General features: G+C 45.6%; 2 protein-coding genes across 2 annotated transcripts in view; both read left to right on the top strand.

The window, feature by feature from the left end:
* Positions 1 to 9,283, top strand: part of SLC12A9 (solute carrier family 12 member 9) — a 14,833-nt gene extending 5,550 nt beyond the window's left edge. The window contains exons 6-14 of the mRNA XM_072150045.1: positions 1 to 57; positions 401 to 512; positions 851 to 1,008; positions 1,085 to 1,167; positions 1,328 to 1,452; positions 1,538 to 1,730; positions 5,622 to 5,796; positions 5,899 to 6,045; positions 6,156 to 9,283. The exon at positions 1 to 57 is cut by the window's left edge and continues 51 nt beyond it. Coding sequence (XP_072006146.1) covers positions 1 to 57; positions 401 to 512; positions 851 to 1,008; positions 1,085 to 1,167; positions 1,328 to 1,452; positions 1,538 to 1,730; positions 5,622 to 5,796; positions 5,899 to 6,045; positions 6,156 to 6,991 — 1,886 coding nt within the window. The 3' untranslated portion in view covers positions 6,992 to 9,283. The remainder of the gene's footprint in view (positions 58 to 400; positions 513 to 850; positions 1,009 to 1,084; positions 1,168 to 1,327; positions 1,453 to 1,537; positions 1,731 to 5,621; positions 5,797 to 5,898; positions 6,046 to 6,155) is intronic.
* Positions 9,284 to 34,464: 25,181 nt separating this feature from the next.
* LOC140128822 (UDP-GlcNAc:betaGal beta-1,3-N-acetylglucosaminyltransferase 9-like) lies at positions 34,465 to 51,929 on the top strand. The gene is made up of 2 exons (XM_072150525.1): positions 34,465 to 35,026; positions 51,475 to 51,929. The coding sequence occupies exons 1-2, from the start codon at positions 34,465 to 34,467 to the stop codon at positions 51,927 to 51,929; spliced, it is 1,017 nt and encodes a 338-aa protein (XP_072006626.1).
* Positions 51,930 to 72,089: the final 20,160 nt, after the last annotated feature.

Raw genomic sequence — 72,089 nt, 5'->3', positions numbered from 1 at the left:
TCTTTGCGGTGATGTTTAATGGATGCACTGGTATCATGGCTGGATGTAATATGTCTGGTAAGACCCTTTCTTCATCATCATCTGTAGGCTTCATATGGTGGGGGGTGGTTAGAGATGTGACATTGTGAGCAGATGTCCAAGGAGCAGCCATACGGGGGTCCACCTGAGATCATCTCCAGGCTGATATGGTGGGTCCTTTCATCAGTCATGAAGTCTACAATGTTTATGGCCTGGTTTATATTGTCTTCATACTAAGGTCAAAGTCTTCACCTTCCAGGTCATGGTGATTCCTGAGAATAGAAATGATCACAGTGAAGGGGATGGGGATCCTGACCAAGATATGGGAAATTGGGAACATTTCCTCTCTGTTCCTCAGTGACTTTATGTTTTTTTTTTTCAGGGGAACTGAAGCAGCCAAGCCGCGCCATTCCTATTGGGACCATCATAGCCGTGGTGATCACGTTCTTCGTCTATCTTATACTCTTCATCTTCACAGCTCTGACCTGTGACAGGTCTGTAATCGTTTATTATCACAAAAACATTTTACATAAAACCAATGTTCCCACAGTGTAACATTCACCCTACAGGAGGAATATCAAGGACACCCACCCCAGAAGCCCTTAAATATATACAGTGCCCTCAAACATAAGTTAATACAAGGTTTCCCCTGAATGAATTTCAAACTCCCCACCCCCTCCCGGGGAAACACAGTACCTCCGATGAGCTTGTGTATGACTTGTGTATCCAACTACATTGAACCCCATCCCACCTAGTTTGGTAGCACCACCAGAGGACATGACTCTGGAGCCACACCCTTGACGTTCTCGCTGATCTTTCTATCTCTTGCCAGGACATTACTTCTAGAAGATTATGGGTTCTTCCGACCAATCAATATCTGGCCTCCGTTTGTCCTGATTGGAGTCTATGCCACCTCCCTGTCTGCCTCCATGAGCACCCTTATTGGGGCATCTCGCATCTTACACGCTCTTGCCAAGGATGACCTGTTTGGTGAGACCACTTACTGTCCACACTTACTTACTGCCTCCTTATTTGTCCATGTAGTCTAATAGTGTGTCTAATCCAGGGATCCTCCTGGCTCCTGCTAAGCTTGTGTCAAAGGGAGGAAACCCCTGGGGAGCAGTGGTGTATACATGGGCCCTTGTGCAGGTAAGTTCTTTTGGTACAGAAACCATTGTATGGTGATAAGTTGGGGCATACGAGTGTATTACTGTCTCTACGAGACCCTCCATATATGATGAAGTCATCAGTATCTACTACTGACCAATGATACTTTGTATGTCCTGATGGTGACATTTCCTCTCCTCAGCTGGTCCTGCTCGCTGGTAAGTTGAACACCATTGCTGGAATAGTGACCGTCTTCTACCTCATGGCATATGCTGCTATAGACCTCGCCTGCCTGGCCCTTGAGTGGGCGTCTGCTCCAAACTTCCGGTGGGTTTTCTGATTCACAATACTTTTTTTAGTTCTGTAATTTTCATGGTTCAGATTTTGTCATTTTTTATGTCATTCTCCCTAGACCCACGTTTCGTCTCTTCTCCTGGCACACCTGCCTACTGGGCATCCTGAGCTGCCTGGTGATGATGTTTCTCATCAATCCAGCTTATGCTTCTGGGAGCATTGTCCTGCTTCTCCTCCTGCTCGGATTTATCCACTTCAGGAGTAGTAGCAGCAGTTGGGGATACATCAGCCAGGCTCTAATTTTCCACCAGGTAAGTACTGGCCTAGTGACACTGACTATATAATGGAAGTAGAGGCCCAAGTAGAAATGATGATAAGGGTTACAAGGAGGACCGCAATGAAGAATGATAGTGATACCATGAGAGGTCCACCATGAAGAATGATAGTAATACCATGAGAGGTCCACCATGAAGAATGATAGTGATACCATGAGAGGTCCACCATGAAGAATGATACTGATACCATGAGAGGTCCACCATGAAGAATGATAGTGATACCATGAGAGGTCCACCATGAAGAATGATAGTAATACCATAAGAGGTCCACCATGAAGAATGATAGTAATACCATGAGAGGTCCACCATGAAGAATGATAGTAATACCATGAGAGGTCCACCATGAAGAATGATAGTAATACCATGAGAGGTCCACCATGAAGAATGATAGTAATACCATGAGAGGTCCACCATGAAGAATGATGCAGTGAGGGAGATGAAGGCTACAGCAAGAGGTCCACCATGAATAATACTAATGAGGGAGATGAAGGCTACAGCAAGAGGTCCACCATGAATAGTACTGATGAGGGAGATGAAGGCTACAGCAAGAGGTCCACCATGAATAATACTGATGAGGGAGATGAAGGCTACAGCAAGAGGTCCACCATGAATAATACTGATGAGGGAGATGAAGGCTACAGCAAGAGGTCCATCATGAATAATACTGATGAGGGAGATGAAGGCTACAGCAAGAGGTCCACCATGAATAATACTGATGAGGGAGATGAAGGCTACAGCAAGAGGTCCATCATGAATAATACTGATGAGGGAGATGAAGGCTACAGCAAGAGGTCCACCATGAATAATACTGATGAGGGAGATGAAGGCTACAGCAAGAGGTCCACCATGAATAATACTGATGAGGTAGATGAAGGCTACAGCAAGAGGTCCACCATGAATAATACTGATGAAGGAGATGAAGGCTACAGCAAGAGGTCCACCATGAATAACACTGATGAGGTAGATGAAGGCTACAGCAAGAGGTCCACCATGAATAATACTGATGAGGGAGATGAAGGCTACAGCAAGAGGTCCACCATGAATAATACTGATGAAGGAGATGAAGGCTACAGCAAGAGGTCCACCATGAATAACACTGATGAGGTAGATGAAGGCTACAGCAAGAGGTCCACCATGAATAATACTGATGAGGGAGATGAAGGCTACAGCAAGAGGTCCACCATGAATAATACTGATGAGGGAGATGAAGGCTACAGCAAGAGGTCCACCATGAATAATACTGATGAGGGAGATGAAGGCTACAGCAAGAGGTCCACCATGAATAATACTGATGAAGGAGATGAAGGCTACAGCAAGAGATCCACCATGAATAATACTGATGAGGGAGATGAAGGCTACAGCAAGAGGTCCATCATGAATAATACTGATGAGGTAGATGAAGGCTACAGCAAGAGGTCCATCATGAATAATACTGATGAGGGAGATGAAGGCTACAGCAAGAGGTCCATCATGAATAATACTGATGAGGGAGATGAAGGCTACAGCAAGAGGTCCACCATGAATAATACTGATGAAGGAGATGAAGGCTACAGCAAGAGGTCCACCATGAATAATACTGATGAGGGAGATGAAGGCTACAGCAAGAGGTCCACCATGAATAATACTGATGAGGGAGATGAAGGCTACAGCAAGAGGTCCACCATGAATAATACTGATGAGGTAGATGAAGGCTACAGCAAGAGGTCCACCATGAATAATACTGATGAGGTAGATGAAGGCTACAGCAAGAGGTCCACCATGAATAATACTGATGAAGGAGATGAAGGCTACAGCAAGAGGTCCACCATGAATAATACTGATGAGGGAGATGAAGGCTATAGCAAGAGGTCCACCATGAATAATACTGATGAGGGAGATGAAGGCTACAGCAAGAGGTCCACCATGAATAATACTGATGAGGTAGATGAAGGCTACAGCAAGAGGTCCACCATGAATAATACTGATGAGGTAGATGAAGGCTACAGCAAGAGGTCCACCATGAATAATACTGATGAAGGAGATGAAGGCTACAGCAAGAGGTCCACCATGAATAATACTGATGAGGGAGATGAAGGCTATAGCAAGAGGTCCACCATGAATAATACTGATGAGGGAGATGAAGGCTACAGCAAGAGGTCCACCATGAATAATACTGATGAGGTAGATGAAGGCTACAGCAAGAGGTCCACCATGAATAATACTGATGAGGTAGATGAGGGCTACAGCAAGATGTCCACCATGAATAATACTGATGAGGGAGATGAAGGCTACAGCAAGAGGTCCACCATGAATAATACTGATGAGGGAGATGAAGGCTACAGCAAGAGGTCCACCATGAATCATACTGATGAGGGAGATGAGGGCTACAGCAAGATGTCCACCATGAATAATACTGATGAGGGAGATGAAGGCTACAGCAAGAGGTCCACCATGAATAATACTGATGAGGGAGATGAAGGCTATAGCAAGAGGTCCACCATGAATAATACTGATGAGGGAGATGAAGGCTACAGCAAGAGGTCCACCATGAATAATACTGATGAGGGAGATGAAGGCTACAGCTAGATGTCCACCATGAATAATACTGATGAGGGAGATGAAGGCTATAGCAGGATGTCCACCATGAATAATACTGATGAGGGAGATGAAGGCTACAGCAAGAGGTCCACCATGAATAATACTGATGAGGGAGATGAAGGCTACAGCTAGATGTCCACCATGAATAATACTGATGAGGGAGATGAAGGCTATAGCAGGATGTCCACCATGAATAATACTGATGAGGGAGATGAAGGCTATAGCAAGAGGTCCACCATGAATAATACTGATGAGGGAGATGAAGGCTATAGCAAGAGGTCCACTATGAATAATACTGATGAGGGAGATGAAGGCTACAGCAAGAGGTCCACCATGAATAATACTGATGAGGGAGATGAAGGCTACAGCAAGAGGTCCACCATGAATCATACTGATGAGGGAGATGAAGGCTATAGCAAGAGGTCCACTATGAATAATACTGATGAGGGAGATGAAGGCTACAGCAAGAGGTCCACCATGAATAATACTGATGAGGGAGATGAAGGCTACAGCAAGAGGTCCACCATGAATCATACTGATGAGGGAGATGAAGGCTACAGCAAGAGGTCCACCATGAATCATACTGATGAGGGAGATGAAGGCTACAGCAAGAGGTCCACCATGAATCATACTGATGAGGGAGATGAAGGCTATAGCAAGAGGTCCACCATGAATAATACTGATGAGGGAGATGAAGGCTACAGCAAGAGGTCCACCATGAATAATACTGATGAGGTAGATGAAGGCTACAGCAAGAGGTCCACCATGAATAATACTGATGAGGGAGATGAAGGCTACAGCAAGAGGTCCACCATGAATAATACTGATGAGGGAGATGAAGGCTACAGCAAGAGGTCCACCATGAATAATACTGATGAGGGAGAAGAAGGCTACAGCCTGAAAATCTTGTGGATGCGCGCTGCATGCAAGGAAAGTCTCTGTGATATTTCCAGACTCTCAACTGATGTCACCGACAGTCTGAATGGTCAGTAGGCACGACCCGGCTGTATTAACCATAATTTATGCACGCCACATTATCAGCCACCCAAGTCAGGAGGTGATGTAAGCCTGAGTGCCACCGGTTCATTACCATATTCTACTTTTTTAACAAAATCTCCCTCTTCCAAGATTTAACAAAAACACTTTCAGAAACCATCGCAATGAGTGAGTACAAGATAGGAGTCTACTGTCAGTATATCTGAAGGTCCATGTTATGATTAATGCTAAGACGGAGAAACGAGCAGGCATCACTGTGCACTTCTGTTCTCATGCACTTGTTCCTCTCCCCAGGTCCGGAAATATCTCCTTCTATTGGATGTACGCAAGGAGCATGTGAAGTTCTGGAGGCCACAGATTCTTCTAATGGTGTCCAATCCACGGACCTCTTGCCAGCTCATCAAGTTTGTAAATGATCTGAAGAAAGGAGGACTCTACATCATGGGTCATGTTGAGACTGGAGACCTAGGTGAGCTTGTGCACGATTGCAGGACCTGTGGAGCACACGCCACTGGTCTAATGGTTGGTGTTGGTGGTCTAACATGTTGGGTTCCTTTTGTACCTTCCGCAGATACTCTCCCGTCTGACCCAGTTCAGGCACATTACAGCTTCTGGCTGAGTCTTGTGGATAAATTGAACGTTAAAGCTTTTGTAGATTTGACCTTGAGTCCATCGGTACGACATGGAACACAACAGCTTCTACGTATCACTGGGCTGGGTATGTACAATGCCCCTCACTCTACCTCTCATGGCCATGGGGTTTGCACTGGTTTTCTGATCTTTGTTCATTCACTTTCCCACCGTGTTGTTGTATTTTTGACTTTCTAGGAGGGATGAAGCCAAATACCTTGGTTCTTGGGTTCTATGATGATGCCACCCCAGAAGATTACTTTCTGCAGGACTCTGCCTTTACTCCAGGTCTTTCTCCTCATGATGATCCCTTTGGTGTAGACGCTACATCGCTGCAGGCCCACTTTCCACCTGTTCGTAGTCCAGAGACTCCTCACCATCTGGCAGCTAAGGAGTATGTGGCCATAATCTCTGATGCCCTAAAGATGCATAAGAACATTGTGCTGGCGCGAGGCTTCCCATCCCTGGTGAGGCCGGGGACCTCCAGCTCTAATGCCGCCTTGTACATAGATGTGTGGCCCCAGGATCTCCTCCGGCCACAGGCTTCGGCCTATGTGGACGTCTGTAGTTTATTCTTGCTACAAATGGCGTGCATCCTGAACATGGCTGCCTCCTGGCGCCGCTACCAGCTCCGCGTCTTTCTCTGTGTGGAGTCGTCAGGTGGTGGTAACAGCAGTAATAGTGGATTGTTGGCCGCAGAAGTCAAGTTCCGAGAGTTGCTTATCAAGTTACGCATCCGTGCCGCCATCCGGGTGGTGGATTGGGATAGGGTGGCTGTGCTGCGGGGCCAGTCCTTAGAACATACAGGCCTAACTCGTGAGCCCAACTCTGCCGAGTATCTGAAGGCGGCCAACCAAGCTGTGCTGGAGGAAGGTGGCATGGAGTCTGCTGTGCGGTTCCTCTACCTCCCACGACCTCCTGCAGACCCGGCTCTACATGAACGTTACCTGGAGGAGCTGGACGCTCTAACACAAGGTCTGGGCCCCACTCTGCTGATCCACGGCCTGACCCCTGTCACCTGCACTGAACTTTGATGGACTCCCTGCACCATCCACTCCTGCAGCCTCCTCCTCATGGACTTTCTGTGGCCTCCTGAAGATGGTACCTTCTACAACTTTCCAGCGCAATAATGACCTAGTTTTCAAGTCGCTTGTACCCATCCTCTACGGCCGGTGGCAGATCCCTCCCAGAATCCCTTGATGTATCCTAGTAGTCGTCCAATGGATGTTGTAACCGTACGGCTGCCTTCCCCCTATAGATCAGGTGGCAGCGGGCAGGGAGTAGGGGCCACCATCTGCTGTTTGTTCCCCACTTTTTTGCCTGTTTTTGAATGTTTATGTTTTTTGCACTTTACATTTTTGGTTGATTAGTTGAAGGTCAGACTGAGCTTCATATAACAAGGGTTGGGAGAGCGCCCTCTGCAGCTGAAGCAGAAATCTCTCCAGGTGTGACTGGAAGGCTACAGTCACACCCAAAGCAGCACTCGGTTTAAACCTTACGTCTTCTCCTCCAATCACATTTGAAGCTGCACTTGCAGTTCTATTTACTTATGATGTTTTCTACTTCAATCACATCCAGAGCTGCATTCCCAATCCTGCATCACACTCCATTCACGGCCAAAGCTGCATTCCTAATCCTGCATCACACTCCATTCACGGCCAAAGCTCCATTCCTAATCCTGCATTCCACTCCATTCACAGCCAAAGCTGCATTCCTAATCCTACATCACACTCCATTCACAGCCAAAGCTGCATTCACTATTCTGCTGCTTTACCTTCCTATACCAGCATTGACAGCTGTGAGGTTACGTAATATTGTTATGGTTTTTGCTCCAGTTACATCTAGAGCTGTATTTTTAGATCCTTAGTCTTCCAGCGGGGCCCTTATCATTTATGCCCTTGGATCCTTTATTCCTTGCGCCCAGTGGAAGCTCAGAGGTGCTCAAGGGGCCGAGAAGCGTTCACTTCATTCCCAGTCCAAATAATATATAAAGAATATGGCTGACGGGATCATGTGACATAATGTAACTGCTCCTCCCCCCTTTCCATGCCAAACCCCCCCCCCAATGTTAAACACATTGTTCCCCCATGTTTTATACATCAATCCCACACTCGTAGCCTCCCCTCCCCAAGTCGTACACTTTGCTCTGCCCCTCCACATTGCAAAAGTCCCCCCATTTCGTACCCTCTGCTCCGCCCCTCTACATTGTACACGTTGCCCCCCCGCCCCCATGTCGTTCCCTCTGCTCCGCCCCCATGTCGTTCCCTCTGCTCCTCCCCCATGTCGTTCCCTCTGCTCCGACCCCATGTCGTTCCCTCTGCTCCGACCCCATGTCCGCCCCTCTGCATTGTACACGTCGCCCCCCTGTCGGACCCTTTGCCCTGCCCCTCTGCATTGTACACGGTGCCCCTCCCCCATGTCGTGTACCTCTGCTCCACCCCTCTACATTGTACACATTGCCCCTCCCCCATGTCGTACCCTCTGCTCCGCCCCTCTACATTGTACCCTCTGCCCCGCCCCTCTGCATTGTACATGTTGCCCCTCCCCCATGTTGTACCCTCTGCTACTTTTTTGCTAATAACTAACTTCTAGATGCTCAGATTTTGGGCCTTTATTTTTCTCACTAATTTATTTTTTCTATTGCGGGCGACGTCTTCATCCTCCTGCCGCGTTCATCGTACCCGACCCACCGGCCACAGCAGATGATCCCCATGTCCCGATGCCACCCACACTCCAGAATATTCAGCGATGTCCTCGGGGGATTCTGCAGCTCCAGGATTCTACCACCAGGATACAAACGCATTCCCGAAACTACCGAGAAATCCGGAGCTGCATCATCCCGTCTGCATTATACTCCAGTCACATCCAGAGCTGCGATACAAACATCATCCTATACGTCCTGTGTGAAACGTTTTATTCTCTAGTCACATCCAAAGCTGCACTCACGTTACTACTACCCGATCATGTTGAAGGCTTCGGTCACCTCCAGAGCTGCAGCTATAATATTGTCTTATACTCTGTTCACACCCGCAGATGCTGGCAGTGATGCAGCTCTGGGTGTGACTGGAGTATAGAAAAGGATTTGATTCCATTGGTGTAATACAGGGACCTATTCCTTGTATATTTGATCTCTACGCTTCCCGTAGACCCCATATATTTCCGTTATGAAGCTCATGTTTTGTGGGGGCGGGGCTCTGCGGACGGTTTGTGCCTTCAGTGACACAAGTGGGAGGGGCCAATCCCAGGTCGCGACTGTTACGTTAACTTTTTTTAACCAGTTTTTTTATGTAACGATTTGTCACTTAATAAAAAATAACAAAATAACATTTTTTGTGTTGTGATGACTGCGAGGAGAAGCCACAATGCCCCTCACCCAGCACAACACCAACCGTAGTCAGAAGAGGATGAAACCTATTCTAATCCTGATCGGCCATTTTAAGACCTGTTATTTATCTGTGGATTTATCTATATTTGTGTAGTGGAGATCTCTCAGATCAGCTTTAACACCCTGTGAGCATCAAATACACCAGGCAGGAGCATGTCCATGGAGGTCTAGGGCAGTGCACGTCCATGGAGGTCTAGGGTACAACATGTCCATGGAGGTCTAGGGTACAACATGTCCATGGAGGTCTAGGGTACAACATGTCCATGGAGGTCTAGGGCAGTGCACGTCCATTGAGGTCCGGGGTACAACATGTTCATGGAGGTCTAGGGAAGTGCACGTCCATGGAGGTCTAGGGTACAACAAGTTCATGGAGGTCTAGGGCAGTGCACGTCCATTGAGATCTAGGGTACAACATGTCCATGTAGGTCTAGGGCAGGGCATGTCCAATGGGGTCTAGGGCAGTGCATGTCCATCGAGGTCTAGGATACAACGTGTTCATGGAGGTCTAGGGCAGTGCACGTCCATTTGGTCTACGGTACATGTTCAAGGAGGTCTAGGGCAGTGCATGCCACAGTCCATGGAGATCTAGGGTACAGCATGTTCATAGAGGTCTAGGGCAGGGCATGTCCATCGAGGTCTAGGATACAACATGTTCATGGAGGTCTAAGGCAGTGCACGTCCATTTGGTCTACGGTATATGTTCAAGGAGGTCTAGGGCAGTGCATGCCACGGTCCATGGAGGTCTAGGGTACAGCATGTTCATAGAGGTCTAGGGTACAGCATGTTCATAGAGGTCTAGGGTACAGCATGTTCATAGAGGTCTAGGGCACTGCACGTCCATTGAGATCTAGGATACAACATGTTCATGGAGGTCTAGGGCAGGGCATGTCCAATGAAGTCTAGGGCAGTGCATGTCCATAGAGGTCTAGGATACAACGTGTTCATGGAGGTCTAGGGCAGTGCACGTCCATTTTGTCTACGGTACATGTTCAAGGAGGTCTAGGGCAGTGCATGCCACAGTCCATGGAGGTCTAGGGTACAGCATGTTCATAGAGGTCTAGGGCAGGGCATGTCCATCGAGGTCTAGGATACAACATGTTCATGGAGGTCTAAGGCAGTGCACGTCCATTTGGTCTACGGTATATGTTCAAGGAGGTCTAGGGCAGTGCATGCCACGGTCCATGGAGGTCTAGGGTACAGCATGTTCATAGAGGTCTAGGGCAGTGCACGTCCATTGAGATCTAGGATACAACATGTTCATGGAGGTCTAGGGCAGGGCATGTCCAATGAGGTCTAGGGCAGTGCATGTCCATAGAGGTCTAGGATACAATGGGGCACATTTACTTACCCGGTCCAGTCGCGATCCAGCGGCGCGTTCTCTGCTCTGCATTCGGGTCCGGCCGGGATTTATGAATGTAGTTCTTCCGCCGTCCACCAGGTGGCGCTGCTGCGCTGAAAGTCATCTCATCGCGCCGGAATTCACCACCTCGGACCAAGTGAAGGTAAGCGATCCCCAAGCGACACTTTTGCGGTTTTTAAATGCGGCGGTTTTTCCGAATCCGTCGGGTTTTCGTTCGGCCCCGCCCCCCGATTTCCGTCGCGCGCATGCCGGCGCCGATGCGCCACAATCCGATCGCGTGCGCCACAATCCCGGGGCAATTCAGGTACAATCGGCGCAAATCGGAAATATTCGCGTAACACGTCGGGAAAACGCGAATCGGGCCTTTAGTAAATGACCCCCACTGGGGCACATTTACTTACCCGGCCCATTCGCGATCCAGCGGCGCGTTCTCTGCACAGGATTCGGGTCCGGCTGGGATTTAAGATGGTAGTTCCTCCGCCGTCCACCAGGTGGCGCTGCAGCGCCGAAAATAATCTTAACGCCCCGGAATGCACCATCCCATAGAAGGTGAAGGTGAGCGCTCCCAAAGCGACACATTTTCGGTTTTTAAATGCGGCGGTTTTTCCGAATACGTCGGGTTTTCGTTCGGCCACGCCCCCCCGATTTCTGTCGCGCGCATGCCGGCCCCCATGCGCCACAATCCGATCGCGTGCGCCAAAAACCCGGGGCAATTCATGTACAAGCGGCGCAAATCGGAAATATTCGGGTAACACGTCGGGAAAACGCGAATCGGGCCCTTAGTAAATGACCCCCAATGTGTTCATGAAGGTCTAGGGCAGTGCACGTCCATTTTGTCTACGGTACATGTTCAAGGAGGTCTAGGGCAGTGCATGCCACAGTCCATGGAGGTCTAGGGTACAGCATGTTCATAGAGGTCTAGGGCAGGGCATGTCCATCGAGGTCTAGGATACAACATGTTCATGGAGGTCTAAGGCAGTGCACGTCCATTTGGTCTACGGTATATGTTCAAGGAGGTCTAGGGCAGTGCATGCCATGGTCCATGGAGGTCTAGGGTACAGCATGTTCATAGAGGTCTAGGGCAGTGCACGTCCATTGAGATCTAGGATACAACATGTTCATGGAGGTCTAGGGCAGGGCATGTCCAATGAAGTCTAGGGCAGTGCATGTCCATCGAGGTCTAGGATACAACATGTTCATGGAGTTCTAGGGCAGTGCACGTCTATTTGGTCTATGGTACATGTTCAAGGAGGTCTAGGGCAGTGCATGCCACAGTCCATGGAGGTCTAGGGTACAGCATGTTCATAGAGGTCTAGGGCAGGGCATGTCCATCGAGGTCTAGGATACAACGTGTCCATAGAGGTCTAGGGCACTGCACGTCCATTGAGATCTAGGGTACAACATGTTCATGGAGGTCTAGGGTACAACATGTTCATGGAGGTATAGGGCAGTGCACGTTCATGGAGGTCTAGGGTACAACATGTTCATGGATTTAGGCAGTGCACGTCCATGAAGGCCTAGGGTCCAACATGTTCATGGAGGTCTAGGGCAGTGCAAGTCCACTAAGGTCTAGGGTACAACATGTTCATGGAGGTCTAGGGCAGTGCACGTCCATCAAGCCCTAGGGTACAACATGTTCATCGAGGTCTAGGGCAGTGCATGTCCATTAAGGCCTAGGGTACAACATGTTCATGGAGGTCTAGGGCAGTGCACGTCCACTAAGGTCTAGGGCACAACATGTTCATGGAGGTCTTGGGCAGTGCACGTCCACTAAGGTCTAGGGTACAACATGTTCATGGAGGTCTAGGGCAGTGCACGTCCATCAAGGCCTAGGGTACAACATGTTCATGGAGGTCTAGGGCAGTGCACGTCCATGGAGGTTTAGGGTACAACATGTTCATGGAGGTCTAGGGCAGTGCACATCCATTAAGGTTTAGGGTAGACCTCTGGGAAAGACAGACCTTGGAACTTGGACAGCTCCCTTGTCCAACCAGCTTGCTCACAGTCACACAGAGCAGACAATGATATTAACCCTTACCTCCAAGGCAGAGACAGCTGCATACTATATTTCCAAGCAGGAGACCCCCTAGTGAGGTGAATAGGCTCACTAAGCATGGAAAAGGACCTATTTTGAAACAGCTACCTAACCCTTTGCATTGGCAGTGTTGTTGCACATGGCATAGGAACAGGCCTGGTCCATGGATGGCGATGGGACCCACTCTGATGAACACAGTGAACAGGGCACTTACGTGGGTCACTGCCTGGGGAGTTGCAGCCCTGGAAAAGATGGCATCCTGTAGGCTCCTGTGGAGTGTCTCACCACAACCCCGTGGCTGCTAAGGCACTGGGTGTGGTCGCTGGGCCACATGCTTTGGTCTTGCAGGTGCAGGGGGCAGGAGCTTCCATCTTTGGATCAACAGCCGGGACTTGCCGGAGGCTCCGGGACCTCAGGGGTGGCTTCCAGCTTTGGAGCAGGAGGTAGTCAGCTCCGCAATGGCTTCTTGGGATTCTTGTGGGAGAACTCCAGCCCGGACTCTCAGCACCAGCGGGGTTGCCGGGAAAGGCAGCAGGAACCGCCCCAGCATGGAGCCCCCTTCTGTCGCTGACCGTAAGTAGGTATTCAGGAAGGAGGCCCAGGTTAGACCTTGCTGAAAATGGTAGGAGGCGGATGTCCGCCGGATAGAATGTGTTGCCAGCATGATAACAGTTTCAATCCTCGTGCAGGATTTTCGCCTTTGTGCAAGGTGCGGAGCTTAGTCAGCAGCCTGGATTTCCCACCAGGGAGGATTTTGGCGGGCCTCTGCTCTGGGGCTTAGTCCCCTGACTGCCTTAAGGTGTCAGGCAGCCGGCCTGAGACACCTCTTCTTCCTTGTGTGGGACACTGACTCTCCAGACCATGTCCTCCCGCCCACAAGGGCTTTTATACACCCCTAGTGAGGTGGCAGTACTCTCCAATCAGCTTCCAGCTTGATTTACAATAAGAACACAGCATTTCATTGGTTAGAGACAATGGATATGTTAACTCTTACCCTCCCAGGCAGTGGTTCCATCTCCAATTACAAAGTTCTCCACTATTGGAGACCTCCTACAGAGGTGATCAGTCCCCCTAGACAGCGCCTAACATGGAGAGGGCACTATTCCCAACAACTACCTACCCTATGCATCGGCAGAGTTGTTGCACATACAGACCGGGGGTGATGGGGGCTGCACTGCAGGTCCTGGAGGTGTCTATCCTCCTCTCTGCTCCTCATTTCATTATCAGTACAGCGCATCTTTAGCATACCCCTCATTTTTTATTTGCTTTACCATTTCATGTGCAACATCCCCCACCGGGGCCTTTGGTTGGGGCCTGGAGGCAGCCTGGCTGGCGGTTGCGACCTAGGGTGCGCTGATGTCACGGTGCTTGGTATGGGGACCGGAGGGCTGTCCTACAGCCTGGCAGCTCTCCAGTAGGTGGTGTGTGCAAGAAATATGGAGGGAGAGGCTGATGTACTGGTTCTCCCTGGGGAAACCACTGAGTGTCTGTAAGATAGGTCCCTGGGTAATGGATGGGGAGCCCATGGTGGTAACAGCCGTATCCAGGGATCAGACAGAGGCAACTTGTGCAAATCAACTAACAGTTCTGTATTGAACAACAGCAGGCAACGGGCCAAAACGGTCAAACTGCAGATTCAGATTCTGGTACTGAAGTGGTCCTCGGGAATAAAGCACCAGCCTGTGAGAATTTAGATGGAGCTGTGTCCAAACTGTGGAAGCTGCAGCTCTGGGTTAGAGTCTCCTGACTCAGTAGGACCCCTGGGATCCAGTAATGCTGGCGGCTGGGGAGACGGCGGGTTGATCCCCTGGAACAGGCCTGGTCCATGGATAGCGATGGGACCCACTCTGACAATCAAAGTGCACAGGGCACTTATGTGGGTCACTGCCTGGGGAGTTGCAACCTGGGAAAAGATGGCAACCTGTAGGCTCCTGCGGAGTGTGTCACCACGACCCCGCGGCTGCTGAGGCATTGGGTGTGGTCGCTGGGCCACAGGCTTTGGTCTTGCAGGAGCTTCCACCTTTGGATTGACAGCGGGGACTTCCTGGAGCCTCCGGCACCTCAGGGGTGGCTACCAGCTCTGGAGCAGGAGGTAGTCAGCTCAGCAGTGGCTTCTTGGGCTTCTTGCGGGAGAACTCCAACCCGGACTCTCGGCACTAGAGGGGATGCCGGGAGAGGCAGCATGAACCACCCGGTTCTGTCGCTGACCGCAAGCAGGTATTCAGGAAGAGGCCCGGGTTGGACCTTGCTGAAAATAGTAGGAGGCGTTTGTCCGCCGGATAGGATGTGCTGCCATCATGATAACAGTTTCAATCATCATGCAGGATTTGCGCCTTTCTGCAAGGGCGGGGCTTAGTCAGCAGCCTGGAATTCCCGCCAGGGATGATTTTGGCAGGCTGGAATTCCTTGCTGCGCCACAGTCTTCCAGAGGTTAACCCTTTGGGCGCTGCAGCGCAGGATATAGAAGGGCTGACACTGTTCTTTGCAGGGATTAACCCTGTGGGTGCTGGAGCAGAGCTCCACAGCACTTGGCGAGAAAGTAACTGTCTTCCTGGTACATAACACTTGGGCCTTAACCCGGATGGCAGCAAGGTTAGGCAGCACACTCTTTTAAAGCGACAGTTAAAAGTTCCAGTATAAGGCACAGAAGTAGATCCTGTTCGTGACGCCACTTGCAACTTCCCCCACCGGGGCCTAGCATTTCTTGGGACCTGGAGGCAGCTGGGGCCCAGAATACCGTGGCTGGCGGTTGCGGCCTAGGCACACTGTGGTCACGATGCCTGGTATGGAGACCGGAGTCACTGTCCTACATCCTGGCAGGTCTCCAGCAGGTGGTGAGTGCAAGAAATATGGAGGGAGAGGCTGATGTTCTGGTTCTCCCTGGGGTAACCCCTGAGTGTCGGTAATATGTGTTCCTGGGTAATGGATGGGGAGCCTGTGGTGGTAACAGCCGTATCCAGGGATCAGACGGGAACGTTGTGCAAAATAATTCACGGTTCTTTATTAAACAATAGGTAGCAGGCAACGAGCCTAAACGGTATTTAGATGAGAATTTAGATGGAGCTTCGTCCAAACTGTGGAAGCTGCAGCTCTGGATTAGGGTCTCCTGACTCAGTTCCTGGGATTGGGTTCTGTGGCAGCACTGAAGGTGTGCTGTGTACTGTCTCTCTGTTTACTCTGTCTCTGCAGACTGGACCTTGTGCTCCCCCTGCACAGGGGTTTTATACTCCTCCTGGTCAGGTGGTAGCACTTCTCCAATCACACTCCAGTTTACCATAAGACCAAACAATTAGATAACAACTTACACCCATTTAACTATTGCCTTTCCAGGCAGAATCTATTACACAATGACCAGATTCTAGAACCTTCATAGAGGGCTCGCGACTCCCCTTAACAGCCGCTGACCTGGAGAGGGCGCTATTCGCTACTACCAGTCTGCCTATATATTGGCAGGGGCGTTGCCCATGTCATGGTGGGACCCCATTACCAGTTGTTGCTTCATGCTGGGGGTTTCTATAGATGAATTGGGGGGGGGGGAGTTGTTGGTCACTTTGGTGATTATTGCCAATTACCAAATCTTTCCGGATGTTATAATACATAAAAAAGCTGCAAAGTGATAGACCTCTTATCTAGTTGTGCCAACCCTATAAAGTAGGGCAGGACAGGTGTGCGATGGCTCCATCCCGAGGCTGCGTCACTACTCAGGGCACAAACACCAGGAAGTCAAACTCGTTAACAGCAAAGATGAGGCCACAAGGAGCAGATGGCGACATATAACAAAACGTATCAGGACATAATAAAAGATCTTATAATATCCAACATCACAAAACAGACTCCGCCAGGACACCATTTATTATCTACAGGAGGCTCCATGTGGGAGAAACTAAGTGCCCCCTTCCTGCCTGACTGGGAAAGAAGTGCGGTAAGTAGCTCTGGGGGGAGCCCATAGAACGAGTCAGGTCCGGACCTCCCCAAATAGGACACTGCAATCATATCTACTGCCACATCACTAGGATAGAAAACTTTACTATCCCCAGAGGGGAAATTGCTTGTATCCACACAACAATAACACAAACATCACATTAACCCCTAATGCCGAGGCCCTTTTTTGTTTTTGCGTTTCCATTTTTTACTCCCCACCTTTAAAAGTCTATAACGTTTTATTTTCCCATGTACAGAGCTGTGCGGGGGCTTGTTTTTTGTGTAACACATTGCGCTTCATCGTGATTGTATTGAATATTCCATGTCATGTACTGGGAAGTAGGAAAAAATTCCAAATGCAGTGAAAATGGAGAAATAATACATTTGCACCATTTTCTTGTGGGCTTAGTGGTTACAGCTTTCACTGTGCGCCACAAATGACTTGTTTACTTTATTCTTTGGGTAGTTGCAATCACGGGGATAACACATTTATACGGGTTTATGATGTTTTCTTACATTTACAAAGTGAAAACCTCCTGTACAAATAAGAATTCTTCACTTTGCCGTCTTCTGTCGCTAATAACTTTTTCTTACTTTGGTGCCCGGAGCTGTGGGGGTGGCATTTTTTGTGGCTTTTGGTGACGTTTTCGATGCTATCATTTGTAGGACTGTGCGACCTTATAATCACTTTCTATTGAATTTTTAATATTTTTCAAAATGCCAAAAAAGTGGCATTTTCACCTTTGGGCGCTGTTTTAAATGCTGTGTAAAAACATTATTATATTTTGATTGATTGGACATTTTGGGTCGCGCCGATACCCAATATGTTTATGATTTCTACTGTTTATTTATATTTCTATAACTTCTAGGGAAAGGGGAAATAGAATTTTTAGGTTTTTTAAATGTAGTTTTTTTTTTTTAAACCTGTTTTTATTTTACTATTTTTAAGACCCCCTAGGGTACTTTAACCCTAGGTTGTCTGATTGATCCTACCATATACTCCCATACTCCCTACTGTATGGCAGTATATGGGAATTTTCCTCATTTGAATTGCCCCAGGATTTTGGCACACGCGATCGGATTGTGGCGCATCGGCGCTGTCATGCAAGCGACGGAAATCGGGGGCGTGGCCGAACAAAAACCCGACGGATTCGGAAAAACCACCGCATTAAAAAAAAAAAAGTGTTGCGGGACTCGCGCTTACCTTCACCAGGTATAGGCCGGTGAACTTGAGTGCATTTCAGCGCCACCTGATGGACGTCGGAGGAATTGCCTTAGTGAATCCCGGCCGGACCCGAATCCACCGCAGAGAACACGCCACTGGATCGCGAATGGACCGGATAAGTAAATCTGCCCCATTGTAATGAATTAGTTAAAACCGTGGCATACCGACCCCCCCCCCCCCCCCCCAATGACGCCCCCATGGGGTCCATCAGGATTTAAATGCCTCTGGCATTTACAAGGTTAGCGCCCGTGATATGTGCTAGCTCCACCCTCCACCCACAGCCAGCATGTGACGAAGTTGTACGTCACATGTCGGAAAGGGGTTGAAAAATACATTAAAAAATAGAAATTTATAAAAATGATTACACGTTACAAGTATAACTCATTGATCCTCTCCTCCATTTCTTCCATTGTATTCGCTAAACCAAACACACTAGGTATGAAAGAATTTTTATAGTAAATTTACTGTTTGTTTTTATGGATTATGAAGTAGCCATACCTTGAGAATGCTGAAGCTACACTGATGCAGAAACATATCTTGTTTCATCCCTGATGAAAGTGGTTTTGCTAAAAAACAAATACAAATTTCAGGACCTTGGGAAAGCTGGGTGCCCTGGCTGCCACACATAAACACATTACACGGAGCTTCCTGAACTGTCCAGACGTGAGCTGGATGACTGATACACAGCAGTTTGGGGATGGTGCAGCGATTGATTATTTCTGCCTGTCAGGCACAGCACAGTGATTACATCATTCTTTGGAGCAGCTGCATAATTAAGATGAGAAGCGCATAGCTCCGGCTCAGGAGCGACAGAGCCTCAGCTCAGGGATTAAACAAGATATGTTTCTGCATCACTGTAGCTACAGCAGTCTCAGGGTATGTTTGCTTCACAATGCATCACATGGTAGGTTTTCTTTAAACCTGTTAGTTCTACATTATTCTCAGTAAAAGTGCTGTCCCTGTCCATGATTTATTACTTAAAACTGAATCTTGAATCTGAACTTGGACAACATTCTCGAGCGCAGATCTCCCGAAGTCGCCTTTGTTATTAGTTACTGAAATCTGTTAGAATTGGCTGCAGTCACATTGTTGCCCCGGCACATTACTGCGTAGAGCACCCCAATAACGGGCTGGTAGAAAGCCGCCAGCATCCTGCGCGTCAGAGGACCTCAGGGACCTCAGGAGCCTTCCAGACGCTTCTTATACAGAATATGCCAGGACAGTGCGTCATCCAGACTCCCAGATACTTGTAACCGCTCCACCCGATCCAAGACCCCGGCTCATAGAAATGCAGGAATACCCTGTCATAGAGGCGCATCCTCCACCCTCAGACTCCCAGATACTTGCAAGCGCTCCACCTCATCCAAGACCCCGGCTCACAGAAATGCAGGAATACCCTATCATAGAAGCACATCCTCCACCCACAGACTCCCAGATACTTGTAACCGCTCCACCTGATCCAAGACCCCGGCTCATAGAAATGCAGGAATAACCTTTCATAGAAGCACATCCTCCACCCACAGACTCCCGGATACTTGTAACCGCTCTACCTGACCCAAGACCCCCATAGAAGCGCATCCTCCACCCCCAGACTCCCAGATACTTGTAACCGCTCCACCTCATCCAAGACCCCGGCTCATAGAAATGCGGGAATACCCTATCATAGAAGCACATCCTCCACCCACAGACTCCCAGATACTTGTAACCGCTCCACCTCATCCAAGACCCCGGCTCATAGAAATGCAGGAATACCCTGTTATAGAGGTGCATCCTCCACCCTCAGGCTCCCAGATACTTGTAAGCGCTCCACCTCATCCAAGACCCCGGCTCATAGAAATGCAGGAATACCCTATCATAGAAGCACATCCTCCACCCACAGACTCCCAGATACTTGTAACCGCTCCACCTGATCCAAGACCCCGGCTCATAGAAATGCAGGAATAACCTTTCATAGAAGCACATCCTCCTCCCCCAGACTCCCAGATACCTGTAAGCGCTCCACCTGATCCAAGACCCCGGCTCAAAGAAATGCAGGAATACTCTGTCATAGAAGCACATCCTCCACCCACAGACTCCCAGATACTTGTAACCGCTCCACCTGATCCAAGACCCCGGCTCATGGAAATGCCGGAATACCCTGTCATAGAGGCGCATCCTCCACCCTCAGACTCACAGATACTTGTAACCGCTCTACCTCATCCAAGACCCCGGCTCATAGAAATGCGGGAATACCCTGTCATAGTAGCGCATCCTCTACCCTCAGACTCATAGATACTTGTAACCGCTCCACCTCATCCAAGACCCCGGCTCATAGAAATGCAGGAATATCCTGTCATTGAGGCGCATCCTCCACCGCAAGACTCCCGGATACTTGTAACCGCTCCACCTGATCCAAGACCCCGGCTCATAGAAATGCAGGAACACCCTGTCATAGAGGCGCATCCTCCACCCCCAGACCCCCAGATACTTGTAACCGCTCAACCTCATCCAAGACCCCCGCTCATAGAAATGCAGGAATACCCGGTCATAGAGGTGCATCCTCCACCCCCAGACTCCCAGATACTTGTAACTGCTCCACCTGATCCATGACCCCGGCTCATAGAAATGCAGGAATACCCTGTCATAGAGGCGCATCCTCCCCCCGCCCCCCCCCACTCCCAGATACTTGTAACTGCTCCACCTGATCCAAGACCCCGGCTCATAGAAATGCAGGAATACTCATAGAGGTGCATCCTCCACACTCAGACTCCCAGATACTTGTAACTGCTCCACCTGATCCATGACTCCGGCTCATAGAAATGCAGGAATACCCTGTCATAGAGGCGCATCCTCCCCCCGCCCCCCCCCCCCCACTCCCAGATACTTGTAACTGCTCCACCTGATCCAAGACCCCGGCTCATAGAAATGCAGGAATACTCATAGAGGTGCATCCTCCACACTCAGACTCCCAGATACTTGTAACCGCTCCACCTGATCAAAGACCCCGGCTCATAGAAATGCAGGAATACCCTGTCATAGAGGCGCATCCTCCACCCCCAGACTCAGCAAATTGAAGAGAGTTGAGGTAAGGCTCCACCCCTCCAGCCAAATGCCTTAAAATAAAGCGCTCAAACACCTTCAGAATAATCAGGGAAAGGCCACATTAACATGACCGTAGGCCGTACATACGTCCCTCATACATAGGTAATAGCCGCACAGAGCAATAAGGTGGCGTACTGCTCCAAGGGAAACAGATAGGAAATGTTGTATCTTTCCCCGTGTTGTGGGCCGCACGTAATGCATTGCAATGGGTCACCTGCCCTCCTCTCCATCGCGGCTGACGTGTGCTCCCCCAGCCGTAGCCGTGAGGCCATACATCAGTGTGAATGTAGCCTTAGTGCTATCAGACGATAATCATTAGGTTCCTTTGGTGCTTTCACTTTCCCTTGTGCAGGACCTTTGCACTAAACCCATCCAGCCCTGAGGATTTCTTGACCTTTAATGCATTTAAATCACTTCCTTCTCAGGGATGGTAAAGCTATCAGTACCCATTTTTGGTAGGCCTCCAAAGGGCCCATACCGTGGTTGTCTAGTCGGAGTCTGCAGAGTCCCTGGCCACCATCTCCTCCATCCTTTGTATGATCCGGATTTCCTGCAGCCATTTCACCACCGCTTAGGGAGAGGGGCTCTTCCAGTGTCTCAGTATTACAGTTTATGCAGCCACCAAGAAGTGGCAGAGCAGATCTTTCATAGACTGGAGGGAAACACAAAACCTCATGTGTCAAAGTGTAACCAGTAATACCATAGTCTAGTGGATGGGGGCGCTGTATCTCTATATACCAGTGCATGGAGCGTGTGTCACAGTGTAACTCTATGGAGGCTCTAGTGATATAACATCCCCCCAGTGTAACCAGTAATACCATAGTCTAGTGGATAGGGGCGCTGTATCTCTATATACCAGTGCATGGAGCAGGTGTCACAGTGTAACTCTATGGAGGCTCTAGTGATATAACACCCCCCAGTGTAACCAGTAATACCATAGTCTAGTGGATGGGGGCGCTGTACCTCTATATACCAGTGCATGGAGCGTGTGTCACAGTGTAACTCTATGGAGGCTCTCGTGATATAACATCCCCCAGTGTAACCAGTAATACCATAGTCTAGTGGATGGGGGCGCTGTACCTCTATATACCAGTGCATGGAGCGTGTGTCACAGTGTAACTCTATGGAGGCTCTAGTGATATAACATCCCCCAGTGTAACCAGTAATACCATAGTCTATAGGATGGGGGCGCTGTATCTCTATATACCAGTGCATGGAGCGTGTGTCACAGTGTAACTCTATGGAGGCTCTAGTGATATAACATCCCCCAGTGTAACCAGTAATACCATAGTCTAGTGGATGGGGGCGCTATATCTCTATATACCAGTGCATGGAGCAGGTGTCACAGTGTAACTCTATGGAGGCTCTAGTGATATAACATCCCCCAGTGTAACCAGTAATACCATAGTCTAGTGGATGGGGGTGCTGTATCTCTATATACCAGTGCATGGAGCCTGTGTCACAGTGTAACTCTATGGAGGCTCTAGTGATATAACACCCCCCAGTGTAACCAGTAATACCATAGTCTAGTGGATGGGGGTGCTGTATCTCTATATACCAGTGCATGGAGCAGGTGTCACAGTGTAACTCTATGGAGGCTCTAGTGATATAACACCCCCAGTGTAACCAGTAATACCATAGTCTAGTGGATGGGGGCGCTGTATCTCTATATACCAGTACATGGAGCCTGTGTCACAGTGTAACTCTATGGAGGCTCTAGTGATATAACATCCCCCCAGTGTAACCAGTAATACCATAGTCTAGTGGATGGGGGCGCTGTACCTCTATATACCAGTGCATGGAGCCTGTGTCACAGTGTAACTCTATGGAGGCTCTAGTGATATAACATCCCCCCAGTGTAACCAGTAATACCATAGTCTAGTGGATGGGGGCGCCGTATGTCTATATACCAGTGCATGGAGCCTGTGTCACAGTGTAACTCTATGGAGGCTCTAGTGATATAACATCCCCCAGTGTAACCAGTAATACCATAGTCTAGTGGATGGGGGCGCTGTATCTCTATATACCAGTGCATGGAGCCTGTGTCACAGTGTAACTCTATGGAGGCTCTAGTGATATAACATCCCCCAGTGTAACCAGTAATACCATAGTCTAGTGGATGGGGGCGCTGTACCTCTATATACCAGTGCATGGAGCGTGTGTCACAGTGTAACTCTATGGAGGCTCTAGTGATATAACATCCCCCCCAGTGTAACCAGTAATACCATAGTCTAGTGGATGGGGGCGCTGTATCTCTATATACCAGTGCATGGAGCCTGTGTCACAGTGTAACTCTATGGAGGCTCTAGTGATATAACACCCCCAGTGTAACCAGTAATACCATAGTCTAGTGCAGTGATGGCGAACCTTTTAGAGGCCGAGTGCCCAAACTACAACAAAGACCCGCTTAATTATCACGAAGTGCCAACACAGAAATTTAATTTGTGATTTATACTCCCTTCTCTGTCACAGTTTTCATTGATACCAGCACCCTGAGGAGACCAATAAAGCAGAAAATAGTCCCATGTACAGCTGTCACTTTAATATATATAAAATACCTCTCTGCACAGCAAGTCCTGGGCTGTCTGGGATTGCAGGAAGATACCTGGAGTCATCTTTGGTGATGGCCTGAGTGCCCACAGAAAGGGCTCTGAGTACCACCTCTGACACCAGTGCCATAGGTTAGCCATCACTGGTCTTGTGGATGGGGGCGCTGTATCTCTATATACCAGTGCATGGAGCGTGTGTCACAGTGTAACTCTATGGAGACTCTAGTGATATAACATCCCCCAGTGTAACCAGTAATACCATAGTCTAGTGGATGGGGGCGCTGTATCTCTATATACCAGTGCATGGAGCCTGTGTCACAGTGTAACTCTATGGAGGCTCTAGTGATATAACATCCCCCATTGTAACCAATAATACCATAGTCTAGTGGATGGGGGCGCTGTATCTCTATATACCAGTGCATGGAGCCTGTGTCACAGTGTAACTCTATGGAGGCTCTAGTGATATAACATCCCCCATTGTAACCAATAATACCATAGTCTAGTGGATGGGGGCGCTGTATCTCTATATACCAGTGCATGGAGCCTGTGTCACAGTGTAACTCTATGGAGGCTCTAGTGATATAACATCCCCCAGTGTAACCAGTAATACCATAGTCTAGTGGATGGGGGCGCTGTACCTCTATATACCAGTGCATGGAGCCTGTGTCACAGTGTAACTCTATGGAGGCTCTAGTGATATAACATCCCCCAGTGTAACCAGTAATACCATAGTCTAGTGGATGGGGGCGCTGTACCTCTATATACCAGTGCATGGAGCCTGTGTCACAGTGTAACTCTATGGAGGCTCTAGTGATATAACATCCCCCAGTGTAACCAGTAATACCATAGTCTAGTGGATGGGGGCGCTGTATCTCTATATACCAGTGCATGGAGCCTGTGTCACAGTGTAACTCTATGGAGGCTCTAGTGATATAACACCCCCCAGTGTAAGCAGTAATACCATAGTCTAGAGGATGGGGGCGCTGTATCTCTATATACCAGTGCATGGAGCAGGTGTCACAGTGTAACTCTATGGAGGCTCTAGTGATATAACATCCCCCAGTGTAACCAGTAATACCATAGTCTAGTGGATGGGGGCGCTGTATCTCTATATACCAGTGCATGGAGCGTGTGTCACAGTGTAACTCTATGGAGGCTCTAGTGATATAACATCCTCCAGTGTAACCAGTAATACCATAGTCTAGTGGATGGGGGCGCTGTATCTCTATATACCAGTGTATGGAGCGTGTGTCACAGTGTAACTCTATGGAGGCTCTAGTGATATAACATCCCCCAGTGTAACCAGTAATACCATAGTCTAGTGGATGGGGGCGCTGTATCTCTATATACCAGTGCATGGAGCAGGTGTCACAGTGTAACTCTATGGAGGCTCTAGTGATATAACATCCTCCAGTGTAACCAGTAATACCATAGTCTAGTGGATGGGGGCGCTGTATCTCTATATACCAGTGCATGGAGCCGGTGACACAGTGTAACTCTATGGAGGCTCTAGTAATATAACATCCCCCAGTGTAACCAGTAATACCATAGTCTAGTGGATGGGGGCGCTGTATCTCTATATACCAGTGCATGGAGCCTGTGTCACAGTGTAACTCTATGGAGGCTCTAGTGATATAACATCCCCCAGTGTAACCAGTAATACCATAGTCTAGTGGATGGGGGCGCTGTATCTCTATATACCAGTGCATGGAGCCTGTGTCACAGTGTAACTCTATGGAGGCTCTAGTGATATAACATCCCCCAGTGTAACCAGTAATACCATAGTCTAGTGGATGGGGGCGCTGTACCTCTATATACCAGTGCATGGAGCAGGAGTCACAGTGTAACTCTATGGAGGCTCTAGTGATATAACATCCCCCCAGTGTAACCAGTAATACCATAGTCTAGTGGATGGGGGCGCTGTATCCCTATATACCAGTGCATGGAGCAGGTGTCACAGTGTAACTCTATGGAGGCTCTAGTGATATAACATCCCCCCAGTGTAACCAGTAATACCATAGTCTAGTGGATGGGGGCGCTGTATCTCTATATACCAGTGCATGGAGCCTGTGTCACAGTGTAACTCTATGGAGGCTCTAGTGATATAACATCCCCCCCAGTGTAACCAGTAATACCATATTCTAGAGGATGGGGGCGCTGTATCTCTATATACCAGTAATATGATCAATCTCCCTTTCATCCCCAATTGCTGGAACGTCTGGTCTATTCTGGACTAACCTGTTATCTCACAGTTTACTCCCTCCTCAATCCCCTACATTCTGGTTTCCGCTCTATGTTCTTCACTGAAAGTGCTTTTTCTAAAGTCTCCAATGATCTCCCCACTGCCAAATACAGAGGTGACCCTTCTTTCCTTGTTCTTCTGGATCTCTTGGCAGCGTCTAATACTGTGGACCACCAGCTCCTCCTCAGGGGCTTCGCACCATTGAGGATAACTGAGTATATTTGGTGGTGGAGCTTTGGAGAACACTAGTTCTCTCCGTCAGACATGATGTTATGCATGAAACAAAAAATTCACAGCATTTTTTGTGGTCCTCTCTGGAGAAATGTGCAGCCACTGGGAGACCTTTCCTTTCATGTTTAATATCAGATCTGTGCAAGTTCAGGCGCTGATCGAGTCTCTGGATGTTTCCCCAACATAACGGTGGTTGGACACTGTTGATACATAATAAGGTACCACATTAGAGGACCTGCAGGAGAAGGTCCCCTGGATCTTATGTACCTGCAGGAGAAGGTCCCCTGGATCTTATGTACCTGCAGGAGGAGGTCCCCTGGATCTTATGTACCTGCAGGAGGAGGTCCCCTGGATCTTATGTACCTGCAGGAGGAGGTCCCCTGGATCTTATGTACCTGCAGGAGGAGGTCCCCTGGATCTTATGTACCTGCAGGAGGAGGTCCCCTGGATCTTATGTACCTGCAGGAGAAGGTCCCCTGGATCTCATGTACCTGCAGGAGGAGGTCCCCTGGATCTCATGTACCTGCAGGAGAAGGTCCCCTGGATCTTATGTACCTGCAGGAGGAGGTCCCCTAGATCTTATGTACCTGCAGGAGACGGTCCCCTGGATCTTATGTACCTGCAGGAGGAGGTCCCCTGGATCTTATGTACCCGCAGGAGAAGGTCCCCTGGATCTTATGTACCTGCAGGAGAAGGTCCCCTGGATCTTATGTACCTGCAGGAGGAGGTCCCCTGGATCTTATGTACCTGCAGGAGGAGGTCCCCTGGATCTTATGTTCCTGCAGGAGAAGGTCCCCTGGATCTTATGTACCTGCAGGAGAAGGTCCCCTGGATCTCATGTACCTGCAGGAGACGGTCCCCTGGATCTCATGTACCTGCAGGAGGAGGTCCCCTGGATCTTATGTACCTGCAGGAGAAGGTCCCGTTGATCTCATGTACCTGCAGGAGGAGGTCCCCTGGATCTTATGTTCCTGCAGGAGAAGGTCCCCTGGATCTTATGTACCTGCAGGAGAAGGTCCCCTGGATCTCATGTACCTGCAGGAGACGGTCCCCTGGATCTCATGTACCTGCAGGAGGAGGTCCCCTGGATCTTATGTACCTGCAGGAGAAGGTCCCCTGGATCTTATGTACCTGCAGGAGAAGGTCCCCTGGATCTTATGTACCTGCAGGAGGAGGTCCCCTGGATCTTATGTACCTGCAGGAGAAGGTCCCCTGGATCTTATGTACCTGCAGGAGGAGGTCCCCTGGATCTTATGTACCTGCAGGAGGAGGTCCCCTGGATCTTATGTTCCTGCAGGAGAAGGTCCCCTGGATCTTATGTACCTGCAGGAGAAGGTCCCCTGGATCTTATGTACCTGCAGGAGGAGGTCCCCTGGATCTTATGTACCTGCAGGAGGAGGTCCCCTGGATCTTATGTTCCTGCAGGAGAAGGTCCCCTGGATCTTATGTACCTGCAGGAGGAGGTCCCCTGGATCTTATGTACCTGCAGGAGACGGTCCCCTGGATCTTATGTACCTGCAGGAGAAGGTCCCCTGGATCTTATGTACCTGCAGGAGAAGGTCCCCTGGATCTTATGTACCTGCAGGAGGAGGTCCCCTGGATCTTATGTACCTGCAGGAGAAGGTCCCCTGGATCTCATGTACCTGCAGGAGGAGGTCCCCTGGATCTTATGTACCTGCAGGAGGAGGTCCCCTGGATCTTATGTTCCTGCAGGAGAAGGTCCCCTGGATCTTATGTACCTGCAGGAGGAGGTCCCCTGGATCTTATGTACCTGCAGGAGGAGGTCCCCTGGATCTTATGTTCCTGCAGGAGAAGGTCCCCTGGATCTTATGTACCTGCAGGAGAAGGTCCCCTGGATCTTATGTACCTGCAGGAGGAGGTCCCCTGGATCTTATGTACCTGCAGGAGAAGGTCCCCTGGATCTTATGTACCTGCAGGAGGAGGTCCCCTGGATCTCATGTACCTGCAGTGATTGAGGTACCCGATCACCCATGGGAATGTGCTGGCGCATGTTACACCTGCCTTGCAGGCAGGTGAAGGGACATTTTCTGATGGAGGCCTCAGGGCTCCGGACAACCAGTTGTTTCAGGTTTGGTGATTGCGGAAGGACAGGAGAGGAGGGACTGGAAATATTTCTTTTAGTCTTGTATCTTTAAGCAGAATCGGTTGGAGTTCCTTGGCAATGTGATGTTGGATCTCCAGTTGTGGCTGTAAGTGACTTCTAGGGGCACTCTGGCCTCCTGCGGGGTCTCCTTATATGTGAGTAAATGGTTTCTGTTGATGGCGGCTGCTTTACCTATTTGGTCATCTGTCACTTCTGGTCTGTAACTGGAGAAATCCAGACCTGAGCTCCAGGAGGTGTTTCTCCAGGTCTGTCTTGTCTGAGCAGATCCGGTTGTAGCGTATGGCCTGGCTGTATGTCATAGATTGTGTGGTATGTTTGGGGTGGACGCTGTTATTTCTCAGGTAAGTCGTTCTGTCTGTGCATCTCCTTATCTGAATAGCTTTGGGTCGGACTGATGGTGGGGTGAAAGTTGTTGTAGCCCTCATGGAATTGAATTAGGACCTTCTCACCTGCCATCCAGATAATCAGAATATCATCAATATAACGGATGTAGATCATGGGGTTTGTGGTGCATGTGGATAAATCAGCCCCTTCCAGTTCAGCCATAAAAAGATTGGCGCACTGTGATGCACACCTTGACCCCATTGATGTTCCCATACACTGTAGGTACAGGTCCTCTCCGAATGAGAAATAGTTGTGGGTGAGCACACATTGTATGAGATCTGAGACCAGTTCTGCTGGTAAGTTGTGCTTCTCCATGTGAGCCCGCGCTCGTCCAGACTCCTGGAAGTCCCTACTAATAATCTTCCACTCACTAAACTTTCTCCTCTAAAATCCATTCTTAATGCATCAGCCAGACTCGCCTTTCAGACCACACGCTACATGGATGCCCCCAGTCTGTGCCAATCACTGCACTGGCTGGCCGTCTCCTTCTGAATACAGTATAAAAAAATAACCCTCATCCACAAAGCTCTGCACAATGCTGCACCTCCCTATCTCTTCTCTCATCTCACTCTCTTCTCTCACCTGCACGTCTCCAGACTTCTCCAGAGCTGCACCAATTATCTAGAATGCCCTTCCATGGACTAATACCAAACCTCCAAAGTTTCAAACATGCTCCTATATCTCATCTCTTTAGGCAGATCTTTCACACTCGCTAACCGCATTAAATTCCAACTCGCAATTTACTAAGCCGTCTTATGTCCTCCCGGCAAACACCAGACATACACCAAGCTCCAGGCTTCTCTGCAGTCCCATCAACTTTGGACTTCGAATATAAGATGCAGCCGATTCAAGCAGCAGAATCATTATTTATTAAATTATTTTATTCTATTCCCTTATAAACAATGGTTGGACCATTATACTGTACAAGCTCTAATACCTTGTCACCCCCTCATCCTCATAGACTGTAAGCTCTTGTGTCCTCCCCTCATCCTCATAGACTGTAAGCTCTTGTGTCCTCCCCTCATCCTCATAGACTGTAAGCTCTTGTGTCCTCCCCTCATCCTCATAGACTGTAAGCTCTTGTGTCCTCCCCTCATCCTCATAGACTGTAAGCTCTTGTGTCACCCCCTCATCCTCATAGACTGTAAGCTCTTGTGCCCCCCTTCATCCTCATAGACTGTAAGCTCTTGTGTCCCCCTCATCCTCATGGACTGTAAGCTCTTGTGTCACCCCCTCATCCTCATAGACTGTAAGCTCTTGTGTCACCCCCTCATCCTCATTGACTGTATGCTCTTGTGTTACCCCTCATCATCATAGACTGTAAGCTCTTGTGTCTTCCCCTCATCCTCATAGACTGTAAGCTCTTGTGTCCCCCCTCATCCTTATAGTCTGTAAGCTCTTGTGTCCTCCCCTCATCCTCATAGACTGTAAGCTCTTGTGTCCCCCCTCATCCTCATAGACTGTAAGCTCTTGTGTCCTCCCCTCATCCTCATAGACTGTAAGCTCTTGTGTCACCCCCTCATCCTCATAGACTGTAAGCTCTTGTGTCCCCCCTCATCCTCATAGACTGTAAGCTCTTGTGTCACCCCCTCATCCTCATAGACTGTAAGCTCTTGTGTCCTCTCCTCATCCTCATAGACTGTAAGCTCTTGTGTCACCCCCTCATCCTCATAGAATGTAAGCTCTTGTATCACCCCCTCATCCTCATAGACTGTAAGCTCTTGTGTCCCCCCTCATCCTCATAGACTGTATGCTCTTGTGTCACCCCCTCATCCTCATAGACTGTAAGCTCTTGTATCACCCCCTCATCCTCATAGACTGTAAGCTCTTGTGTCCTACCCTCATCCTCAAAGACTGTAAGCTCTTGTGTCACCCCCTCATCCTCATAGACTGTAAGCTCTTGTGTCCTCCCCTCATCCTCATAGACTGTAAGCTCTTGTGTCAACCCCTCATCCTCATAGATTGTAAGCTCTTAAGTTACCCCCTCATCCTCATAGATTGTAAGCTCTTGTGTCCCCCCTCACCCTCATAGACTTTAAGCTCTTGTGTCACCCCCTCATCCTCATGGACTGTAAGCTCTTGTGTCACCCCCTCATCCTCATAGACTGTAAGCTCTTGTGTCACCCCCTCATCCTCATAGACTGTTAGTTCTTGTGTCCCCCCCTCATCCTCATGGACGGTAAGCTATTGTGTCACCCCCCTCATCCTCATAGACTTTAAGCTCTTGTGTCATCCCCTCATCCTCATAGACTGTAAGCTCTTGTGTTCCCCCTCATCCTCATAGACTGTAAGCTCTTGTGTCCCCCCTCATCCTTATAGTCTGTAAGCTCTTGTGTCCCCCCTTCATCCTCATAGACTGTAAGCTCTTGTGTCCCCCCTCATCCTCATAGACTGTAAGCTCTTGTGTCACCCCCTCATCCTCATAGACTGTAAGCTCTTGTGTCATCCCCTCATCCTCATAGACTGTAAGCTCTTGTGTTCCCCCTCATCCTCATAGACTGTAAGCTCTTGTGTCCCCCCTCATCCTTATAGTCTGATAGCTCTTGTGTCCCCCCTTCATCCTCATAGACTGTAAGCTCTTGTGTCGCCCCTCATCCTCATAGACTGTAAGCTCTTGTGTCACCCCCTCATCCTCATAGACTGTAAGCTCTTGTGTCCCCCCTCATCCTCATAGACTGTAAGCTCTTGTGTCATCCCCTCATCCTCATAGACTTTAACCTCTTGTGTCACCCCCTCATCCTCATAGACTGTAAGCTCTTGTGTCACCCCCTCATCCTCATAGACTGTAAGCTCTTGTGTCACCCCCTCATCCTCATAGACTGTTAGTTCTTGTGTCCCCCCCCTCATCCTCATGGACTGTAAGCTATTGTGTCACTCCCCTCATCCTCATAGACTTTAAGCTCTTGTGTCATCCCCTCATCCTCATAGACTGTAAGCTCTTGTGTTCCCCCTCATCCTCATAGACTGTAAGCTCTTGTGTCCCCCCTCATCCTTATAGTCTGTAAGCTCTTGTGTCCCCCCTTCATCCTCATAGACCGTAAGCTCTTGTGTCCCCCCTCATCCTCATAGACTGTAAGCTCTTGTGTCCCCCCTCATCCTCATAGACTGTAAGCTCTTGTGTCACCCCCTCATCCTCATAGACTGTAAGCTCTTGTGTCATCCCCTCATCCTCATAGACTGTAAGCTCTTGTGTTCCCCCTCATCCTCATAGACTGTAAGCTCTTGTGTCCCCCCTCATCCTTATAGTCTGATAGCTCTTGTGTCCCCCCTTCATCCTCATAGACTGTAAGCTCTTGTGTCGCCCCTCATCATCATAGACTGTAAGCTCTTGTGTCACCCCCTCATCCTCATAGACTGTAAGCTCTTGTGTCCCCCACTCATCCTCATAGACTGTAAGCTCTTGTGTCCTCCCCTCATCCTCCTAGACTGTAAGCTCTTGTTTCCCCCCCTCATCCTCATAGACTGTAAGCTCTTGTGTCCTCCCCTCATCCTCATAGACTGTAAGCTCTTCTGTCACCCCCTCATCCTCATAGACTTTAAGCTCTTGTGTCTTCCCTTCATCCTCATAGACTTTAAGCTCTTGTGTCACCCCTCATCCTCATAGACTGTAAGCTCTTGTGTCACCCCCTCATCCTCATAGACTGTTAGTTCTTGTGTCACCCCCTCATCCTCATAGACTGTAAGATCTTGTGTCACCCCCTCATCCTCATAGACTGTAAGCTCTTGTGTCACCCCCTCATCCTCATAGACTGTAATCTCTTGTGTCCCCCCCTCATCCTCATGGACTGTAAGATCTTGTGTCACCCCCTCATCCTCATAGACTTTAAGCTCTTGTGTCATCCCCTCATCCTCATAGACTGTAAGCTCTTGTGTTCCCCCTCATCCTCATAGACTGTAAGCTCTTGTGTCCCCCCTCACCCTCATAGTCTGTAAGCCCTTGTGTTCCCCCTCATCCTCATAGACTGTAAGCTCTTGTGTCACCCCCTCATAGACTGTAAGCTCTTGTGTCAACCCCTCATAGACTGTAAGCTCTTGTGTCCCCCCCTCATCCTCATAGACTGTAAGCTCTTGTGTCACCCCTCATCCTCATAGACTGTAAGCTCTTGTGTCATCCCTCATCCTCATAGACTGTTAGCTCTTGTGTCATCCCCTCATTCTCATAGACTTTAACGTCTTGTGTCACCCCCTCATCCTCATAGACTGTAAGCTCTTGTGTCACCCCCTCATCCTCTTAGACTGTTAGCTCTTGTGTCACCCCCTCATCCTCATAGACGGTAATCTCTTGTGTCCCCCCCTCATCCTCATGGACTGTAAGCTCTTGTGTCACTCACTCATCCTCATAGACTTTAAGCTCTTGTGTCATCCCCTCATCCTCATAGACTGTAAGCTCTTGTGTTTCCCCTCATCCTCATAGACTGATAGCTCTTGTGTCCCCCCTCATCCTTATAGTCTGTAAGCTCTTGTGTCCCCCCTTCATCCTCATAGACTGTAAGCTCTTGTGTCCCCCCTCATCCTCATAGACTGTAAGCTCTTGTGTCCCCCCTCATCCTCATAGACTGTAAGCTCTTGTGCCCCCCCTCATCCTCATGGACTGTAAGCTCTTGTGTCACCCCCTCATCCTCATAGACTGTAAGCTCTTGTGTCTTCCCTTCATCTTCATAGATTTTAAGCTCTTGTGTCAACCCCTCATCCTCATAGACTGTAAGCTCTTGTGTCACCCCCTCATCCTCATAGACTGTAAGCTCTTGTGTCCTCCCCTCATCCTCATAGACTGTTAACTCTTTAGTCAACCACTCATCCTCATAGACTGTAAGCTCTTGTGTCACCCTTCATCCTCATAGACTGTAAGCTCTTGTGTCACCCCCTCATCCTCATAGACTGTAAGCTCTTGTGCCCTCCCTCATCCTCATAGACTGTAAGCTCTTGTGTCCCCCCTCATCCTCATAGACTGTAAGCTCTTGTGTCCTCCCCTCATCCTCATAGACTGTAAGCTATTGTGTCACCCCCTCATCCTCATAGACTGTAAGCTCTTGTATCCTCCCCTCATCCTCATAGACTGTAAGCTCTTGTGTCACCCCCTCATCCTCATAGACTGTTAGCTCTTGTGTCACCCCCTCATCCTCATAGACTGTAATCTCTTGTGTCCCCCCTCATCCTCATGGACTGTAAGCTCTTGTGTCACCCCCTCATCCTCATAGACTTTAAGCTCTTGTGTCATCCCCTCATCCTCATAGACTGTAAGCTCTTGTGTCACCCCCTCATCCTCATAGACTGTAATCTCTTGTGTGTCCCCCTCATCCTCATGGACTGTAAGCTCTTGTGTCCCCCCTTCATCCTCATGGACTGTAAGCTCTTGTGTCACCCCCTCATCCTCATAGACTGTAATCTCTTGTGTCCCCCCCTCATCCTCATGGACTGTAAGCTCTTGTGTCCCCCCTTCATCCTCATAGATTGTAAACTCTTGTGTCCCCCCTCATCCTCATAGACTGTAAGCTCTTGTGTCCCCCACCTCATCCTCATAGACTGTAAGCTCTTGTTTCACCCCTCATCCTCATAGACTGTAAGCTCTTGTGTCACCCCCTCATCCTCATAGACTGTAAGCTCTTGTGTCACCCCTCATCCTCATAGACTGTAAGCTCTTGTGTCACCCCCTCATCCTCATAGACTGTAAGCTCTTGTGTCACCCCCTCATCCTCATAGACTGTAAGCTCTTGTGTCCCCCCTTCATCCTCATAGACTGTAAGCTCTTGTGTCCCCCCTTCATCCTCATAGATTGTAAGGTCTTGTGTCCCCCACCTCATCCTCATAGACTTTAAGCTCTTGTGTCCTCCTCTCATCCTCATAGGCTGTAAGCTGCCATGGTCGCGAGGATCTGATGTGGAGACCAGTGAATGAGCTGCTTAGGACCTGCAGGACTTTGTGTTGGTTGTTGTGTTACTGATCTTTTTTTGTGTTCTTTTGCAGATATCATGAGGACCCGGATGGTCATTTTGTTTCAGGTTCTTCTGTCTTTCTCCGTCCTCTTGCTACTTGCCAAAATAAGTCTAAAACTTTCAGACAGGAGACCTGTCATCCAGACGGAACGTCCCAAACCGGCTAGAAAGTCAGTGACGCTCCACCACAAGGCCTTCACTTACCACCTCAACATCTCTCAGTTCCAGAGAGAATTTCCTCACCTTCAGAGCTATGAATGCTCCCTGCTCCACACCCCCCATCAGGAGATCGGAAGGACCTCACCACTCCTGATAATGGCCATTAAATCCCACCCAGCATCAGTCAGCAGGAGGTCAGCACTAAGGACAACATGGGCCAAAAATGGTCAAGTGCTGGGATTTCGAGTGTGGCCGCTCTTCCTCATGGCAGTAAGTGATGATGCCAAACACATGGAGATAGTGAAGATGGAGAAGAACGAATACGGGGACATCATACTGTGGGACTTCACCGAAGGACACCACAACTTGTCCCTCAAGGAGCGCTGCTTCCTGGAGTGGCTATACGACAACCCTACACAGGTGGCTTTCATATTCAAAGGTAAGTGGTCTCCAGGGGCATTAGTAAAGGGAACCAAGCGAGTGGCCGACAAACTGCCAGAACTTTTGCCTTAATAATGGTCAATACTCTTACTGATGGTCAATTCATCAGGGGCATTAGATGATCAGCACCTGGCGGCTACTTACCCCAGCAGAAGGGGGTGCTTAGCTTCTCACTCTTGGCTTCCCCCCAACTCCTTTGTGAAAATAATTCTAGTGTGTGATGTCTCCATCTGAGGTCGGAGTGATCTGTTATACTAACTCCATTAGGTGGGGTCGTTCAGGTGATGATGATGTTTTTGAGGTCTTCCAGGTGATGATGATGTTTTTGTGGTCTTCCAGGTGATGATGATGTTTTTGTGGTCTTCCAGGTGATGATGTTGTTTTTGTGGTCTTCCAGGTGATGATGATGTTTTTTTGTGGTCTTCCAGGTGATGATGATGTTTTTGTGGTCTTCCAGGTGATGATGTTTTTTGTGGTCTTCCAGGTGATGATGATGTTTTTGAGGTCTTCCAGGTGATGATGATGTTTTTGTGGTCTTCCAGGTGATGATGATGTTTTTGTGGTCTTCCAGGTGATGATGATGTTTTTGTGGTCTTCCAGGTGATGATGATGTTTTTGTGGTCTTCCAGGTGATGATGATGTTTTTTTGTGGTCTTCCAGGTGATGATGATGTTTTTGTGGTCTTCCAGGTGATGATGTTGTTTTTGTGGTCTTCCAGGTGATGATGATGTTTTTGTGGTCTTCAGGGTGATGATGATGTTTTTTGTGATCTTCGAGGTGATGATGATGTTTTTGTGGTCTTCCAGGTGATGATGATGTTTTTTGTGATCTTCGAGGTGATGATGATGTTTTTGTGGTCTTCCAGGTGATGATGATGTTTTTTGTGGTCTTCCAGGTGATGATGATGTTTTTTGTGATCTTCGAGGTGATGATGATGTTTTTGTGGTCTTCCAGGTGATGATGATGTTTTTGTGGTCTTCAGGGTGATGATGATGTTTTTTGTGGTCTTACAGGTGATGATGATGTTTTTTGTGATCTTCGAGGTGATGATGATGTTTTTGTGGTCTTCCAGGTGATGATGAAGTTTTTGTGGTCTTCAGGGTGATGATGATGTTTTTTGTGGTCTTCCAGGTGATGATGATGTTTTTTGTGATCTTCCGGGTGATGATGATGTTTTTGTGGTCTTCCAGGTGATGATGATGTTTTTGTGGTCTTCCGGGTGATGATGATGTTTTTTGTGGTCTTCCAGGTGATGATGATGTTTTTGTGGTCTTCCAGGTGATGATGATGTTTTTTTGTGGTCTTCCAGGTGATGATGATGTTTTTGTTATCTTCCGGGTGATGATGATGTTTTTGTGGTCTTTCAGGTGATGATGATGTTTTTGTGGTCTTCCAGGTGATGATGAAGTTTTTGTGGTCTTCAGGGTGATGATGATGTTTTTTGTGGTCTTCCAGGTGATGATGATGTTTTTGTTATCTTCCGGGTGATGATGATGTTTTTGTAGTCTTTCAGGTGATGATGATGTTTTTGTGGTCTTCCAGGTGATGATGATGTTTTTTGTGGTCTTCCAGGTGATGATGATGTTTTTGTGGTCTTCCAGGTGATGATGATGTTTTTTTGTGGTCTTCCAGGTGATGATGATGTTTTTGTTATCTTCCAGGTGATGATGATGTTTTTGTGGTCTTTCAGGTGATGATGATGTTTTTGTGGTCTTCCAGGTGATGATGATGTTTTTTGTGGTCTTCCAGGTGATGATGATGTTTTTGTTATCTTCCGGGTGATGATGATGTTTTTGTGGTCTTCCAGGTGATGATGATGTTTTTGTGATCTTGAGGTGATGATGATGTTTTTGTGGTCTTCCAGGTGATGATGATGTTTTTGTGGTCTTCCAGGTGATGATGATGTTTTTTTGTGGTCTTCCAGGTGATGATGATGTTTTTGTTATCTTCCGGGTGATGATGATGTTTTTGTGGTCTTTCAGGTGATGATGATGTTTTTGTGGTCTTCCAGGTGATGATGATGTTTTTTGTGGTCTTCCAGGTGATGATGATGTTTTTGTGGTCTTCCAGGTGATGATGATGTTTTTGTGGTCTTCCGAGTGATGATGATGTTTTTGTGGTCTTTCAGGTGATGATGATGTTTTTTTTGTGGTCTTCCAGGTGATGATGATGTTTTTTTTGTGGTCTTCCAGGTGATGATGATGTTTTTGTGGTCTTCCAGGTATTGATGATGTTTTTTTTCTGGTCTTCCAGGTGATGATGATGTTTTTTTGTGGTCTTCCAGGTGATGATGTTGTTTTTGTGGTCTTCCAGGTGATGATGTTGTTTTTGTGGTCTTCCAGGTGATGATGTTGTTTTTGTGGTCTTCCAGGTGATGATGTTGTTTTTGTGGTCTTCCAGGTGATGATGATGTTTTTTGTGGTCTTCCAGGTGATGATGATGTTTTTTGTGATCTTCGAGGTGATGATGTTTTTGTGGTCTTCCAGGTGATGATGATGTTTTTGTGGTCTTCAGGGTGATGATGATGTTTTTTGTGGTCTTCCCGGTCTTCCAGGTATTGATGATGTTTTTTTTGTGGTCTTCCAGGTGATGATGATGTTTTTTTGTGGTCTTCCAGGTGATGATGTTGTTTTTGTGGTCTTCCAGGTGATGATGTTGTTTTTGTGGTCTTCCAGGTGATGATGTTGTTTTTGTGGTCTTCCAGGTGATGATGATGTTTTTTGTGGTCTTCCAGGTGATGATGATGTTTTTTGTGATCTTCGAGGTGATGATGTTTTTGTGGTCTTCCAGGTGATGATGATGTTTTTGTGGTCTTCAGGGTGATGATGATGTTTTTTGTGGTCTTCCCGGTGATGATGATGTTTTTTGTGATCTTCGAGGTGATGATGATGTTTTTGTGGTCTTCCAGGTGATGATGAAGTTTTTGTGGTCTTCAGGGTGATGATGATGTTTTTTGTGGTCTTCCAGGTGATGATGATGTTTTTTGTGGTCTTCCAGGTGATGATGATGTTTTTTGTGATCTTCCGGGTGATGATGATGTTTTTGTGGTCTTCCAGGTGATGATGATGTTTTTTTGTGGTCTTCCAGGTGATGATGTTGTTTTTGTGGTCTTCCAGGTGATGATGATGTTTTTTGTGATCTTGAGGTGATGATGATGTTTTTGTGGTCTTCCAGGTGATGATGATGTTTTTGTGGTCTTCCAGGTGATGATGATGTTTTTTGTGATCTTGAGGTGATGATGATGTTTTTGTGGTCTTCCAGGTGATGATGATGTTTTTGTGGTCTTCCAGGTGATGATGATGTTTTTTTGTGGTCTTCCAGGTGATGATGTTGTTTTTGTGGTCTTCCAGGTGATGATGATGTTTTTTTGTGGTCTTCCAGGTGATGATGATGTTTTTGTGGTCTTCCAGGTGATGATGATGTTTTTGTGGTCTTCCAGGTGATGATGATGTTTTTGTGGTCTTCCAGGTGATGATGTTGATTTTGTGGTCTTCCAGGTGATGATGATGTTTTTGTGGTCTTCAGGTTGATGATGATGTTTTTTATGGTCTTCCAGGTGATGATGATGTTTTTTGTGATCTTGAGGTGATGATGATGTTTTTGTGGTCTTCCAGGTGATGATGATGTTTTTGTGGTCTTCCAGGTGATGATGATGTTTTTTTGTGGTCTTCCAGGTGATGATGTTGTTTTTGTGGTCTTCCAGGTGATGATGATGTTTTTTGTGATCTTGAGGTGATGATGATGTTTTTGTGGTCTTCCAGGTGATGATGATGTTTTTGTGGTCTTCCAGGTGATGATGATGTTTTTTGTGATCTTGAGGTGATGATGATGTTTTTGTGGTCTTCCAGGTGATGATGATGTTTTTGTGGTCTTCCAGGTGATGATGATGTTTTTTTGTGGTCTTCCAGGTGATGATGTTGTTTTTGTGGTCTTCCAGGTGATGATGATGTTTTTTTGTGGTCTTCCAGGTGATGATGATGTTTTTGTGGTCTTCCAGGTGATGATGATGTTTTTGTGGTCTTCCAGGTGATGATGATGTTTTTGTGGTCTTCCAGGTGATGATGTTGATTTTGTGGTCTTCCAGGTGATGATGATGTTTTTGTGGTCTTCAGGGTGATGATGATGTTTTTTATGGTCTTCCAGGTGATGATGATGTTTTTTTGTGGTCTTCCAGGTGATGATGTTGTTTTTGTGGTCTTCCAGGTGATGATGATGTTTTTGTGGTCTTCCAGGTGATGATGATGTTTTTTGTGGTCTTCCAGGTGATGATGATGTTTTTTGTGATCTTGAGGTGATGATGATGTTTTTTGTGATCTTGAGGTGATGATGATGTATTTGTGGTCTTCCAGGTGATGATGATGTTTTTGTGGTCTTCCAGGTGATGATGATGTTTTTGTGGTCTTCCAGGTGATGATGATGTTTTTTTGTGGTCTTCCAAGTGATGATGTTGTTTTTGTGGTCTTCCAGGTGATGATGATGTTTTTGTGGTCTTCCGGGTGATGATGATGTTTTTGTGGTCTTCCAGGTGATGATGATGTATTTGTGGTCTTCCAGGTGATGATGATGTTTTTGTGGTCTTCCAGGTGATGATGTTGTTTTTGTGGTCTTCCAGGTGATGATGTTGTTTTTGTGGTCTTCCAGGTGATGATGATGTTTTTTTGTGGTCTTCCAGGTGATGATGTTGTTTTTGTGGTCTTCCAGGTGATGATGATGTTTTTTGTGATCTTCGAGGTGATGATGTTTTTGTGGTCTTCCAGGTGATGATGATGTTTTTGTGGTCTTCAGGGTGATGATGATGTTTTTTGTGGTCTTCCAGGTGATGATGATGTTTTTTGTGGTCTTCCAGGTGATGATGATGTTTTTGTGGTCTTCCAGGTGATGATGATGTTTTTTTGTGGTCTTCCAGGTGATGATGATGTTTTTGTTATCTTCCGGGTGATGATGATGTTTTTGTGGTCTTTCAGGTGATGATGATGTTTTTGTGGTCTTCCAGGTGATGATGATGTTTTTTTGTGGTCTTCCAGGTGATGATGATGTTTTTGTTATCTTCCGGGTGATGATGATGTTTTTGTGGTCTTCCAGGTGATGATGATGTTTTTGTGATCTTGAGGTGATGATGATGTTTTTGTGGTCTTCCAGGTGATGATGATGTTTTTGTGGTCTTCCAGGTGATGATGATGTTTTTTTGTGGTCTTCCAGGTGATGATGATGTTTTTGTTATCTTCCGGGTGATGATGATGTTTTTGTGGTCTTTCAGGTGATGATGATGTTTTTGTGGTCTTCCAGGTGATGATGATGTTTTTTGTGGTCTTCCAGGTGATGATGATGTTTTTGTGGTCTTCCAGGTGATGATGATGTTTTTGTGGTCTTCCGAGTGATGATGATGTTTTTGTGGTCTTTCAGGTGATGATGATGTTTTTTTTGTGGTCTTCCAGGTGATGATGATGTTTTTTTTGTGGTCTTCCAGGTGATGATGATGTTTTTGTGGTCTTCCAGGTATTGATGATGTTTTTTTTCTGGTCTTCCAGGTGATGATGATGTTTTTTTGTGGTCTTCCAGGTGATGATGTTGTTTTTGTGGTCTTCCAGGTGATGATGTTGTTTTTGTGGTCTTCCAGGTGATGATGTTGTTTTTGTGGTCTTCCAGGTGATGATGTTGTTTTTGTGGTCTTCCAGGTGATGATGATGTTTTTTGTGGTCTTCCAGGTGATGATGATGTTTTTTGTGATCTTCGAGGTGATGATGTTTTTGTGGTCTTCCAGGTGATGATGATGTTTTTGTGGTCTTCAGGGTGATGATGATGTTTTTTGTGGTCTTCCCGGTCTTCCAGGTATTGATGATGTTTTTTTTGTGGTCTTCCAGGTGATGATGATGTTTTTTTGTGGTCTTCCAGGTGATGATGTTGTTTTTGTGGTCTTCCAGGTGATGATGTTGTTTTTGTGGTCTTCCAGGTGATGATGTTGTTTTTGTGGTCTTCCAGGTGATGATGTTGTTTTTGTGGTCTTCCAGGTGATGATGATGTTTTTTGTGGTCTTCCAGGTGATGATGATGTTTTTTGTGATCTTCGAGGTGATGATGTTTTTGTGGTCTTCCAGGTGATGATGATGTTTTTGTGGTCTTCAGGGTGATGATGATGTTTTTTGTGGTCTTCCCGGTGATGATGATGTTTTTTGTGATCTTCGAGGTGATGATGATGTTTTTGTGGTCTTCCAGGTGATGATGAAGTTTTTGTGGTCTTCAGGGTGATGATGATGTTTTTTGTGGTCTTCCAGGTGATGATGATGTTTTTTGTGGTCTTCCAGGTGATGATGATGTTTTTTGTGATCTTCCGGGTGATGATGATGTTTTTGTGGTCTTCCAGGTGATGATGATGTTTTTTTGTGGTCTTCCAGGTGATGATGTTGTTTTTGTGGTCTTCCAGGTGATGATGATGTTTTTTGTGATCTTGAGGTGATGATGATGTTTTTGTGGTCTTCCAGGTGATGATGATGTTTTTGTGGTCTTCCAGGTGATGATGATGTTTTTTGTGATCTTGAGGTGATGATGATGTTTTTGTGGTCTTCCAGGTGATGATGATGTTTTTGTGGTCTTCCAGGTGATGATGATGTTTTTTTGTGGTCTTCCAGGTGATGATGTTGTTTTTGTGGTCTTCCAGGTGATGATGATGTTTTTTTGTGGTCTTCCAGGTGATGATGATGTTTTTGTGGTCTTCCAGGTGATGATGATGTTTTTGTGGTCTTCCAGGTGATGATGATGTTTTTGTGGTCTTCCAGGTGATGATGTTGATTTTGTGGTCTTCCAGGTGATGATGATGTTTTTGTGGTTTTCAGGGTGATGATGATGTTTTTTATGGTCTTCCAGGTGATGATGATGTTTTTTGTGATCTTGAGGTGATGATGATGTTTTTGTGGTCTTCCAGGTGATGATGATGTTTTTGTGGTCTTCCAGGTGATGATGATGTTTTTTTGTGGTCTTCCAGGTGATGATGTTGTTTTTGTGGTCTTCCAGGTGATGATGATGTTTTTTGTGATCTTGAGGTGATGATGATGTTTTTGTGGTCTTCCAGGTGATGATGATGTTTTTGTGGTCTTCCAGGTGATGATGATGTTTTTTGTGATCTTGAGGTGATGATGATGTTTTTGTGGTCTTCCAGGTGATGATGATGTTTTTGTGGTCTTCCAGGTGATGATGATGTTTTTTTGTGGTCTTCCAGGTGATGATGTTGTTTTTGTGGTCTTCCAGGTGATGATGATGTTTTTTTGTGGTCTTCCAGGTGATGATGATGTTTTTGTGGTCTTCCAGGTGATGATGATGTTTTTGTGGTCTTCCAGGTGATGATGATGTTTTTGTGGTCTTCCAGGTGATGATGTTGATTTTGTGGTCTTCCAGGTGATGATGATGTTTTTGTGGTCTTCAGGGTGATGATGATGTTTTTTATGGTCTTCCAGGTGATGATGATGTTTTTTTGTGGTCTTCCAGGTGATGATGTTGTTTTTGTGGTCTTCCAGGTGATGATGATGTTTTTGTGGTCTTCCAGGTGATGATGATGTTTTTTGTGGTCTTCCAGGTGATGATGATGTTTTTTGTGATCTTGAGGTGATGATGATGTTTTTGTGGTCTTCCAGGTGATGATGATGTTTTTGTGGTCTTCCAGGTGATGATGATGTTTTTTTGTGGTCTTCCAGGTGATGATGTTGTTTTTGTGGTCTTCCAGGTGATGATGATGTTTTTGTGGTCTTCCGGGTGATGATGATGTTTTTGTGGTCTTCCAGGTGATGATGATGTATTTGTGGTCTTCCAGGTGATGATGATGTTTTTGTGGTCTTCCAGGTGATGATGTTGTTTTTGTGGTCTTCCAGGTGATGATGTTGTTTTTGTGGTCTTCCAGGTGATGATGATGTTTTTTTGTGGTCTTCCAGGTGATGATGTTGTTTTTGTGGTCTTCCAGGTGATGATGATGTTTTTTGTGATCTTCGAGGTGATGATGTTTTTGTGGTCTTCCAGGTGATGATGATGTTTTTGTGGTCTTCAGGGTGATGATGATGTTTTTTGTGGTCTTCCAGGTGATGATGATGTTTTTTGTGATCTTCGAGGTGATGATGATGTTTTTGTGGTCTTCCAGGTGATGATGATGTTTTTTGTGATCTTCGAGGTGATGATGATGTTTTTGTGGTCTTCCGGGTGATGATGATGTTTTTTGTGATCTTCCGGGTGATGATGATGTTTTTGTGGTCTTCAAGGTGATGATGATGTTTTTGTGGTCTTCCGGGTGATGATGATGTTTTTTGTGGTCTTCCAGGTGATGATGATGTTTTTGTGGTCTTCCAGGTGATGATGATGTTTTTTATGGTCTTCCAGGTGATGATGATGTTTTTTGTGATCTTCGAGGAGATGATGATGTTTTTTGTGGTCTTCCAGGTGATGATGATGTTTTTTGTGGTCTTCCAGGTGATGATGCTGTTTTTGAGGTCTTCCAGGTGATGATGATGTTTTTTGTGATCTTCCAGGTGATGATGATGTTTTTGTTATCTTCCAGGTGATGATGATGTTTTTGTGGTCTTCCGAGTGATGATGATGTTTTTGTGGTCTTTCAGGTGATGATGATGTTTTTTTTGTGGTCTTCCAGGTGATGATGATGTTTTTTGTTATCTTCCAGGTGATGATGATGTTTTTTTGTGTTCTTCCAGGTGATGATGTTGTTTTTGTGGTCTTCCAGGTGATGATGTTTTTTTGTGGTCTTCCAGGTGATGATGTTGTTTTTGTGGTCTTCCAGGTGATGATGATGTTTTTTTGTGGTCTTCCAGGTGATGATGTTGTTTTTGTGGTCTTCCAGGTGATGATGTTGTTTTTGTGGTCTTCCAGGTGATGATGTTGTTTTTGTGGTCTTCCAGGTGATGATGATGTTTTTTTGTGGTCTTCCAGGTGATGATGTTGTTTTTGTGGTCTTCCAGGTGATGATGATGTTTTTGTGGTCTTCCAGGTGATGATGATGTTTTTTTTTGTGGTCTTCCAGGTGATGATGATGTTTTTGTGGTCTTCCGGGTGATGATGATGTTTTTTTTGTGGTCTTCCAGGTGATGATGATGTTTTTTTGTGGTCTTCCAGGTGATGATGTTGTTTTTGTGGTCTTCCAGGTGATGATGTTGTTTTTGTGGTCTTCCAGGTGATGATGATGTTTTTGTGGTCTTCCAGGTGATGATGTTGTTTTTGTGGTCTTCCAGGTGATGATGATGTTTTTTGTGGTCTTCCAGGTGATGATGATGTTTTTGTGGTCTTCAGGGTGATGATGATGTTTTTTGTGGTCTTCCCGGTGATGATGATGTTTTTTGTGATCTTCGAGGTGATGATGATGTTTTTGTGGTCTTCCAGGTGATGATGAAGTTTTTGTGGTCTTCAGGGTGATGATGATGTTTTTTGTGGTCTTCCAGGTGATGATGATGTTTTTTGTGGTCTTCCAGGTGATGATGATGTTTTTTGTGATCTTCCGGGTGATGATGATGTTTTTGTGGTCTTCCAGGTGATGATGTTGTTTTGTGGTCTTCCAGGTGATGATGATGATGTTTTTGTGGTCTTCCGGGTGATGATGATGTTTTTTGTGGTCTTCCAGGTGATGATGATGTTTTTGTGGTCTTCCAGGTGATGATGATGTTTTTGTGGTCTTCCAGGTGATGATGTTGTTTTTGAGGTCTTCCAGGTGATGATGATGTTTTTGTGATCTTTGAGGTGATGATGATGTTTTTGTGATCTTCCAGGTGATGATGTTGTTTTTGTGGTCTTCCAGGTGATGATGATGTTTTTTGTGGTCTTCCAGGTGATGATGATGTTTTTGTGGTCTTCCAGGTGATGATGATGTTTTTGTGGTCTTCCAGGTGATGATGTTGTTTTTGAGGTCTTCCAGGTGATGATGATGTTTTTGTGATCTTTGAGGTGATGATGATGTTTTTGTGGTCTTCCAGGTGATTATGATGTTTTTGTGGTCTTCAGGGTGATGATGATGTTTTTTGTGATCTTGAGGTGATGATGATGTTTTTGTGGTCTTCCAGGTGATGATGATGTTTTTGTGGTCTTCCAGGTGATGATGATGTTTTTTGTGATCTTGAGGTGATGATGATGTTTTTGTGGTCTTCCAGGTGATGATGATGTTTTTCTGGTCTTCCAGGTGATGATGATGTTTTTTTGTGGTCTTCCAGGTGATGATGTTGTTTTTGTGGTCTTCCAGGTGATGATGATGTTTTTTTGTGGTCTTCCAGGTGATGATGATGTTTTTGTGGTCTTCCAGGTGATGATGATGTTTTTGTGGTCTTCCAGGTGATGATGATGTTTTTTGTGGTCTTCCAGGTGATGATGTTGTTTTTGTGGTCTTCCAGGTGATGATGATGTTTTTGTGGTCTTCCAGGTGATGATGTTGTTTTTGTGGTCTTCCAGGTGATGATGTTGTTTTTGTGGTCTTCCAGGTGATGATGATGTTTTTTTGTGGTCTTCCAGGTGATGATGTTGTTTTTGTGGTCTTCCAGGTGATGATGATGTTTTTTGTGATCTTCGAGGTGATGATGTTTTTGTGGTCTTCCAGGTGATGATGATGTTTTTGTGGTCTTCCAGGTGATGATGATGTTTTTGTGGTCTTCCAGGTGATGATGATGTTTTTTTGTGGTCTTCCAGGTGATGATGTTGTTTTTGTGGTCTTCCAGGTGATGATGATGTTTTTGTGGTCTTCCGGGTGATGATGATGTTTTTGTGGTCTTCCAGGTGATGATGATGTATTTGTGGTCTTCCAGGTGATGATGATGTTTTTGTGGTCTTCCAGGTGATGATGTTGTTTTTGTGGTCTTCCAGGTGATGATGTTGTTTTTGTGGTCTTCCAGGTGATGATGATGTTTTTTTGTGGTCTTCCAGGTGATGATGTTGTTTTTGTGGTCTTCCAGGTGATGATGATGTTTTTTGTGATCTTCGAGGTGATGATGTTTTTGTGGTCTTCCAGGTGATGATGATGTTTTTGTGGTCTTCAGGGTGATGATGATGTTTTTTGTGGTCTTCCAGGTGATGATGATGTTTTTTGTGATCTTCGAGGTGATGATGATGTTTTTGTGGTCTTCCAGGTGATGATGATGTTTTTTGTGGTCTTCCAGGTGATGATGATGTTTTTTGTGATCTTCCGGGTGATGATGATGTTTTTGTGGTCTTCAAGGTGATGATGATGTTTTTGTGGTCTTCCGGGTGATGATGATGTTTTTTGTGGTCTTCCAGGTGATGATGATGTTTTTGTGGTCTTCCAGGTGATGATGATGTTTTTTATGGTCTTCCAGGTGATGATGATGTTTTTTGTGATCTTCGAGGTGATGATGATGTTTTTTGTGGTCTTCCAGGTGATGATGATGTTTTTTGTGGTCTTCAAGGTGATGATGCTGTTTTTGAGGTCTTCCAGGTGATGATGATGTTTTTTGTGATCTTCCAGGTGATGATGATGTTTTTGTTATCTTTTAGGTGATGATGATGTTTTTGTGGTCTTCCGAGTGATGATGATGTTTTTGTGGTCTTTCAGGTGATGATGATGTTTTTTTGTGGTCTTCCAGGTGATGATGATGTTTTTTTGTGGTCTTCCAGGTGATGATGTTGTTTTTGTGGTCTTCCAGGTGATGATGTTGTTTTTGTGGTCTTCCAGGTGATGATGTTTTTTTGTGGTCTTCCAGGTGATGATGTTGTTTTTGTGGTCTTCCAGGTGATGATGATGTTTTTTTGTGGTCTTCCAGGTGATGATGTTGTTTTTGTGGTCTTCCAGGTGATGATGTTGTTTTTGTGGTCTTCAGGGTGATGATGATGTTTTTTTGTGGTCTTCCAGGTGATGATGTTGTTTTTGTGGTTTTCCAGGTGATGATGATGTTTTTGTGGTCTTCCAGGTGATGATGATGTTTTTTTTGTGGTCTTCCAGGTGATGATGATGTTTTTGTGGTCTTCCAGGTGATGATGATGTTTTTTTTGTGGTCTTCCAGGTGATGATGATGTTTTTTTGTGGTTTTCCAGGTGATGATGTTGTTTTTGTGGTCTTCCAGGTGATGATGTTGTTTTTGTGGTCTTCCAGGTGATGATGATGTTTTTGTGGTCTTCCAGGTGATGATGTTGTTTTTGTGGTCTTCCAGGTGATGATGTTGTTTTTGTGGTCTTCCAGGTGATGATGATGTTTTTTGTGGTCTTCCAGGTGATGATGATGTTTTTTGTGATCTTCCGGGTGATGATGATGTTTTTGTGGTCTTCAAGGTGATGATGATGTTTTTGTGGTCTTCCGGGTGATGATGATGTTTTTTGTGGTCTTCCAGGTGATGATGATGTTTTTGTGGTCTTCCAGGTGATGATGATGTTTTTTATGGTCTTCCAGGTGATGATGATGTTTTTTGTGATCTTCGAGGTGATGATGATGTTTTTTGTGGTCTTCCAGGTGATGATGATGTTTTTTGTGGTCTTCAAGGTGATGATGCTGTTTTTGAGGTCTTCCAGGTGATGATGATGTTTTTTGTGATCTTCCAGGTGATGATGATGTTTTTGTTATCTTTTAGGTGATGATGATGTTTTTGTGGTCTTCCGAGTGATGATGATGTTTTTGTGGTCTTTCAGGTGATGATGATGTTTTTTTGTGGTCTTCCAGGTGATGATGATGTTTTTTTGTGGTCTTCCAGGTGATGATGTTGTTTTTGTGGTCTTCCAGGTGATGATGTTGTTTTTGTGGTCTTCCAGGTGATGATGTTTTTTTGTGGTCTTCCAGGTGATGATGTTGTTTTTGTGGTCTTCCAGGTGATGATGATGTTTTTTTGTGGTCTTCCAGGTGATGATATTGTTTTTGTGGTCTTCCAGGTGATGATGTTGTTTTTGTGGTCTTCAGGGTGATGATGATGTTTTTTTGTGGTCTTCCAGGTGATGATGTTGTTTTTGTGGTTTTCCAGGTGATGATGATGTTTTTGTGGTCTTCCAGGTGATGATGATGTTTTTTTTGTGGTCTTCCAGGTGATGATGATGTTTTTGTGGTCTTCCAGGTGATGATGATGTTTTTTTTGTGGTCTTCCAGGTGATGATGATGTTTTTTTGTGGTTTTCCAGGTGATGATGTTGTTTTTGTGGTCTTCCAGGTGATGATGTTGTTTTTGTGGTCTTCCAGGTGATGATGATGTTTTTGTGGTCTTCCAGGTGATGATGTTGTTTTTGTGGTCTTCCAGGTGATGATGTTGTTTTTGTGGTCTTCCAGGTGATGATGATGTTTTTTGTGGTCTTCCAGGTGATGATGATGTTTTTTGTGATCTTTGAGGTGATGATGTTTTTGTGGTCTTCCAGGTGATGATGATGTTTTTGTGGTCTTCAGGGTGATGATGATGTTTTTTGTGGTCTTCCCGGTGATGATGATGTTTTTGTGGTCTTCCAGGTGATGATGATGTTTTTGTGGTCTTCCAGGTGATGATGTTGTTTTTGTGGTCTTCCAGGTGATGATGATGTTTTTTGTGATCTTCGAGGTGATGATGATGTTTTTGTGGTCTTCCAGGTGATGATGAAGTTTTTGTGGTCTTCAGGGTGATGATGATGTTTTTTGTGGTCTTCCAGGTGATGATGATGTTTTTTGTGGTCTTCCAGGTGATGATGATGTTTTTTGTGATCTTCCGGGTGATGATGATGTTTTTGTGGTCTTCCAGGTGATGATGATGTTTTTGTGGTCTTCCAGGTGATGATGTTGTTTTTGTGGTCTTCCAGGTGATGATGATGATGTTTTTGTGGTCTTCCGGGTGATGATGTTGTTTTTGTTATCTTCCAGGTGATGATGATGTTTTTGTGGTCTTCCAGGTGATGATGATGTTTTTGTGGTCTTCCAGGTGATGATGATGTTTTTGTGGTCTTCCAGGTGATGATGATGTTTTTTGTGGTCTTCCAGGTGATGATGATGTTTTTGTGGTCTTCCAGGTGATGATGATGTTTTTTGTGTTCTTCCAGGTGATGATGATGTTTTTGTGGTCTTCCAGGTGATGATGTTGTTTTTGAGGTCTTCCAGGTGATGATGATGTTTTTGTGATCTTTGAGGTGATGATGATGTTTTTGTGGTCTTCCAGGTGATTATGATGTTTTTGTGGTCTTCAGGGTGATGATGATGTTTTTTGTGATCTTGAGGTGATGATGATGTTTTTGTGGTCTTCCAGGTGATGATGATGTTTTTGTGGTCTTCCAGGTGATAATGATGTTTTTTGTGATCTTGAGGTGATGATGATGTTTTTGTGGTCTTCCAGGTGATGATGATGTTTTTGTGGTCTTCCAGGTGATGATGATGTTTTTTTGTGGTCTTCCAGGTGATGATGTTGTTTTTGTGGTCTTCCAGGTGATGATGATGTTTTTTTGTGGTCTTCCAGGTGATGATGATGTTTTTGTGGTCTTCCAGGTGATGATGATGTTTTTGTGGTCTTCCAGGTGATGATGATGTTTTTGTGGTCTTCCAGGTGATGATGATGTTTTTGTGGTCTTCCAGGTGATGATGTTGTTTTTGTGGTCTTCCAGGTGATGATGATGTTTTTGTGGTCTTCCAGGTGATGATGATGTTTTTGTGGTCTTCCAGGTGATGATGATGTTTTTGTGGTCTTCCAGGTGATGATGTTGTTTTTGTGGTCTTCCAGGTGATGATGATGTTTTTGTGGTCTTCAGGGTGATGATGATGTTTTTTATGGTCTTCCAGGTGATGATGATGTTTTTTGTGATCTTGAGGTGATGATGATGTTTTTGTGGTCTTCCAGGGGATGATGATGTTTTTGTGGTCTTCCAGGTGATGATGATGTTTTTTTGTGGTCTTCCAGGTGATGATGTTGTTTTTGTGGTCTTCCAGGTGATGATGATGTTTTTGTGGTCTTCCGGGTGATGATGATGTTTTTGTGGTCTTCCAGGTGATGATGATGTATTTGTGGTCTTCCAGGTGATGATGATGTTTTTGTGGTCTTCCAGGTGATGATGTTGTTTTTGTGGTCTTCCAGGTGATGATGTTGTTTTTGTGGTCTTCCAGGTGATGATGATGTTTTTTTGTGGTCTTCCAGGTGATGATGTTGTTTTTGTGGTCTTCCAGGTGATGATGATGTTTTTTGTGGTCTTCCAGGTGATGATGATGTTTTTGTGGTCTTCCAGGTGATGATGATGTTTTTGTGGTCTTCCAGGTGATGATGATGTTTTTGTGGTCTTCAGGGTGATGATGATGTTTTTTGTGATCTTCCGGGTGATGATGATGTTTTTGTGGTCTTCAAGGTGATGATGATGTTTTTGTGGTCTTCCGGGTGATGATGATGTTTTTTGTGGTCTTCCAGGTGATGATGATGTTTTTTGTGATCTTCGAGGTGATGATGATGTTTTTGTGGTCTTCCAGGTGATGATGATGTTTTTGTGGTCTTCCAGGTGATGATGATGTTTTTGTGGTCTTCCAGGTGATGATGATGTTTTTGTGGTCTTCCGGGTGATGATGATGTTTTTTGTGGTCTTCCAGGTGATGATGATGTTTTTTGTGATCTTCGAGGTGATGATGATGTTTTTTGTGATCTTCCGGGTGATGATGATGTTTTTGTGGTCTTCAAGGTGATGATGATGTTTTTGTGGTCTTCCGGGTGATGATGATGTTTTTTGTGGTCTTCCAGGTGATGATGATGTTTTTTGTGATCTTCGAGGTGATGATGATGTTTTTTGTGGTCTTCCAGGTGATGATGATGTTTTTTGTGGTCTTCCAGGTGATGATGCTGTTTTTGAGGTCTTCCAGGTGATGATGATGTTTTTTGTGATCTTCCAGGTGATGATGATGTTTTTTGTGGTCTTCCAGGTGATGATGATGTTTTTTGTGATCTTCGAGGTGATGATGATGTTTTTTGTGGTCTTCCAGGTGATGATGATGTTTTTTGTGGTCTTCCAGGTGATGATGCTGTTTTTGAGGTCTTCCAGGTGATGATGATGTTTTTGTTATCTTCCAGGTGATGATGATGTTTTTGTGGTCTTCCAGATGATGATAACATTTGAGTGAACTTCCAGGTGATGTTTTTTTTAGTCTTCCAGGTGATGATGATGTTTTTGTAAAGTCTTTTACTTGATGATTTTTTTGTGTGACCATCTAGGTGATGATGATGTTTTTGTGGTCCTTCAGGTGATGATGATGTTTTTGTGGTCCTTCAGGTGATGATGACTATGTATGTTACATGTTCCAGGTGTTGACAATGTTTTTGTGTCTTCTAATAAGTAAAGACAATAGGGGCATTTATCATGGCTTGTCTAACCGTTCTTCACAGCCAGGATTGCCACTCCCCCCCCCCATGGCACCTCCATGCCAGGTGGGCAGCGAGGTTACTGATGCAGGTGGTAGCAGGTCTACTCCAGGCATGACGTGGTGTATCCAGCTCCAGCTCTTGATAAATTCTGTGTGGTCTTCTGTGTGATGACAATGTCTTTGTGTTGTCTTTCAGGTGATGACGATGTTTTTGTGAATCCGTCCTCCTTGGTCCACTTCATTAAGGAGCGTGCTTCCTCTCCGACCACCCTGTATGGGGCGCTGCACACACACAGCAATGTCTTCCGCTCCACTAAATACAAAGTCTCCGAATCCTTGTTCCCATATCCTGTGTACCCCTACTTCCTGTCTGGTGGTGGCTTCCTCTTCCCCGGGGCCTCGGTGAAGCTCCTGTATCGCGCCTCCCTGGAGCTCCCCGTCTTTCCCCTTGATGATGTCTACTTTGGCTTCTTGTCTTTGGCTTCCAATCTCACCCTCCTCCATGACAGTCGCTTTCATGTTTTTGGACTTGGATACAACCCTTGTGACTACCAGCGCGCCTTTGTGGTACACGGGATAGGCCCCGATGACCTGCTAAAAATCTGGAGAGAGGTTCAAGAAGCCCAATGTAATAACCCAGCTCCCAAGTGATGGAGGTCAAGGGGCACATGGCAATGTCAAGGGGAGGGGCCTAGGAAATTCCAGGAAAATCTGGATTCAATCTTCTTTTCCCTTAACTACGGGTTATATCTCCAACGCTTTACCCATTGTGATCTACAGTCACACCCAACCCCCGAATAATGAGACATCCTGGTACATATTGAAAGAGAAAGTCCAGCTCTCCTTCCCTAGACGTAAAGTCCAGCTCTTCTTCCTTAAACGTAAAGTCCAGCTCTCCTTCCCTAGACGTAAAGTCCAGCTCTCCTTCCCTAGACGTAAAGTCCAGCTCTCCTTCCCTAGACGTAAAGTCCAGCTCTCCTTCCCTAGACATAAAGTCCAGCTCTCCTTCCCTAGACGTAAAGTCCAGCTCTCCTTCCCTAGACGTAAAGTCCAGCTCTCCTTCCCTAGACGTAAAGTCCAGCTCTCCTTCCCTAGACGTAAAGTCCAGCTCTCCTTCCCTAGACATAAAGTCTAGCTCTCCTTCCTTAAACGTAAAGTCCAGCTCTCCTTCCCTAGACATAAAGTCCAGAACGCAGTTTGTGATTGCATAATTTATCTAATAAACGTTCTATTTTAATGATTTGCTGAGGTTTCGGGTCATTTTCTCACCCCTGCGCCTATTGAGGTCCTGGAGAAGCTGCCATCTTTCAGCTCAAGGATTTTAGTTTCTAATCAAATGCAAAGTTTACACAAAAAAAAAGTCAAATTTAGCTTTATATTAAGGAACAACATTTGGGGTGTTCTCTTTCTGCTACTTTCACTCTCTCCACATTTACATGGTCCATTCATGGTGTGATGTCACCTTATTACAGTGGCTCAGTGGTTAGCACTACAGCCTTGCAGCATGGTGGCTCCGTGGTTAGCATTGCAGCCTTAAAGCGCTGGGGTCCTGGGTTAAGTCCCATCTGGGCCAACATCTGCAAAGAGTTTGTATGTTCTCTCTAGTATTTGTGTGGGTTTCCTCCCGGTCCTCCGGTTTCCTCCCACACTCCACACATACTGGTAGGATGATTAGATTGTGAGCCCCATTAGGGACAGGGATTGATGTGACAAGCTCTGTGCAGCGCTGTGTAATCTGTTATTACCTAAAGTATGACAATAAAATGACTTCCCCCAATTGAATTGTAATTGCTTCACCCCCCCCCCCCCCCCGCCAGTATTTGTACAATGTGATGTGTGATGATTATATTTGTCTTCTTACTGACCCTGTGTTGTCTTCTATGTAATGTCAGACTGTGCTGCTTGGAGACGACCTTCCCAGATTGATGGTGGAGACAATTGGCTTCTCCGAGATCTCTGATAATGTTCCTACTCATTAGCATCGAGATCACACGGACCCTAAGGCTTGATGTATCTCCCACCAGGGACACACTGGGGCAGATTTACTTACCCGGTCCAGTTGCGATCCAGCGGCGCATTCTCCGTCGAGGATTTGGGTTCTGCCGGGATTCACTAAGGTCCGTGCGCCCGATGTCCCCCAGGAGTCGCTGCTGCGTTGAGGTCCGCCGGAGTTCACCATCCTATCCTGGGTGCAGGTAAGTGTGTGTCAAGCGACACTTTTAAAAAAAAAATTCAGCGGTTTTTCCGAATCCGCCGGGTTTTCCGATGGCCACGCCCCCAGATTTCCGTCGCATGCATGCCGGCGCCGATGCGTCACAATCCGATCACATGTGCCAAAAAACCGGGGCAATTCGGCGCAAATCGGTAATTTTTGGGAAAACCGACAAAAAAACGCGATGGACTTAGTAAATGACCCCCATTGTGCAGTATTATTATGTGACTGCCTCACTTATGCCATGGGAGTGGTGGTGTGTGCTCCCCTACGGGGTGACAACGTTTTGTGTGGTCTGCCAGGTGATGATGAGGCTTTTTGTGGCCTTTGAGGTGATAGTGATATTTTGTGGTGTTTTCTGGGTTCTTCTCTGTGTGATGCTTTGTCTTGCAAGGTTTTTGTGTAGTCTTCTAGGTGATGCTTTTAGTGGCTTTTTAGGTCGTCACGATGACGTTGTGTGTGGTCTTTTAGGTGATGATTCTGTTTTTGTTACTTTAGTGATATTTTATGTTACTGATGTCTTTGTGTCTTCTATGGGATGGCAATGTTTTTGTCCTGTCCTGCAGGTGATGATGTTTTTGTGCTGTCCTGCAGGTGATGATGTTTTTGTGCTGTCCTGCAGGTGATGATGTTTTTGTGCTGTCCTGCAGGTGATGATGTTTTTGTGCTGTCCTGCAGGTGATGATGTTTTTGTGCTGTCCTGCAGGTGATGATGTTTTTGTCCTGTCCTGCAGGTGATGATGTTTTTGTCCTGTCCTGCAGGTGATGATGTTTTTGTGCTGTCCTGCAGGTGATGATGTTTTTGTCCTGTCCTGCAGGTGATGATGTTTTTGTGCTGTCCTGCAGGTGATGATGTTTTTGTCCTGTCCTGCAGGTGATGATGTTTTTGTGCTGTCCTGCAGGTGATGATGTTTTTGTGCTGTCCTGCAGGTGATGATGTTTTTGTCCTGTCCTGCAGGTGATGATGTTTTTGTCCTGTCCTGCAGGTGATGATGTTTTTGTGCTGTCCTGCAGGTGATGATGTTTTTGTGCTGTCCTGCAGGTGATGATGTTTTTGTGCTGTCCTGCAGGTGATGATGTTTTTGTGCTGTCCTGCAGGTGATGATGTTTTTGTGCTGTCCTGCAGGTGATGATGTTTTTGTGCTGTCCTGCAGGTGATGATGTTTTTGTCCTGTCCTGCAGGTGATGATGTTTTTGTGCTGTCCTGCAGGTGATGATGTTTTTGTGCTGTCCTGCAGGTGATGATGTTTTTGTCCTGTCCTGCAGGTGATGATGTTTTTGTGTGGTCTTCTCTGTGATGATAATTGGGGAGATTTATCAAGTGGTGTAAGTTTAAGAATGTTCTTAGCTGCCCATCAGATATCTCTCCCCCTGATATCTGATGTCTTCCAAGTGATGACGATGTTTTGTGTGGTTGTCTATGTGACAATGTTTTTGTGATGTCTTCTAGGTGATGATGATGTTTTGGTGAAACCGTCCTCCATGATCTAATAAATTAAGGAGCATGCTTCATCTCTGACCACACGGCGCTCGCCGCCGTCTTATACTACTCCAAATACAAAGTCTCCGAATCCTTGTTCCCATATCCTGTGTACCCCTACTTCCTGTCTGGTGGTGGCTTCCTCTTCCCCGGGGCCTCGGTGAAGCTCCTGTATCGCGCCTCCCTGGAGCTCCCCGTCTTTCCCATTTGGCTTCTTATCTCACCCTCCTCCATGACAGTCGCTTTCATGTTTTTGGACTTGGATACAACCCTTGTGACTACCAGCGCGCCTTTGTGGTACACAGGATAGGCCCCGATGACCTGCTAAAAATCTGGAGAGAGGTTCAAGAAGCCCAATGCAATAACCCAGCTCCCAAGTGATGGAGGTCAAGCAGGTCAAACGGCACAACTCAAAGTCTGGCGTCCTTATGTCTGGAAATCTGATGTATTTATATAATTATTTATTATCTGAGTCTTGGGGACTCAGAAAAACTTCCAGAAAAATCTGAATTTCATCTTTTTATACTTTATTATGAGTTTTATCTCCATTTGGTTCAATAACGCTTTGCCTTCAGTGATCTACGGTCACACCCAAACCCCTTTGAATGAGACCTCCCCATACCCAGGGCGACCCTACTGTGTAACCAGGGAGCAGCATCAAGTGACCTCCCCCTCCTTCCTCCAGAGTGAGCAGGGAGCAACAGCTCCTCCCCTCCTCCTGAAACTAATCTTACTGCATAGATACAGTATCAGAACCAAGAATACTATATAGATACAAGACCAGAACCAATGGTACTACATAGATATAGGACCAGAACCAATCTCACTACATCAGAACCAAACTTACTACATAGATGCAGGAGCGGAACCAATCTTTCTACAAAGATACAGGATCCCAACCAAATTTGCTACACACATATGTTACCGAAACCAATTTTACTACATAGATACAGTTCCAAAATCAACAATACTACATAGATGCAGGAGCAGAACCAATCTTACTATATAATAATATTACATAGATGCAGGAGCAGAACCAATCTTACTATATAATAATATTTCATAGATGCAGGAGCAGAACCAATCTTACTATATAATAATATTACATAGATGCAGGAGCAGAACCAATCTTACTATATAATAATATTACATAGATGCAGGAGCAGAACCAATCTTACTATATAATAATATTTCATAGATGAAGGAGCAGAACCAATCTTACTATATAATAATATTACATAGATGCAGGAGCAGAACCAATCTTACTATATAATAATATTTCATAGATGCAGGAGCAGAACCAATCTTACTATATAATAATATTTCAGGAGCAGAACCAATCTTACTATATAATAATATTTCATAGATGCAGGAGCAGAACCAATCTTACTATATAATAATATTTCATAGATGCAGGAGCAGAACCAATCTTACTATATAATAATATTACATAGATGAAGGAGCAGAACCAATCTTACTATATAATAATATTACATAGATGCAGGAGCAGAACCAATCTTATTATATAATAATATTTCATAGATGCAGGAGCAGAACCAATCTTACTATATAATAATATTACATAGATGCAGGAGCAGAACCAATCTTACTATATAATAATATTTCATAGATGCAGGAGCAGAACCAATCTTACTATATAATAATATTTCATAGATGGAGGAGCAGAACCAATCTTACTATATAATAATACTACATAGATGCAGGAGCAGAACCAATCTTACTATATAATAATACTACATAGATGCAGGAGCAGAACCAATCTTACTATATAATAATATTTCATAGATGCAGGAGCAGAACCAATCTTACTATATAATAATATTACATAGATGAAGGAGCAGAACCAATCTTACTATATAATAATACTACATAGATGCAGGAGCAGAACCAATCTTACTATATAATAATATTACATAGATGCAGGAGCAGAACCAATCTTATTATATAATAATATTTCATAGATGCAGGAGCAGAACCAATCTTACTATATAATAATATTACATAGATGCAGGAGCAGAACCAATCTTACTATATAATAATATTTCATAGATGCAGGAGCAGAACCAATCTTACTATATAATAATATTACACAGATGCAGGAGCAGAACCAATCTTACTATATAATAATATTTCATAGATGCAGGAGCAGAACCAATCTTACTATATAATAATATTTCATAGATGGAGGAGCAGAACCAATCTTACTATATAATAATATTACACAGATGCAGGAGCAGAACCAATCTTACTATATAATAATATTACACAGATGCAGGAGCAGAACCAATCTTACTATATAATAATATTTCATAGATGCAGGAGCAGAACCAATCTTACTATATAATAATATTTCATAGATGCAGGAGCAGAACCAATCTTACTATATAATAATATTTCATAGATGGAGGAGCAGAACCAATCTTACTATATAATAATATTACACAGATGCAGGAGCAGAACCAATCTTACTATATAATAATATTACACAGATGCAGGAGCAGAACCAATCTTACTATATAATAATATTTCATAGATGCAGGAGCAGAACCAATCTTACTATATAATAATATTACATAGATGCAGGAGCAGAACCAATCTTACTATATAATAATATTACATAGATGCAGGAGCAGAACCAATCTTACTATATAATAATACTACATAGATGCAGGAGCAGAACCAATCTTACTATATAATAATATTACATAGATGCAGGAGCAGAACCAATCTTACTATATAATAATATTACACAGATGCAGGAGCAGAACCAATCTTACTATATAATAATATTTCATAGATGCAGGAGCAGAACCAATCTTACTATATAATAATATTTCATAGATGCAGGAGCAGAACCAATCTTACTATATAATAATATTTCAGGAGCAGAACCAATCTTACTATATAATAATATTTCATAGATGGAGGAGCAGAACCAATCTTACTATATAATAATATTACACAGATGCAGGAGCAGAACCAATCTTACTATATAATAATATTACACAGATGCAGGAGCAGAACCAATCTTACTATATAATAATATTTCATAGATGCAGGAGCAGAACCAATCTTACTATATAATAATATTTCATAGATGCAGGAGCAGAACCAATCTTACTATATAATAATATTTCATAGATGGAGGAGCAGAACCAATCTTACTATATAATAATATTACACAGATGCAGGAGCAGAACCAATCTTACTATATAATAATATTACACAGATGCAGGAGCAGAACCAATCTTACTATATAATAATATTTCATAGATGCAGGAGCAGAACCAATCTTACTATATAATAATATTACATAGATGCAGGAGCAGAACCAATCTTACTATATAATAATATTACATAGATGCAGGAGCAGAACCAATCTTACTATATAATAATATTACACAGATGCAGGAGCAGAACCAATCTTACTATATAATAATATTTCAGGAGCAGAACCAATCTTACTATATAATAATATTTCAGGAGCAGAACCAATCTTGCTACATGGATAAAGGACCAAAACCAAAAATTCTACATAGTTGCAGCAGGAAGTGACTGAGGACAAAATCCCTCCAATGTGTGAAACTCTGCTGCTGCTTGAGGTGTAATATTACAAGTTCACCTGAGATTTATGTAGGGACCACCACAACAGTACATGTGCTGCAAGGTGATCAATTGTAGCTCGCCGGATGAATGATTCTTTTTTTTTTAAATCAGATACATTTTTATTTGGTTTTGAACACAAACAAACATAAGAACGTGTACATCACTTTCCAGCAGTATAGATCACTGTATAAGGAGAATATAAGAACATTGCAGTATTTATACAGCATCATATTACAACTTAAATCTTCACAAGATATTGCAATAATATTCATTACTAGTTATCACATACAGTTACCAACAATGTGATTTAACTAAAACAGTCCCTCCACTCCCCCCCCCCCACCCCAGAGTCAGCTCCCAAAAACAGGGCCTGTATGCCCCACGACCAATTGCACAATAGGGCCCTCTATGTGGCTAGCGATAGTTGATACTGCAGGCTTGCTCTAAGTTGAGTTAGGGGACGCGATGGCAATCCTGGAGCGTCCATCCATTTCCCCCAAATTTTTTCAAATTTCTTAATAGAGTTTCTTTTTAGGTATGTACCATACTCCAGTCTGATGACATTATTCACTCTGTCTATGTATTCCCTAATAGATGGAGGCCTTGGCTTCATCCAATGTGCAGCAATTAGTTTTCTGATCTGATATAGAGCCCGCTGAATCCCTATCATATTAGAGGTCTACAATCCCCATTAGACAAGCAAGGGGTGTTGCTGGGATGGTCGTTGAAAAACCCCCTCCCAAGAGGTCCAGTGCTTCCTTCCAGAGCCCTTCTAATTCCCGGCACTCCCACATCATGTGTAGGATACCTGATTCTTCCGTCCCACACCTGGGACAGGATGAGTCCCCTCGGGCTCCTATCTTAAATAGTAATTGTGGCGGCCTGTAGGCCCTGTGTAGCATAAGAAGGTGAGACATCCTGTAGGACTCACTAGGAGATAGGACAGGTACAATCTCCAGGCAATCAGACCACTGCTCGTCTGGGATGGGACCGATGTCCGCTTCCCACCTAGCTCTACATTTAATTGGCACATCTTTTATCGTATCGTTAAGTATTACCTTATTATAGAAAGAGATTAACCCCTTAGTTGTACTGGACAGCAATACCCTATTAATGGCTCCGCAGGGTCCTAGCGTAATTGGTGTTAACCTGTTCTGAGTATCATAAGCGTGCCGCAGCTGCAAATATTGAAAGAACCAGGTCCTGGGAATTTGATAAGCTTTACTAAGGTCTTCAAATGTTTTACATACACCCTCACTACATAGGTCTTCTATAGTAAGTACTCCTTTTTCCTCCCAAGGTGTAAAACCCTCCAAACGGAAAATCTCTGGAAGCGCTGGGTTCCTCCATAAAGGGCTGTAAGGGGTGAATTTAGCGGTACCCAAGATGCCTTTTACCTTATCCCATACTTTCCCCATAAGTGTCAATGTAGGCTTACTATTATGTGGACCACCTCCAAAATTGGCCTCCAGAGCATGCGCTGGGGTAGGGAAGCCCGTCCATGCTTTGATCAGGGTTCCTGACGCGTTAATCGCTTCCTTCTTCCCCCAACCTACAAAGTGCTGAACCTGGGAAGCCAAGAAATATAGCCAGGGATTAGGGATCGCCAGCCCCCCTTCCATTTTACTCCTCTGAAGCGTATCCAGACTGATACGTGCCTGTCTGCCTTTCCATATCGGCTTACGAAATAAACTTTGTATTCTATGGAAGTAATGTTGTGGCACCCATACCGGGGCATTATGTAGGATATATAGAAGCTGCGGCATCAAGACCATTTTTATCAGGTTTCCCCTACCCACTGGGGACAACAACTTACACCACGTCTCTATTCTGGTTAAAAAGCGAGAAAGCAAGGGATCTAAGTTATTTTTTAGATAATTTTTCGGTCGTCCAGTCACCATCACTCCCAAGTATTTGAGCTTGGTTGCCACTTGTAATGGGCCTAGTGTTTGGGGGTCATCCGGGATTGGGTCCAGGGGAAGTATAACGGATTTATCCCAGTTGATCTTAAACCCTGAATATTCTCCAAAGGTCCTAATAATGTTCATGGTAATGTCTAGAGATCTATCTGTGTCCCCCAGATATACTAGGAGATCATCGGCATAGAGAGACACCCGCTCCTCTACCTCCCCTCCCCTAAAGCCCTGCAAGTCTGGGGTAGATCTAAGGATGGCCGCCAGCGGCTCTATTGCCAATGCAAACAAGAAAGGGGAAAGTGGACAGCCCTGCCTTGTCCCCCTCCTCAACTGAAACCCCTCCGAGACTAGGCCGTTCACTTTTATCCTTGCCTTTGGGTCAGCATAAAGTAGCTGAACCCATTCAATATATTGAGGCCCAAATCCCAATTTCCTCAGTACGGCCCATAAAAAGCCCCACTCGACACTGTCAAAGGCTTTGGCAGCATCGAGTGAGAGAAGCGCCCTACCTGTCCTGCCCCCTGCCTCAGCCTGAATATTTAAGTACAGCCTCCTGATATTGACCGAGGTGGACCTATCTGGCATGAATCCGGACTGATCTGCATGTACTAGGGAGGTAATAACCCCTAGAAGACGGTTAGCCAATGCTTTGGCAAATATCTTAACATCTGCTGAAAGTAATGAAATCGGACAATAGGAGTCCGGGCTCTGTAAGTCCTTATCTGGTTTCGGCACCAGCACCACAATCGCCTCTCTCATTGATGGAGGAAGAGTACCTTGCACCTTTGAATCTTCCAGTGCTTTCAATAACCTGGGTAACAATACTTCCTGATGCTTTTTAAAAAACTCCCCTGGTAAGCCGTCTAATCCCGGGGCCTAATCATTGGGGAGGGATATTAGGGCCGCCTCCAACTCCTCCACCGTTAGAGGTGAATCCATGCATTCTGCTTGCTCCCGTGTTAGTCTAGGCAATTGTATACTGTCTAAATATCTCTCTATTTCTGCCGCACTACATCTAAGCTGAGATTTATAAAAATCTCTATACATATTGTGAAAGACCCCCATGATTTCCTTATCCCCTGCAATTATGGAGTTATCCGGCGCTCGTATCTCTAGTATCTGTGTGCGACTCTTTGGGGTATGAATTATGTTTGCCAATAGGTGGCCCACCGCCTCACCCTGAACAAAGTACTTCTGTTTAAGGAAAAACCTTTTGTCCTCCGCTACTTTTAAAACATGCTCCTTCAAGAGATCTTGAGCTTCCTTCCAAGTGGCCTCAGTCCCCATCGAAGGATTCGCCAAAAACTCCCTTTCTGTACTAAGGGCTCTCTCCTGCAAATGGACAGTCAACTCCCTTGACTTAGTCTTATGTCTATTGACGTGTTGCCGGTATATGCCCCTGATATACATCTTCATAGCATCCCACACTAAGCTAGGCGTTGTAGAGTTGTCATTTCTCACAAAGAAGGACTCTATTTCATTGCCGAACAGGCCCCCTGTATCCACCAACTGTATCCAGAAGGGATTTATGTTCCAGCTACCAACCTGCCGTGGGACTTCAGTTGGGACTACCATTTTAACCAGAACCGCAGAGTGATCTGACACACTACGAGGTAGATACTCCACATCCAAGATATGTTTATGCATCTGCGGTGAGATGAGAGCAAGTAGCAAGTAGCAAGTAGCACGAGTACTGTCGGGCGTCTAGATTCCTCCTCCTCCAGTAGTCATACCAGCTAACTTCCTCCAATATTCTAGCCAAAGCTGTGGTGCCATCAGTGCCCAGCTGAACATTCCCTCCAAATCTATCCTGGCCAGGAGATAGGACCATATTATAGTCTCCTATCATCAGGACCGGAATCTGAGGCAGTCCATTTACAAAAGCAAAAATTTTCCTGATGACCTCACAATTAAATGGAGGATTAAATGGAATGTACAGTGCAATCAGAATTTGGGGGATCTTATAAATGGAGCAGTGTAGACAAACAAACCTCCCCTCAGAATCCACCATAGAAGAGAAACATTCAAACGGAATAGTGGCAGGGACCAGTACGCTCACCCCCCTTGCGTGTGTAGAGAACGTAGAGTGGTAACTATGAGAAATCCACCTTTTCTGTAAGTAGTGTGTGTTATCTTTTGTCAAGTGTGTTTCACAGAGACAAAGAATTTCAGGTGAGTATTGCTGCAGCGTTGAGAAAACCGCCATTCGTTTAGTGGCATCTCCCAGTCCCCTTGTGTTCCATAAAACTATATTAAACTGTCTAGCCATATTGCAGTACATTCTTTATAGAGTGTGAGGGCTTCACTGTGGCCCGCATTGCTATCTTCCTCCAGGAGCTGACTCTTCCCTCCCCCCAAACAAATCTCAACATCCCCTTCCATCCCCCCTTACCCATATACATACTAAAGACGTTCTCCCAAGTATGGAAGATGGGGGCACTACATTTGCTTTCCCATACCTTCTTAACACATTGGTTCATCAAAATGAACATAACCATACAGAACATTGACAGCAAGTAATTATATCTACTATACTGTGCCGGGGCTTCTGCCCTTTGTAAACTATGAAAAGGAAAATCTTGACGTTCATTAACGTGTCACCCGCACAGCAAGCTCAATACCCAACATTACTTAACAACTAGCAGGGCATTGATTAAACATAGTGAAAGAGTGTAGCTCACGGTTCCTCCCGGGCAGTCTCTCGGAGTCGCCTTTCGTTACTGTCCAGCCACTTCATGGCTTCAGTGGCTAGGTCGAAGAAGTGGGTTGTATCAAACGCCACCACTCGCAATCTAGCCGGGTATAGCATGGAGTATGGGACTTGTAAGGCTCGCAGCCGACGCTTGACCTCCACAAACTTTACCCTCTTCTTCTGTACTTCAGCAGAAAAGTCCGGGTAGAATGAGACTTTGTTCCCGTTGATTGTTAGATCCGGATGGTCTCTTGAAGCTCTCAGGATGGAATCCCGGTCCTTATAGTGCAGGACCCGTAAGATAAACGATCTTGGGGCCGCTCCAGGCGGCAAAGGACGTGATGGAACCCTGTGGGCTCTCTCGACTGCAAACAATGGGGATAGGACATCCTGCCCCATCTTTTCATTAATCCAGGTTTCTATGAAGGTCACCGGGTCTTTCCCTTCACTTTTCTCTGGAATGCCTACGATACGCAGGTTATTCCGGCGGAGACAGTTTTCAAGATCATCAGACTTTGATATGAGCAGAGAAACATTGTGAGACAAAGGCTTCAATTCTTTGTGCACAGGAGGCATTTGGTCCTCAATATCACTAACTCTGTCTTCCACTGCATGGACCCTTTCATTCACTTTCCTCAGGTCTTGTCTGACTAGGTTGACATCCTCCTTCAGGCCTCCTATGTGATTATTCATGGTCAGTAATGCTGAACCACAGTGAGCTACAGCCAGGAATACATCTTTAATGGTAGGCTCCTCAGGAACCTGAAGTGAGGCTTCCAGCTCTGCGGCTGAACCGCAGTGGACCCTTGGGTGGCAGTGGACCCTTGGGACCTTTCTTCTGGCGCTGGGGCATAGGGGTCTCCAGAGTTTCCTCCATTTCTGTGTCAGAAGCTACTGACTCTGTTCTGGCTGTCACTGCTGCTCGAGTGGACTTGCTGTCCGAGGGCCCTGCACTCTCTCGTGCAAACCGCTCCAGTCTTGCCGCTACATCTTGAAACCGAGCAATGGAGGTATCTCTGGTCTGTTTTGCAGGGGTATTTGCGCCTTGCTCCCTTCCTTCTTTTTTCCGCGCGCCAGATCTAGACATGTTAGGCAACAATTGTGGGCACGCTTCTGAGGGGAATCAGAGTGGCAGTATTTCAGTTCAACCCTGGCAGGAAGGCACTAATAGGATAGTATAAAGTCCTCTCTCCTTTCAGAGTAAGCCAGCCTTTATTATAACAGGACCCAGTGTCAGATGAGTCTCCGGACCACAAAACCACACAGTGCTCTTCCCGCCTCAGCACTGTAGTAAGGAAGACAATATGGCGGTGCGCCAGACAGTACCTTCACTCCCGTCCCAGTCCTCCTGTGGAGAGCCCCCCTCACGGGTAGTAGCTGTAGGATTTGCCCCTCGCTCTGTCCCTCCACGCTGTCAGATCCAGGGACTTCAGGCTGTAGCGGTGAAGCCACCCGTGCGACTCCCCGCACCTCCGAAGTGGCGCTGCTGCGCCTGCTGCTTTGCCGCGTGTCCTCTGTGCCGGCAAGATGGTGCCCAGGCCCGAGACGAGACGCGTGTTCCGAGGCAGTACACCCCGCTCCGGATCGCGCAGGAGCCGTTGTGCAGGTAACCAGGTGTTGGAGGGGCACTTTCTTCGTCCACCTCACCAGTTTAGGCAGTAATTTGCCAAGATTAGGATGGTTTTCCCAGAATGTAGGGCAGGAGCTCCATGCCGTGTGACCTCTTACATTGCCGGTTAGGACACACCCCCAGGATGAATGATTCTAACATAGACTGGAGGCGATCACTGTTACCAATGAGGGATAGATATATAACATTTATCACATCCCCGGCTCCCGAGAGATGCCTTAAGGTTAGGTCCTAGGGTGCTACAAACAATACTACGTTATGTCTCAAATCTCATCTCTCCACCTCTACGCGTCTCGCCCGTAGTCTAAGGGCTCTCCAGGAGAACATAGAGGGATGAGTCTACCTGTAGTGCTCGTTACATACAGATACACAACAGAACAAAACAGAAGAACGCTGGTGTCCTGATGGTGGGCGCCACGACAAGAAAAGCAACAGCAACCTCAGACCAAGGTAAAACTCCCCACCTGCAGTCTTTTTGTCTCCCGGTTGGTATAACCTCAGCCCCTCGGGTTTTCACTAGTGATCATCCTAACTGCTGCCCTGAGGACATACAGGATGATTGTCGTTCTTTACCTCCACCACTTGCTGGTTCAAACATCATCTCAGAAAACCTCAGAAGACCATCGCTCAATCACTCTAAATCTACAAAGCCTGAATGGCTTCATCTCATCTTCTTTCATCCATAAGAGTAAAATATTTAAGGTTTGTCGTAGGCACAGTCCATATGAAGCTGTTTCTCTCTCCAGAAAGGATAACGAGAACTCAACGCACCCTGGAGTTCCTGGTCACCGCTCCCCAATGCTTGTTCAGACATTGAAAGCTATGAGAGCATTAGGTCTCCTTACCCATTCCAGATCTACAACAGGGCATCCTGGGGCACTGGAATAGGATCCCCAAGAATCTGAACTCCTGTTCATTCTCCAGGAAGATCTTTGTTGGTGGTGTATGCTCCACCGGCTATCCAAAGACAACCCCCTCAAATTACGTTTGGGGTGCCCATGTAGAGTCTGATTAGATCCAGAAGAAGTGGTCTGGCCCAGATCAAGCCCTCTCCTAGAATATGAATGAACTAAAAGCAATGAAGCTGGCACGTCCAACAGATATTTGAGGGGAATGATGTCCAGGTTCAATCTGACAACCCTGCCATGGTGTTTACTTGAACAAACAGGGGGCACCAGGCACCCGTCTTCTCCAAGAGTGCAGTGAAATAATGGCTTGGGTGGAGAACACTGTGACCACTTTATCAGCAATACGCATCAGAGGTTCACTCATCATCAGCAGAAGGACTCAACGTCATCAGAAGGACTCTACATCCAGCAGAAGGACTCTACATCCAGCAGAAGGACTCTACATCCAGCAGATGGACTCTACATCCAGCAGAAGGACTCTACATCCAGCAGAAGGACTCTACATCCAGCAGAAGGACTCAACATCATCAGAAGGACTCAACATTATCAGAAGGATTATACATCCAGCAGAATGACTCCACATCCAGCAGAAGGACTCAACATCATCAGAAGGACTCTACATCATCAGAAGGACTCTACATCCAACAGAAGGACTCTACATCCAGCAGAAGGACTCTGCATCCAGCAGAAGGACTCTACATCCAGCAGAAGGACTCTACATCCAGAACAAGGACTCTACATCCAGAACAAGGACTCTACATCCAGAACAAGGACTCTACATCCAGAACAAGGACTCTACATCCAGAACAAGGACTCTACATCCAGCAGAAGGACTCAACATCAGCAAAGGGCTCAACATCAGCAGAAGGACTCTACATCCAGCAGAAGGACTCTACATCCAGAAGAAGGACTCTACATCCAGCAGATGGACTCTACATCCAGCAGAAGGACTCAACATCCAGCAGAAGGACTCAACATCATCAGAAGGACTCAACATCATCAGAAGGATTATACATCCAGACGAAGGACTCTACATCCAGCAGAAGGACTCTACATCAGCAAAGGGCTCAACATCATCAGAAGGACTCAACATCCAGAACAAGGACTCTACATCCAGCAGAAGGACTCAACATCAGCAAAGGGCTCAACATCAGCAGAAGGACTCTACATCCAGCAGAAGGACTCTACATCCAGAAGAAGGACTCTACATCCAGCAGATGGACTCTACATCCAGCAGAAGGACTCAACATCCAGCAGAAGGACTCAACATCATCAGAAGGACTCAACATCATCAGAAGGATTATACATCCAGACGAAGGACTCTACATCCAGCAGAAGGACTCTACATCAGCAAAGGGCTCAACATCAGCAGAAGGACTCTACATCCAGCAGAAGGACTCTACATCCAGCAGATGGACTCTACATCCAGCAGATGGACTCTACATCCAGCAGAACAACTCTACATCCAGCAGAATGACTCAACATCATCATAAGGATTATACATCCAGACGAAGGACTCTACATCCAGCAGAAGGACTCTACATCAGCAAAGGGCTCAACATCAGCAGAAGGACTCTACATCCAGCAGAAGGACTCTACATCCAGAAGAAGGACTCTACATCCAGCAGATGGACTCTACATCCAGCAGATGGACTCTACATCCAGCAGATGGACTCTACATCCAGCAGAAGGACTCTACATCCAGCAGAAGGACTCTACATCCAGCAGAAGGACTCTACATCCAGCAGAAGGATTATACATCCAGCAGAAGGACTCTACATCCAGCAGAAGGACTCTACATCCAGCAGAAGGACTCTACATCCAGCAGAAGGACTCTACATCCAGCAGAAGGACTCTACATCCAGCAGAACGCAGCCCAAACTAAGAAATGGGACCTGATACAACTCTATTCCCTTTACAGCCAAGAAAATCAATTTGCAATATCACTGTCGCTTTCTTTGAACCACACTTCAATATAAGTCTTCCCTCTCTTTCCTTTAACTTTAATAGTGTTAAGGATCCCCGAGAAGGCAGACACCATTGCTATTCCTCCCCAGTGGCCAGGAAGGGGTCGGTATCCACTTACGTTAGAGCATTTGAGGTGAAGAATATGGCAGCTATGTCTCCAAGAATGCCTGAAATTTGCATTTCCTGGAGTCTGGAGGCAGCACATATATTTTTCCCTTCCTGAACTTGTATGAAAATACTGATAACTATATGTATAGAGGAAAAACAAATTTGATGGTCCAGCCGACAGCGGTGATCTTTTAGACTTTTATTTCGTCAAATTTTAAATATCCACAGTGTTAGTCCATAATTGGAATTATGGACTAACACTGTGGATATTTAAAATTTGACGAAATAAAAGTCTAAAAGATCACCGCTGTCGGCTGGACCATCAAATTTGTTTTTCCTCAGTACATTGCCTGTGCAAGCCAGGCAGGTTTCGTGCCGACTCCAACGTGACCAGGGAGGTGAGCTGGGAAACCGCTTTTTTTCTTCCGAAAACTATATGTATATACTGATAACTATGTATCCTACTACGGTCCCATGTTATTCTTATACCCAAGTAGCCTGTCTCTTCTATACACAGTAGACGGACATTAACCCTTTTGTATGTGCTGCCTCTGGACTCCAGGAAATAGTAATTTCAGGTAGGCAAATGTTACACTTTTTCTTAAGTTTACTAATCGTTGGTTCACTTTTGTGGCTTTGACCAATCACAAGTAAAATGCGAAAGACATTCTATGGCATCTCTTTGTACAATCTTTATTACATTATTACTCCCGTACATCGGTAGATCAGAGAAGAGTCTATAGTTTATGAGGGATTGCCTATTGCATTATCTTTCATATAATTACAGTTTTAAAATATTTCACAGACCAATAGTTTCCTAATATAAGTGTGAATGAACACATTTTGGTGTAATATATGCGACTTGTCATCCTCAAAGCAGCTGTTCAAAATATTTATTAGACCTTTGGACAGCAATTATTTTCAACTGATAAAAAGTTGAGCCCAGTGCAATTTTAAAGTATTTTTAAAGTTTTTAAACTTTTTAAAAAATATTTCTAATGTGCTCCCCTATATTTTCTATTCTAGTTTTGAATTTTTGCCCCATACATCCCACCTATATTATGTATGTATATATATATATATATATATATATGGAACAGTTCCGATTCCTATGACTTCGATTTGTTATTTTTTATCATTATTACTTGATTTCCATTATGACTTTTATATTCCCACTAATTTTGCATCGCTTTCTTCGCTTACACGGGAACAATCTTTTAAACCTTTTACCTTGAGATTTGATAGAACTTTATGAATTGTTTCATTGTGGATCCTCTACAGAGAACTGGAGACGAGGTGAGGAATAACACGGAAGCTGCTCTACTGCTGTGTGTACAGGACCCTATGGAGGTGCAGAACGTAGGAGGACACGGATCTACAAGCTCTTTTAGTCATCTGGTGGCTTTGTATTGGAAGTTGTAGCTTGGGATTATTTTTCATCTCCTTCCTAGGATCTGTTCTTCATGACTTTCTTTTAATATGTGAATATAATAAACGCAGAGGCAGCTCACAGTGTGAATATACAGGACGGGAATCCAGAAGTTACAACGAGAAAAACTGCAGCACAGATATTCATCCAAGTACAACGTTTTGACTGCTTGACAAAGACCCTTCACCAGAGGATGATCCTGTGCTGCCGGTTTTCTCTTCGGAATCCTCACTTATCGTAAGTATTTGTCTTTTATGACTGTAAGGGGTTAATACTTTAGGCCTCTCATTTGGCTCTTGGAATATTCATTTTCTATAAAACCATAAAACATTTATGATGATTGTAATGGTCTGTGTGTAGCGATTCTTTTTCTAAGAATATAAGATAAAGAAGGAGTTTTATAATCCAATAAAAAGTCATAGATGTCTATAATCATATAAGGTAGGAGGGTAAATGGAAGAGGAGTTTAGTCACAGCCTGAAACATCATAGACAGTAAAACCATCTATAGCCAAGCGCCAGGAGTTGTCACTGTCTATATACAAGGAATTGTGGATATCAGATAAAGTTAATAATATGTCTGAAATGTTATAATCTCTGATAACATCTGGAGATATAGATCTGAAGCAACATCAATACAGGAGGAGACACTAGAGAAAATGAGAACACGGGAGAAGGAGGATACACTAGAGAAGAGGAGAACACGGGAATAGGAGAATACACTAGAGAAGAGGAGAACATGGGAGGAGGAGGATACACTAGAGGAGAGCAGAACATGGGAGAAGGAGGATACACTAGAGAAGAGGAGAACAAGGGAGAAGGAGGATACACTAGAGAAGAGGAGAACATGAGAGAAGGAGAATACACTAGAGAAGAGGAGAACATGGGAGAAGGAGGATACACTAGAGGAGAGGAGAACATGGGAGGAGGAGGATACACTAGAGGAGAGGAGACCATGGGAGAAGCAGGATACACTAGAGAATAGGAGAGCAGAAGAGAAGGAGGATACACTAGAAAAGAGGAGAACACATGAGAAGGAGGATACACTAGAGAAGAGGAGAACATAAGAGAAGGAGGATACACTAGAGAAGAGGAGAACATGGGAGAAGGAGGATACACTAGAGGAGAGCAGAACAAGGGAGAAGGAGGATACACTAGAGAAGAGGAGAACATGGGAGAAGGAGGATACACTAGAGAAGAGGAGAACATGGGAGGAGGAGGATACACTAGAGAAGAGGAGAACATGGGAGAAGGAGGATACACTAGAGGAGAGCAGAACAAGGGAGAAGGAGGATACACTAGAGGAGAGGAGAACACGGGAGAAGGAGGATACACTAGAGAAGAGGAGAACATGGGAGGAGGAGGATACACTAGAGAAGAGGAGAACATGGAAGGAGGAGGATACACTAGAGAAGAGGAGAACATGGGGGAAGGAGGATAAACTAGAGAAGAGGAGAACACAGGAGAAGGAGGATACACTAGAGAAAAGGAGAACACAGGAGAAGGAGGATACACTAGAGGAGAGGAGAACATGGGAGAAGGAGGATACACTAGAGAATAGGAGAGCAGAAGATAAGGAGGATACACTAGAAAAGAGGAGAACACAGGAGAAGGAGGATACACTAGAGAAGAGGAGAACATAAGAGAAGGAGGATACACTAGAGGAGAGCAGAACAAGGGAGAAGGAGGATACACTAGAGAAGAGGAGAATATGGGAGGAGGAGGATACACTAGAGAAGAGGAGAACATGGAAGGAGGAGGATACACTAGAGAAGAGGAGAACATGGGGGAAGGAGGATACACTACAGAAGAGGAGAACATGGGAGGAGGATACACTAGAGGAGAGGAGAACATGGGAAAAGGAGGAGACACTAGAGAAGAGGAGAACACAGGAGAAGGAGGATACACTAGAGAAAAGGAGAACACAGGAGAAGGAGGATACACTAGAGGAGAGGAGAACATGGGAGAAGGAGGATACACTAGAGAAGAGGAGAACATGAGAGAAGGAGGATACACTAGAGAAGAGGAGAACACGGGAGAAGGAGGATAGATTAGAGAAGAGGGGAACACGGGAGAAGGAGGATACACTAGAGAAGAGGAGAACACGGGAGAAGGAGGATACATTAAAAAAAAGAGGGGAACACGGGACAAGAAGGATATACTAGAGAAGAGGAGAACACGGGAGAAGGAGGATACACTAGAGAAGAGGAGAACACGGGAGAAGGAGGATACACTAGAGAAGAGAAGAACATGGGAGAAGGAGGATACATTAGAGGAGAGGAGAACATGGGAGAAGGAGGATACACTAGAAAAGAGGAGAAAAGGAGGATACACTAGAGGAGAGGAGAACACTGGAGAAGGAGGATACACTAGAGAAAAGGAGAATATGGGAGAAGGAGGATACACTAGAGGAGAGGAGAACATGATAGAAGGAGGATACACTATAGAAGAGGAGAACAAAGGAGAAGGAGGATTCATTAGAGAAGAGGAGAATATGGGAGAAGGAGGATACACTAGAGAAGAAGAGAACACGGAAAAAGGAGGATACACTAGAGAAGAGGAGAACATGGAAGAAGGAGGATACACTAGAGAAGAGAAGAACTCGGGAGAAGGAGGATACACTGGAGAAGAGGAGAGCATGGGAGAAGGAGGATACACTAGAGAAGAGGAGAACATGGGAGAAGAAGGATACACTAGAGAAGAGGAGAACATGGGAGAAGGAGGATACACTAGAGAAGAGGAGAACACAGGAGAAGGAGGATACACTAGAGAAGAGGAGAACACGGGAGAAGGAGGATAGACTAGAGAAGAAGAGAACATGGGAGAAGGAGGATACACTAGA

The sequence above is a fragment of the Engystomops pustulosus genome, chromosome 4 (assembly GCF_040894005.1).
Source record: "Engystomops pustulosus chromosome 4, aEngPut4.maternal, whole genome shotgun sequence".
Classification (NCBI taxonomy): domain Eukaryota; kingdom Metazoa; phylum Chordata; class Amphibia; order Anura; family Leptodactylidae; genus Engystomops; species Engystomops pustulosus.
The sequence above is the reverse complement of the archived record's forward strand: the minus strand, read 5'-3'. Positions and strand labels throughout refer to the sequence as shown.

Coding starts and splice junctions, on each gene's coding strand:
- LOC140128822 (XM_072150525.1), top strand. CDS start 34,465: ATGAGGACCCGGATGGTCATTTTGTTTCAGGTTCTTCTGTCTTTCTCC. Junction 35,027..51,474: donor GGTGGCTTTCATATTCAAAG/GTAAGTGGTCTC, acceptor GTTGTCTTTCAG/GTGATGACGATGTTTTTGTG.